The 71,325-nt window shown below is 43.1% G+C and overlaps 2 protein-coding genes across 5 annotated transcripts; both read left to right on the forward strand.

Moving 5' to 3' along the window:
- The first annotated feature begins 6,871 nt into the window (after positions 1-6,871).
- HOXD1 (homeobox D1) lies at positions 6,872-7,725 on the forward strand. Its single transcript, XM_086466050.1, has 2 exons — positions 6,872-7,316; positions 7,454-7,725. The coding sequence occupies exons 1-2, from the start codon at positions 6,872-6,874 to the stop codon at positions 7,723-7,725; spliced, it is 717 nt and encodes a 238-aa protein (XP_086322176.1).
- Positions 7,726-21,383: 13,658 nt separating this feature from the next.
- Positions 21,384-57,689, forward strand: MTX2 (metaxin 2). 4 transcript variants are annotated; one of them, XM_086465306.1, is made up of 10 exons: positions 21,384-21,460; positions 36,142-36,189; positions 37,178-37,224; positions 49,266-49,338; positions 52,364-52,440; positions 53,148-53,240; positions 53,960-53,998; positions 54,415-54,540; positions 55,180-55,256; positions 57,195-57,689. In XM_086465306.1, exons 1-10 carry the CDS (start codon positions 21,421-21,423, stop codon positions 57,403-57,405), a joined length of 831 nt encoding a protein of 276 aa, XP_086321432.1. In that variant the 5' UTR covers positions 21,384-21,420; the 3' UTR covers positions 57,406-57,689. The 4 variants fall into 4 exon arrangements, with proteins under 4 accessions (XP_086321432.1, XP_086321433.1, XP_086321435.1 ...); XM_086465307.1 differs by lacking the exon at positions 53,960-53,998; XM_086465308.1 differs by lacking the exons at positions 21,384-21,460; positions 36,142-36,189 and adding an exon at positions 41,220-41,325 and having other exon boundaries at positions 37,186-37,224.
- The last annotated feature ends 13,636 nt before the right edge of the window (positions 57,690-71,325 follow it).

A 71,325-nucleotide genomic window follows, 5' to 3' on the forward strand; every position in this document is an offset into this window, starting at 1 on the left:
TGTTCGGAGACATATTTTAACCATTTTGAACCCTAAAATTGTTTTCTATGGAAGTTTTCACACAAATTGTTTCTTAGAAGCTCCAGCTAGGAGTAAACAAAACATGCAAACAATGCAAAAAGTGAGGCTAAATGCCACTCATTAATTATACTTTTGTAATATTCCATATATATATATATGTTTGTATCTCCAAAACTTTCTGTGATCAATGTACCCACGACTGAAATTATCCACGTAGGATTTTTTTTGTGTGTTCTTGAAAACACGACATGTTTCCCATCACCTGCTTCTATTTGTGAAATGGCAAGGCACCATCATTTCTGCAGGGCCGTTCCTGGTGTAACCCAATGTGCTTTCCCCTAGTGTTTTCCACCTTTGTGCTCTGTAGGCTGTTCTTCAAACAGTGTCTGCTCTGACTTAGACTGTTAGTCCTTCATTAAATCTGTTAAGAAAGAAAAAGCCATTTATAGATAGCCCTTCCCCAGATCTGAGGAAGAAGGGGGTTTTGGAGGAACCCTGACCACAAACACGATGTTACTGAGGCACACTGCCCTGAATTATTTTCATATTGCAGAAAGACAGGGTTTGCAGACTTGGTTTCCAGTGGGGGGTGGGGGGATGGGGAGGAGGAGCATGTGCGAGTGGGAATCTTCTTGTAAATAAATTCACTTTCTTCTCCGTGACTTTGGCAGAGGCGTCTCGTTTGTAACACGATAGAAGTCCACGATGATAACCTAATTATTAGAAGTAATGTTACTTTAGCAAAATCGCTGGCATTTTTACAATGTTTGTACAAGCATCAACAATTTGGAGGAAAGAGACACTTTGGCACAAGCCAGACTTTTTCTTGGCCCATCATTTAAAACCCATACATTATAAACAACCTCCTTTCACACTCAATAGGAACTCAGCTCCTTTGCAACAGCATCTGATGTGCTGAACTCCAGTCACCTATTTAAAACACAACTTGTCAGCCAAGACCAAGCCCGGGGCTGATCCCAGCTTTGCCTTTCTTTGCAAATAGGAGCCATAGCACCCCTTCCCCTCCTTCCCTGTTCCCTCCATGTGCTCCAGACCCATAACAGGGTCACTGAACCAGGGCCTCTAAATGCCAGCAGTGCTGCAGCAGTGTTCAGGATATGGAGCTGCTGACAGCACCTGTTCAGAGGCATCAGGGGTGCACCGAGCTTCAGCAAGGCCATGCACATTCTCCTGTTCAGATCTGAGGGTTTTGGGTCTCCACTTGCTGGTTTGGCCCTTACAGTAACCCACCATTTAATGGGGCTGCAGATGTTTCCCCACTGCAAAAAGATGTGTTAGTTCTGTGCAGCCAGTCTGAGCTGCCCATTTGTACCCTGTTTCTTTTGAGCAGGGCCCCATCCATGTCTCTCTGCCTAGGGCCTGGTGAGCAGCACTGGGGAAGAGGGACCTAGGCAGGCATAGCCAGGGGCTCCCAGGGATGCCACTGTCTTGCAGGTGCCACTCATGTGCGGCTGGGGAAACAAAACCTCCTCCTCCCTTAACAAGTGCTCCTTGGGCAGAGCACTGTAGGCTCCCAGCCCTGGATGCTGGGCAGGCCATGGAGAGACTCTGGGGCACCCCTCATGGCTGCCACCATGGGACCATGCCTAGGTCACCTGGGGCTGCAGGCAACCTTGTCCATGCGGGAAGAGGAGGCAGCTGGCTGCGCACCCAGGAGGGAAGGACAGGCAGGGGGGAGGCTGGCTAAGAAAAAGGAAGTCCACCAGCACCAGCTAGAAGCCTGATGACTTTCTTGGGGACCAGCTGGGTCATTTGAGCTCCATGGCAAGAAGTCTGAAGGCAGTATCCATCACTGGGGTTTCTGGACACCTCCAGCCCCATAGGAAGCCCTATGAAACAGCCTGCAGGGAGGTCCCGGCACAGAAGGGACTACTTGGCTAAGGAAAATAGAGGGTAAAGGGGTGCTGTGGAGCTGATGGGGCTGCCGGGCTACCACTGGGAGGATGCCTTGCTGACAGCTGTTGGCCGGGGAAGAAGGGGAGGAGCTGCAGGTTGCAGAGCCATCCTTCTATGTGCCAGCCTGCCGCGTGGGCCCAGTGGCCACACACAATGGCAGCCTGGCGAAGGTGCAGCATGCTGCATGGTCGAGAGGCCCAGGCATCCAGCACTGCCGCAGCAGACCTGCCTGGGAACAAAAGCTGGAGCCAGATGGGCAGCACAAAAGGGGCTGGTGCTGCTGGGGCAGTTAGGGCTGTGGTGGTTGGCTGAGCACTACGTGATGTTATATATTGATGAACTGGCTACCTCTGCTTTTAAAAGGCTTGAGATGGGCTGGACCAGAGCTCCATTGGCCGCAGACACTTTCCAGGGACTGAGCAGCAGGTTAATCCCAGAAAGGGCAACAGCTCTCCATTCCCATGTGAGCAGCAGCAGTGGTGGTTACGCTGTGGTCCTCCCTGGGAATGGGGCTGGCAGGGGAGGGAGGAGGCTGGCTCTCTTAAAGGTTATCAATCACATGATGAGCACTTTTCACTCGACAGTGGTTCTTCCTACTTCTGCTCAGGCCTAAGCCAGCTGGGACTTAGCCAGAAACCCTGGCCAGCAGAAGCAAAGCCCAGTTCCAAAGCCTAAGAGCCATGGAACAATGTGGCAAGACAGGATTGAGCCCCTTTGGCCACAAAGGCTGAGATGCAAAAGGGGACACAGAGAAGTGTCTGTGCCTCCACATCCCCAGGCCTCTGCAGATGCTGCTTAGGAGCAGAGGTGGTCTTTGTCTCTACCTTTCAGAGTCCAGGGTCCTGGAGATCCCTGAACTGCTCTGGGACGAACCCCAGAAAGGCTCAGTTGCAATGACAGTAAGCAAAGCTGAATGAAATTAGCATGGGAACTGTACTAGGGCAGGATGGAGGTCTTCCAGGTAAAAATATTCCTGAATGTACAACTTAAACACTTGGGTTCATATTTTTCTGTATTTGCTGATGTGCAGTTCCTGTAACAGCAGAAGTTTTATGAGAGGGTAGATGACCCCGTGCTGAGTGAGGTGTGTAGCCTCGATCTTTCCTCCAAGGAACCTGGGCCACCTTTTAGGATCTTTGGGAGCAAGAAGGGCTAGGCAAGGCAGAAATCTTGGCTGCAAACTCTTTGACATCTCCGTTTTGCACACAGCAGTATGACTTACCTTGATACCTCTGGGTTATCAGTACGTGTAATTTTTCCTTCCTACCAAATTCACAGCCATGGAACAGGTAACAGAGGATTACACAGCATGGGGGCCTGTGTGGAATCACTCTCCTGGGGAAATCCTTACAGAAGAAGAAAGAGACTTTCCTTTTCTCTGTGTTCATGCAGAGGATCTTTGTAGTTAATCCCATGTACGGGAAGAGCAGAGGTCCCTGGCCCAGGCCTGGTGAAAGTGCTCCAGGGATCAGGCAAGAAAGGAGACCTTGAGGCAGAGAAATATCGATGGCAGAGGCAAACACACCTTCCTCAGGAAGAGCACGAAGTGCCCTGACTGCCTGGAAGGGCTGTGCTTGTGCTGGAGCTGAGCCTGGCTCCTCCGGAGAGGCAGGATGATTCCCCTTCTTTGCTCTGGGGTCTCTGTACATCCCTGGGTTTATTCACACTCTACAAAATAAACTCCCTGGAGCTTCTCCTCCTTCTTCTCTGATAGCCTGCCTCCCAGGAACCTTGAATGGTTTGCCTGTGTTAACAGGGCCACTACTTAAATCTCCAATGTTTGCTTACCTCTCTTTGGGATGCCCACGCACACCCTGGCTGTCTCCACACCATGGATGTACCTCCCCACATACCGCTGAGAACCAGCTCTCCCCACTGGCAGTGTTGTGGCAGCAGAGGGGCAAGGACATGGTCATGCTTGAACCGGACCTTCCACACAATTTTCCTGAGGGCTGGGGAGGGATCTGTTGAATCTCCTGTGTGTTATTACGACAAGTACAGAGAGAGGGTAGAGTCTTGCTCCAGAAAGGAAAGGCAACATGCCCCAACCTCAAAGTAGTCCCTGTGGCTCAGGGCTGCCATTGCCTTCAACATACATGCTACTCAAGCAGCCTCCCCAGGGCACTGCTGCTAAGTGCCTGCACCCAACGGGGCTTAGGGCTTTTTGGGTGGGCTTGTTGCTACATCATGTCTTAATTTCACAGTGGCTGTCTCAGGCTTTGCAGTGGCCCACAGGTTTCCAGAAGCATGGTGGTACAGGGGTTGGTTTGGTCCATTGTTCTCAGAGAGGTTTCAGCCCCAGCAGTTCCCCTAGCTTGTGCCATCACTGCACTGCTTGCACAGACAACCCTAAACCTCCCAACCATTTTCAAATTGCCTTTGACAGCACCATGTTCCTCCTACTCATCTTTTTAACCCACTTTTCTTCTTCCTCCTTTGACTTCCAGGGACTCCTTCCCATTAGACCTCTTGCAAAAAACCAGCTGGAGTCACTCAATCTCATATCACTGGGACTTAGCTATTTAAGTCTGAACACTGTGAAATTCATGAGTGTAGAAAATTACATCCCCCTCAAAAGCCAGAGCAGCAACAAGAGATGCTTTGCCTGTGTTTAGCTACTTGTTTCTGCTTTCCTCCTCCTTTAACAGTCCTGCAAAAACAAACAGGTAACAAATGAGAAACTTGGTAACAGAATCCATCTGGGTGAATGGAAAGATCGTATGTTGGTGTGAACACGGACAGCTCTTCTAGCATTTAAAACACAGCTTTAGGTGTAATTATACCAGTTGCATTCTGCAAACAGAAGATTCAAGTAAAGCAGCAGCCCTCCTCTGGAGATAGTGCTGTTTGCTTCACTGCAGGCAGGAGTTTTTACAGCAGGGGAGACTGAAGAGCACAGATGCTCTCCTGTGTGGACAGCCTTTCTCTGCTAAGGAGAAAGCCTGGTGTTCCCAGGCTTGTTTCGTCAGAAGATTTTCCAAGCTGCTCTGATTGTCATGGGTGTGCTGAGCAAGTTTGTATCATCCAGAATTTAACCCCTCCCTCAAAATGTAGGTTTCCTGACCAGGTGTATTTGATTTAAGCTGTTCTTCTAATTTATACTTGCATTCTCTGTGAATGGAAATGCAGGTGATACCGCACTATTAGTGCAGCAGGGTAGCACAGACTGGAACAGTGAACAAGTCTGTGTCTGGAGAACAGCTAACTTCGGGTCTCTGGGCTTACAGCAACTGCTGTCTGTGGACTCTGAGTCCCAGGCACATTACAGCCCTGTACAGCCAGCCTTTGCTCTGTTATAGTTGCTTCATACCAGATGTGTTGGATGAGCTGGAGAGAAAGCGGGGCTGGTAGAAGGCCCCATCACTGGTCAGAGCCCATATACAGGGAAGTGTTTCTGTGTCCTTGTGGGCTTATGTCTGCCTGTCGCAGGGATATGTCCTCTCAGGGTCTCTGCAGGAAAGAAACCCAGTCCTGCTCTGAGCCATCAGCTGGGCATAATGGTAGGGCAGCTGGGGTTGAGCTGCAGAGCCCATCTCCACCAGAAAGAGTCGAGGCTGAGTCAGTGAAACGGTCTGATTGTTTCTCCCCACGGTGTCCCTTCCCTGCCACCAGCCCAGCCCTCTGAAATCCACAAAAGACCCGGTGGAATTTTTTCTTCTCTGGGGATCCTGGTTGCTCTTGGATGGTTGGCACCATGTCTGGTCCTTGCAAAATTTGTGGCCTCTTCCCAACCACAGCGAGCAGCACTTTTGCCAAGAGCTTGTAGAGTTTTTTGGGCTGTTGAGTGGAAGGCACTGGATGATGGACGAAGGCATTTCATGCTTTTATTTAGAAATAAAATAATCTTTCTTTTTTATAAGGTATCAGCCTTGAATTTCCCAGCTGAGTCCACATCCACCTCCTAAGACTTAGGAGGCTACATGTCTAATTTGAAGCAGCATGATGTAGCCCTTCTTTGTGTTCCATGTCTGTCCAGTCCCAAGTCACCAAAGCCCAAGCGTGCTCTGCCCAGCACACCGTTTTGCTGTTCTGAACTGCATTGACACATGGTTATCAGCTGACAAGTTGGATGAAACCCATCATTATCCAAATGAAGCACATGTGTAGCTCAGACTGGGTGGTCAAGCATCACTTGGAGCCATTTAGGGAAAGACGATCACTTTTGGAGTCCAGGCTTCACACCCTCCGCGCTTGTTCCTACTCCCTGCTATTCTGGGGGGGGGTGTGAAAATAAAGAGAGAGAGTTGGAGGGTTTGCTGGGCAGTGCAACTTGCTGCACTCTCTGCCAACTGCAAATGCTTGGTAAACAATGTGGAATCACCAAGGGAGAAATGAAAGCCCATTAACAGGGTGAGCCCGGGAATTCACTTTTGAGAGGCAGCAGAGCACTTATCTGATGGAGTGAGACCATTAAGTGCCGTGAGGTGCAGCAGCCACCCCTGCAGGTTGCGGACAGCCTGGGGGCGTCTGCGCAGGCCGCTGCGCCCCCGGCTGCTCTCCCCTGCTGGGTGGGCTCCCCTGGGAGCCTCCGGGGGCCTGGACGGCAGCAGGGCAAGGGGGAGGGGGCAGAGCTGCCCTAGGACGGCATCTCCGGTAGCGGGAAAGCGCCGGCTCACCCACCCTCCAAACTCCCGGTCAGCGGCTCCGCTAATGTGCGCGGCGGCTCCGGCGAGTCCAGAGCGAGCGGCCTGTCTCGGGGGGGTCCCGGGAGGGCTCGGGGGGGCTGCCCACTCGCAGCCCCGCTCCGGCCTTGGGCAGCCGGGCGTGGGCAGGGGAGCCGGCGGCGCCCGGGACCCCCGGTGCGGGCTCCCCCCGCCGGGCTCCCATTGGCCGCGGGGCGGGACGTGCCGCCCTGCTCCCGGCCCTATATTACGGCAATATTGCCCCGGCGGGGCGCGGGGCAGGTGCGGAGAGCGGCGCTGCCCCGCGGGCCATGGACCTGGGCTACTTTCCCTTCGCCTTCCCGCCGGGGCTGTGCCGCGGGGCCCCGCTGCCCCCCTACCCCCGGCGGGGGGACGGCGCCTTGCTGGCGCTGAGCACCGCGGCCAGCGCCGCGCCCCCTCTCCCACCGCCTGCCTGCGCAGGGGCGGCGGGGTACACGGACGCGCCCGTCGCGGCGCCAGGCCCCGGCTACCGGCCGTCCCGCGGAGCCGGGCCGCCGGGCTACGCCACGTCCATCTTCCCCGGGAGCGGCCACCCGCTGCCGCCGCCGGAGCCCGGCCGCCCCTGCCCCGGCGCGGGCGGCGGAGGGGTGCGACGCCGCCTCTCGCCCTGCCCCGGGGCCGCCCCCGCGCCCGGCTTCCCGGCCCCCGCGGCGGCCCCGGCGGCGCCCCGCACCTTCGAGTGGATGCGAGCGAAGCGGAGCCCGCCCGGGAGAAGTGAGTGGGGCGACGGGGCGCGGGCGGGGGCTGCTCCCATCCCGGCTCCCCTCTGCCCCCCTCCTGCCCCGGCCGCGACCCCCGCCCCGCTCCCTTCCCCTGCCCCCGCTGAAGCGCGGTGTTTTTCGGCGTTGCAGGCGGCGCGGCGCCGTGCGGGGGGGAACCTCCCGCCTGCCCCGCACGCACCAGCTTCAGCACCCGGCAGCTCACGGAGCTGGAGAAGGAGTTTCACTTCAGCCGGTACCTGTCGCGGTCCCGCCGCCTCGAGGTGGCCCGCTCGCTGCGCCTCCGCGACGCCCAGGTGAAGATCTGGTTCCAGAACCGCCGCATGAAACAGAAGAAGCAGGAGCGGGAGGCGCTGGCCGCCCCCGCCGCCGCGCCCGCAGGTGCCCCGGGCGGCCCCGCGTGAGGCCCCGCCGCCCCCCACGGAGTGGTCTGCCGCGGCCGTCGGGGCCGGGCTGGAAGCACCCGAGGTGTCCCCTCCCGCGGGTTTTTCTATTGTAACTTCCTTACAGTTTTATTTATGAGGATTCAGGGAAAGGTGCCAGCCCGAAACGCTGCTGCTGCGGCTCAGGTTCAGGTCGGGGCGAGCCAGCGGGCTGGCGCAGCTTTGGGGCTAGCGGGGACGGCCGCTCCCACGGCGACAGCAGCGAGAAGCTCCGCCAGCTGCCCTGGATCCGCGGGGCGGTGGGTGCGCGGGGGCGGGGGGGCTGCCCCAAGCTCCCGAGCCCTTCTTCATTTTGCTTTTAAAAAGATCTACCCGCGGGCTCAGTCAGCGTTGATGCAGAAAAGGGGGAGAAACCCCGAGAAGGCACAGCAGAGGAGAGCAGGGAAAACTTCCACTCATGGGAAGGGGCAAGGATGGTCACTGCTACCAGCATGAGTCCAAGATCCCCTTTTGAAAAATGGGCCCTTGCCTTCTACCCTACCCTTCGCAAAGTTGTTGCTAAAAAGAAGCTGGGTTTGCTTGTATTTATTTCTCATTTGTTCCCATTCCTTCTCCTGATGTGGCTGGCTTAGTCCAAAATCTGTTTAGTAACTGTGAGGGAAGGTTTTAAAAGACATAAGGTCCTAGGAGGAGCACCTCTTCCCATTCAAACTGCAGGGGTGCCAGGATTTTCCTTGCAAAGGCTCTGGGCTGCTCGGGACCGGCCAGCAGCTGCTCTGCTGGCTCCCAGCACCTCTCGCATATGCCTGGGCAAGGACAAGACAATATAAAGTCTCTTACAGCATCCGGGGCCAGACTCTCAGATCATCCAGCTCTCCCAGGTTTGATTGTATCTTATGGTTAAAGAAATGCACCATATGAAATTGGTTTGCAACAAATCTTACCACATGCAAAAACCTCAAGTGCAGAAAGGTGCTTGGGTTTGACCACAGACCTCTGCCAGCAAAAGACAAGAGGATTCCTTGTTCAAAACGAGTGACAACTGATTACCTCGTACAAGTGTAAAATTCACCAGTGATACACACTTCTCCCGATTTCATCTTTCTCAGAGACAAAATAACAGTATCAAAGTGGACAAAGGAGCCAAGTTTAGACTCTTTTCCTGCCTGTGACTGGGAAAGCATAACAGCAATGTGGACAGGACTGACATCTGTATTTATGGGAAGGTAATTTTATTTGTGGGACAAAATGATTTCGGACAACTTGCTCTTTGCTCCGGATTTCTGCTAGGTGTTGGACTTTGGGGTGAAGAACAAATTGTTGCACCAGGGGAGATGGCTTTCAGGGGACCTGTGAGCACTAGGTCCCTGTCTGGAAGCCAGCCCCAGACACCAACAGCTGTTGGTCTTTGTTGGATGCTTGCTGGGCAAAAGAAACACAGAGAGAAGATGAAGATGGACATCTCAAGTCGGAAAGTCCACAGGGGGTACTTTTTCTCTGTAATACCTTCCATTCCCCAAGGCACCCCCGCCCGCTTACAGGCTTTCTTACAAAGACTTCTTTTCTGCCAAGGGACTGGGAAGCCGCCGCTGATGGCGGCTTCAGTAGAGGTTGGTGGGAGCCCTGGGAAACAGCATGCTCCCAAAGGCTGGGCAGGCATGTTGGGGTGATGCTGCAGCAGCAGGTCCACAGCTGATTCGGGGCAGGAGGCCTCCTTGGCAAGGAGCTGGGTGCCCCTGGAGTGAGCATCTGAGGGAGGGGACCTCCCAGGACAGAATGGTGACTGTACCTGGAAAGTACAATAAAGCTAGAGGCTCACAGTTGTGCACGCACACAGGGACATTCTTGTTCTGTATGTGGTGTCATGGTTCATATCCCACTGGCTGATTCACTCCATGGGTTATCACTGAAATATTCTCAGGACTGAAGCACTTGTGTGAACTAGTTGCAACAAAAATATGTGGTTTGAAGTTCCTTATTAAAGTAATGACATCAAACAAGCATTTATACTGCAGGCTGATCGTTCATTAAAAACCAGGAAATAATATTTCTGCCACTTGTTTTTGAGAAGATGCTATTTAAAGGAGAATAAAACAGAATCTGGTAAAATTCATGAAAATTCAAGTAAATCAAATTTATTTTGCAAGCTGAATCTTAAAGGCAAGTCAACTACTAAGCTCTTTGCAGCTCTTTTTAAGGTACATTTTTACCAGGCGTCCTGCTAGTTACTCCTTGTTTTTTAAACAAGTAAGCATAGACATGTAGCCAGAATAACGCATCTTTTTAACAGCATATGGTTCACATGCAAACTGTAGAAAACAGCTGCGTTTTCAGTTGCCTCCAAATTTGTCACATGTCCGTGGGGTTGGTGGTTTGTCAGCCTTTTATTTTCCTAATGATTTTGACATTTGTGCTAGGCACTTCAGGCCAGAGGAACGTTTTCCACGCTGCTGGCATGCTCCTGCGCTACCAACGTGGAAAGAAAGATTCTCATTGATTTCAGTGGTGCTGGATCAGGCCATTAGAGCACACTAAGTCTTTTATAATGAATGTTTTCATGCTGTATATTTTCCTGAATAAATAAATACATGTGCTGGCCTTGTAGCAGTGCACAGTTCTGTATCCATCAAAATGACACAGCCTGAATATATAGAGATTTACTTGCAAATTAAGACGAAATCTTACAACTCTTTTATGGCAGTCTGAATCAATTTGCTGGTATGAACACAACTATATTCTGTCTGAAGAACTGGTACTTAGTATTAAGTGTAATTTCTGCTCATATGACAGGGCCAGTTTAATAGGATCTTTCTTCTTCACAACAGTTTTAGCTGTATGAGGATTAGATATTGCTCCTTTGCACCGTTCTGTCAGCAAGATGCCCAGAGGAAGGAGCTAATGCAAGTCATATGCCAATTCCTGAATAATTAAATAAAAAAGCCTGTGATATACATGGGTGCACGCTTGAGACAAATAAGTGATAGGTAAGGTCTAAGATTCACTCATTTAACATTAATCCCAAGAGCTGTGTCTCACACATGTTCAGTTTGGTGCCTAGCAGTTGGAAACAAGTTTTAGGTTAGGCACATAGAGGTAAGAACACAAGTTGCAGTTCTCACCACAATCAGAACAAAATATTCCAGACTTGCCTTCATCATACAATTTATCACAAATTATGAAAATACTGTTTCCTGGCCTTATTTTCCCTCAAACATCATTAGAAACCACAGAAAGACCATTCTATTTCAGTCATATATTAATTTTTGCCTACTGACTATTGTTCAAAGGGCCACAGGCTACCAAGGGATATGAACAAAATAATTTTTTTAATGTGTTCCCATTTTGCCTGAAACAGAACAAAAATATTGATTTGGAAGGCTTCCAAGGAGAAAAAAAGTAGTGAAATTACTGTTCCTAAGCAGTATATGTGATTGCAGAGATTTCTTGTGCTTTGGATAGGTAAGTGATAACAGAAAATCACACCCCTTTGAAAACCAAGCTTAGGCAAGAACACAGGCTTGCTTGGGTATCTGGCTTCCCATGCAGAACTGAATGAGTATGTTATCACTTGCAAACGCAGCACAGGGAATGCTTTGCCAACGGTCAAACCAACGACTCCCGTTTATGGAATAAGCTGCATATACAGGTTTATTTTGAGCACGGAAGAACACAGCAGTAAGCCAGAAAACAAAAATATGCAACCCAATCACCACATTTTAATCTCCTTTTAAAAGTGTGCCATTTCCTCTATTTATTGGTAAAACCTGGAACGGTGGCTTACGCATAAAACGGTACAGATTATTAGTAGAGGAGAACAGACTATTACCTCTTTTAAGAAAAATCTGTGCAGGCAAAATTACAAAATGGAAAGACCTCCTTGTAGTTCCAAGCACTTGTCTCTAACAGCTAATAAATCATACTTATGATTTGTCCCGCACCGGTCTGTTAGCCTAAATTCAAAGGAAATCCCAAGAACACTTTCAAATCCCTAATGACCAAGGAGAAAGAGGTATGGAAAGAAACCCCAAACAAGACATGGCTGTTACCAGTTTATCATTAAGAGGTGACTGAAGTTTAGGGGAAACACATTCTTTTCTATTGGCGATATATGACTACATATAGCTATATCTGTATGTGACTCACTCAATCTCAACCATCATTTTTAATGACTTTTCCTAATGTCAGTGAACTAGAGGAGTCTTTGGCCAGGAAAAGGCACCCTGTTGAAAGAAAGAAAGGTGAACTAAATGCCAAATCATTCTGCTCTCTATCATAACAATGTCTGTTATTCACCCCCCTCCCCAAACATATCTCTAAAATGCCCCCCAAATCAATTCTGACAATATATAGGAAAACATACCTCCCAGAGCTATGTAATATGTGAATCTTCCTTGGCTTAAACTTAGGCCTGCACTGAGTGCTAAAATCTCAGATAGAGATCCAGTCCTGAGAACTGTTTCTAAGCAGGACAAGGCTTCCTTTATACTGAAAAAATTTAGACCGCTGGCCCACAAAAGAGCTTTTCATAAACAATTTTGTTTTTCTTGTGTTTTTGTTTCCTCAAAAGGCAACAGCCCCTGGTGATTAGCAGATTGAAAACCAGCAGTTTAAGTAAACAAAAAAATACATGAACAAATACAGTCAGTTCCTTCTTTACCAGCCTATCAGACTTCCCACCACCTGGAAAATACATCTTTTTACCACACTTCATCAGAAAGAGTAGTGTTACAAATAATAAACCACAAGAAATTTCAGTTTATTCTGGAAGTTGAGGCATTTTTAACCAGGATGGCATATCATGCCTTAGGAAAATGTTTAACAGGTCTAACTCAAGCAGTCTGGCCCATGGCCCTGCCCTTAGACTGAGACGCCTACACCCACCAGGGTGGGGGACATACTGAATTTGGGTGCGTGTGCCCTTACCCAGAGAACAAAGACCTTTGCAATGCATTGATCCATGCTGCTGTGGGGGTGCATAAAATTACACCCATGTGTGAACTCAGTGGATCAGGAGGGCTGCTTCTGCTGGGCAAAAGGAATCATTCCTTCTGCCCATATAGCCTATGAAAAACACCCGTGTCCCAGTAATATGATTTTGGTGACATTAGTACAGCAGGAGAAAACTGTAAGCTAAGGCTTCCCAGCCATTACTTTTCATCTTAATGGTTGTGCTACACTAAGCCTACATTCCTAATGCCCCCTTTTATGTTCCTTTAACAAGTAAGCTAGATTAAACACAATAAAGTTTAGAGTGGCATTTGAAAACAGATAAAAATCTCACTAAATTCTTTAATGACTACTCAGATTTTGCCCAGTTGCTGTTCAGATAATGGAAACAGTTTCTAATCCTGGCAATCTCCTATTGGATACATATGTTAAGCATAGATATTGGAATAATTATTTTAAAACCACACATTTATGGATTTATAAATTATACCGTTTATGTGGGGTGACATTTTCTTCAACATCCGAGTGTATCAAATCCAATGATAATTATCAAACAGTGTTAAAAGCCTGTCAATAAAACACATCTATCTTTCCCTTTAGAAATTCAGCCAAGTAAATGTGTGGTAGGTACGTGACACCAATGGGTTATGAAACCTGTTGTCTCATGCTGGAGAGACTAGACCCCAAAACACAGTGCACACAACAGGGTGATGCCTTATAATAGGTCCAAGATTTTGTAAATTTTTGTAATTGTAACCAGCACTGTGAGCACTGTGACTTTAATTTTAATGCAACCAGGCAGAGAGTTCAAAAAAATGGGACGGGACTGTTGAACACTCTTAATGTCACATCTCACTTAAGAAATGGACCACCTGGTGCTTCTGGTTGCTTTTCAAATGTAGTACCAAACCAAATAGATTTGGTAATCTGATTTGGGACTTCACAGGTGTGAATTGTTACAGCAAGATCCACACAAGAAAAGGACTATCACATCTCCGGGGCTAATAATAAATGTGAAAGAAAAATAAAGAAAAAAAGCATTACATCTTGTCTGCATGTTGTTAGTGTCATCGATGATGCTGTTGTGTCTGTCACCCGTGATCTAAGGCCTGCAACAGAGCTCACCCATTCCAGAGGCAGGCGGCCGTGCTTTCAAGAACTGGAAGAGCATGGCTCTGGCCCGTTCTTCTGAGGATTTTTTCTTAAATTTAAAATCCATTGTATTTAATAAAAAGGTGATGGCATATCTGGATGTTGTTGTCAGTGGTCACATCCAGACAGGGACACACAGACCTGTGGACACTGCCAGCCTGCAATTTGTTTCCTAAAGCCTTCCTCAGCTGCAGGCTAGCCTGAGCCTCACTGGTGGATGCCTGACGTACAAGCAGTGCTACCAATTGCTCACATTTGCTGGGTTCAGTCTCAGGGCTTGTTCTGTATTGGTCCTGTCTGCATTCAACTATGCTGATAGTTCAGACTGTCTGGCCATCTGACTCATCAGTGCAAGTCTCCTGTGCCAGAGTTGAGATACATTGGCAAGCCCAGGCATTCATTTTACTAAACACATTTAATTCCGAACATCTGACTAAGAAGGCTTCAGATCCTAACAACATTACTCTTGTAACTTTTGCCAGCCTTCAGGGAATTGAGGGGAGGTAATGGATTGGGGATACACATGGCTGCTAGCTGGACTAGGCTGGAATTTAGCTAGCCTGTGCTCTCTGCACACTCATGGAAACTGAATCTGGCTCATGTGGCTCAAAATATTTCTCAATCAGGCATTCCTTTTCCATGTCCCAGTGTTCAAAAAGCTTCAAAGCACATATTCTTTGCAAAATGTTCTGAAATCATTGCTGCACAACTTTTTATTTCTGGCTGCTTGGTTTCAAAAAAGACCAAAGGAGACACCTGGTGCTTTTCTCACATCTTTCTACTGGTGCCAGGAAAAGGATCAATCTGATCTGCCACATCTCCTCACAAATCTCGGGAGGTACCCAGCCTCTCCAACTCGTAGCCACTACTAAAAAGACCATATGTTTTTAATCTATATACATTCAAGTTATCTCAGTCAGCATATTTTTTTTCCTTACCACAGTTGCACCCTGGGGAGAAACTATGTCAAGTATGAACTTCTACAGCTGTAATGAAGATATGGCAAAGCTTTTTTATGTTCCTTGTATGGAACAAGACAACGATTTTAGACAGAGTAGATTCAACTTCTGAAGTTTCTGCTATGTCATATCTAGTGAATCAATTCTCAGCCTCCCTTAAAAATATAGCAGGACGCTCCTGTATGGTCAGGCTATGTGCTTAAACTGGAAGTGTTGACAAAAAAAAAACCCTCGAGAAAAGCTTCTTATTTGTGAGACACATGGGGGAAATGATTCAGAAAATAAAAAGTCACTCCATGCAAGCTTTTTGAAAAAGGAAGTTTCCCATCTGGAGGCAAAAAGTTTATAAAAGGTCATCAGCTCTGCCACATTTAGCTGTAAAACAGAAAAGTCAGTATAAACAATGGATTGCTTCTCTGATGACCAAGTAAGCAGGTAGAACCAGTAATGACTCTTCTGCTGAAGTGAGATGGACAGCATGAAAAGCCAAGAGCTAAGTCCCATCCTGGCTCAGCAGAGACGGCATTCATGTGAGATCAACAAGGTTCATGGCCCCACTCCAGTGGGGATGGATATCGAATGGGATGGCTTGGACCCCATGAATTCTCTACCAAACTTCCTTCTGAGGTGTTAAAATTTTCTGTTGGGCTTTCACGTTGCAAGAGAGTCCTACACATACGACTAACGAGGGGTTTTTGTAGGTGGGTCTTGCACTTTCTCTCTATTTCTAAGATCTTTTAAAGGGGTTTTGTTTTGGTTTTATCCCAGTGTGGAATAGCAACACATTTTTAATCTCAAAAATCTTTTGGGACAAGGACACCATTTCCTACCCAGCTTTACAATTAATCACAGCACATGCTTCTTACACTGTGCTACAGATAAATAATTCATTACAGCTGCCTCTTCCCCCCCATGCAGGGTAGGCAGTTGTGATCATTCCTACAGGAAGAAGGAGAAAGTTAATTCTTTCTATGCCGGCCTCCAGAGAAGGATTTAGATCCTCTCACAAGAAGCTTTGATGAATTAATAAACCTCCTCAGTATTTACCACACTTGTCCAGAAACTGAGTTCAATTGCAGCTCCTTAATTTTCCAGATAACATCTTTAGAGTTTGAGAAGGCTTGCCTAACCAGTGCCTACAGTCAAACTGTGAACTGAATTATTCTTACTTTCATTAACAAGATGGATCAGGATTTTGCTGCAGTATGAGCTATACAAGTATCAGGATGAAACTTTACAGCCATCGCTACTGCAAGTTGGAGTCATGACTGCCGCTTTGACAATGCAGCCCTGATGCATGCTTTGAAAAAAGATTTGTTGGGGTCTGGTCAAACAGGGATTAAAACCAAAGATAAGTTTGGGAGCAGTCTGTTAACATAGGCTAGATCCAAGGGAACCAAACGTAGAGTCAGTTTGGCAGGGAGGGTAGAGGAAGGCAGTGCAGACCTGTGCGGTAGCACGGGCAGGGAAACCAGAGCAGTGTCCCATTGAAGCTGCTGTCACCCTTCTGGGAGCTCCTGCCTGCAGGTCCCTCTGATCTGAGATTTTGTTTAAAAGTCAAGTCCTGGTCCCATATAGCATAAGCTATGTGAAACCTATTGCTCTAAATCAACCACTTGCATGGAGAAACATGCTCCACGTGCAGCCAAGACACTGCCAGAGTCCTGGGGGCACTGATGGGCCTGACCAGCCCCACCTGGGATCCCACCACACTCTGACCATTGGCTCAGGGGATCTATTTAAAGCTCAGCCCAGGGCAATTGCCCTGATTGCCTAGCCGTGGTTCCTGCTTAGTTGGACTCTGACTTGTGACTTGATGTCCCTGTCCCTGTGGAGGTGGCTGATACCCTGGACTGACAGCAGTAGGACAGGCTGTGGCTGTAGAGGTTCTGTCCTGCCTGGCCAACCTGTGGAGGCCCCTCCATGACAGTTCAGGTAAAGCTGGGAAGATCAAGGTCTGACTTCAAGTTCTTAGCTATTTCAGAGCATGGGGAAAGCTTCCTCAGCAGCTGCTGTGAATGACAGGGATATACAAGAGCCCAGGGGCTGACAATGAGTAAAACAGTGAAGCTGGGATTTCTGCACAGCTGTTCTGATGCCTGCTCAGTGCAGCTGCAAGGATGACAGTGTGCAAAAATAGACCTGGCACCCCTGAAAATCTGACCCTGCTGAATAAAAGAAGGCAAGAAAGGAGATGAGAAAGGGAGAAGAAAATGATTACTCTAATGGCTTTCATACACAGTTTGAAATCCCCTGTTTGTTTTCAGAATTCCTATTCTTGTGCCTCTTAAAACTCTATGAAAACTCTTTCTATCCTCATGTGGGTTGTTGGAAATGCATCAGCATTAATTGATTTGTCAATTAGGTACGCAGTATCTTCCATAAGTGCAAAGTGGTTAGTGTTAATACTCTGACTATTGCATTTTTATAGGAGCATGTTCCTAGAAATCGTACATTATTTTGTTTACATTACACCAAAACTTCTACCTGCCTGATTATGAAGATAAAAGAATACTGTCAGCAACATGCAATTAGTTTTATCATAGCGTGAGAATCTATTGTGAGATACACCTGAACTGCCATAAAACCAACTTCATTTCTTACTCTGTCAGGGACGCTACTACAAGACATACATGCCATCTTCTCAATGAACTGCACAGAAGCTGCAGAGGTGAAAGTTTGGCCTTAATTTTCAGTTCAGGTTCTCATATAAAATGGTACTTCCTTAGTAAACTCATAGAACTGCATGTGCAACTGAAAAACTTGCAACTTGACTCATACTTGCGCAACTTTGGCACCATTCCTCACACTGAAGAATGGTGGATTGCATGAAATGGCTGACAGGCAAACACTTGCATTAAAGCTATACCAAATGCCCTGTGAGAGCCATTTGATCACACTAGTCCAGATCCATCTGTTTCTTTTGCTCTGTGTACTTTGCCAGACTGTTTATTGTACGGAGAACTTCTGGCATGAAGTCATGCTAAAAACACCCTCCTGCTGCTGCCTGGCACTGGATGTGTTGGCAGAGAAGGACTTAAGTCTTCCTTCATTGCAGAGATTCCTAGCAGCCATAATAGCTTTTTAAAGACACTGACAGGCAGCATAATGCAGAGCAGCCCTCAGGATGCCCTAAGTTACACCAGAGGGGCAGTCTGGCCACAGGCCAGGAGAGGAGAAGGAGTTTTAGTGCTGGTTGGTTTGCTGTCTCTTGCTACTGCTTGGCCTGTTCTCAAACACCAGCCGTACCGCACAAGCAGTGTTCAGAGGTTTCACTCATCAGTGAAATTTCCGCACAGCGCTCTTTCAGAGAGAACCATTCGTAATTGAATCTATGACTGTCAGCACTCCTGTGTCTTGGAAAGGCCTGACTTGTTAGAGACCTGCTCCATGGAAATGGAGAGCAGTGGTTTGGGCAGAGGTCCCCAGTTGCGTGTGCTGAGAGAGCGTTCTGATGAGGTCTGTCAGGCAGCACGTGGCTCCAGCTGGTTATCCCGGGATGAAGAAAGGTCACACTGCAATACAGAACAGCTCTGCGGTGTTCTCTACCACCTCAACAGTACTCTGAAGAGGAATGTTTGCTATCAGTGTTTGGCACACGATACCATTGCATCCACCTTAAATTTGACTTAGCCTACAATGTGCTTCAAGAACTTGAGAACTGCATGTGACACCTAGAAGAACTCAAATTTGGAGAAGCTCAATCCAGTGCCTCTGCTTTCTGGTGATTTGTTTAATCTTATGTTCTGTCAGACACTTGGCCAGCTAAACTGTAATTTGAATGGCCAGCAAGAGTGGGTGGGTTAAAAACCAAACAGCTTAAAAAAATGCAGGAGACCAAAAATCTTGGTCATCTCTCAATTCCTTTTGTAAAAATATTCCTAACAATTCTATCTGCAAAGGACTTATACTACAGGTATAGGTATGCACTATTGATAGCTATACATTTTATTGAATATCAACACGGAACAAAAGAACAATACAAATTAAATATTCATGTTAAGCTATTTAAGTAATATTAAGGGACCTAATAAGAACAGCCTTTTTTTTTCTAGGCAGAAGAGTATTCCTATTCAAATTCCATTCTATTTAAAATGGAGCGTATGTGTACATATAGCCTATTCCTGTTTTCACGGGGGACAGTTTAACCCTAGCAATGAATACTTTACCTGGTAAAGGCAGCCAATGTGGAGAGATGGGCTATGAGAAAACTGTTCTCCATCTTTTGGGCATGCCTGTGTGAGACTCTTATTAAGGGGTAATGGTTCTGCTAGTTCTACTCTGGTTGACTTTCTGAAATGCAAAGCCCAAGGGACAGCCTAATTCTGCCTTTTGGTTTCCCTTGAAATCCTATCGGATAAGGCATCCTTCTCTATGCACTGAAATCAGTGGGACTAGCACCTTCGGATCTGCTGTTATGCCTTTAAAATCTGTGAAAGCTGGGGAGCTTTCCATGGTGTGGAGCAAGAATTACCAGAAGTTTGTTAATGGTGTGGCCAGATGAAGAAACGATTTGCATAAAGACCCTGCATGAAGCCAGGCTCACAAGAGCAATGCCTTTCCTCAAAAAGCCAAGGGAGTAGAGAAGCATATCGAATAAAGGTGAAAGTGGTGATGGAGTTGGTTTCATTGCTACCAGCTATCATCACTGGAGCTCTCCCTGAAGGATTTCCTGTTCTGCTAAAACAGTCCTTTCAGTGGGAGCAGGGAGAACTAGGAACGCAGAAAAAAAAACCACCGCCCTGATCTCCTGTCCCAGAGAAGGGTGCCTGAGCACCTCTGTCCTGCCACATGTTGGAGGCATGGGCTGAGCTCCACTCAGTTTTCCTCCTGTTTTGGCTAATTGTTTGGATTTGTCGATAGATTTCTGCTGGTATGTATTTGTTGATACTTGCTGGATTACTTCCTGATCTCTGTTCCCTGACTTAGTTTGCATCATCCACTTCCATTTCTGGAGACGAGCTCTTTGTATCAAACTGAGAAACCTTCCTCTTTAATTGGGTGCTAACATGTGGATTTGGCCTAGTTCATACCTAGCTCAGCATTATCAGCACAACTTTTGCACCATGTCTTGTGTTTTTTAGCCTTCTAAGTACTGTTGGTGGTGAAAGGACTCAAATAGGACTCACCAGCTCAATTTAGACTGTTGTAATCTAATACAAAGCCGCTCAGCTTCTCAAGACTGCTCAGAGTTTCTGTAATTTCGGTGCTATTTGACTTAGAACTGTAACTAGAAATGAAGCTTTCATCAGCATTCTAAAATAATCAGTCACTGTTTTCAGTCCTCAGTCCCTTGTTCCAATGTATTTACTGACTCTTCTGCTTTTGCTACGGCTCTAATAGCTTGCTTCTGCTACCATGTGAAGAGTATATCCAGTAACGGTGCTTAGTGATCCAATAGTAAGTGTCACCAGGGGACTTCCACATACTTTGCAAACATTAATACACTTCTGTGTTTGTTTCGTATCTTCCAGTACTTACAAGATGTAAGATCTTATAAGACTGAAATATTGTCATCTGTCCTTCACAGTACAGTAAGTCTATTTGACAGAATGAGATATTCTTAATTCTTACTAAAGTGTGGCTAAAGAATCAAGAGGCAATGTAGAATAATGGGGCAAGGCTTTCACATATCTGCTGTCTTCTCTGCAATCTACATTTTGGATGCATAATTTAATTTTATGGCATTTTTTCAAATTTTGGATAATCTTTACATTACAGAATTAAGACTAAGAAATTAATAGTGGTTTAAAGGCAAGGTGTAAATCTCAGAATGCAGAGTTTGTCTTTTGGAATCTTAACTCGGGATGAAGAAACGGCAGCTGTACCCTTTACTGAGTCCCTTTAGTTATAACTTACTGTCCCCAAGCACTTCAGGAATCATTTTGGTACCAGGATGCTGAAAAGCAGATATTCAGTCAGGACAGAAAGCACCTAAGATTCTCAGAATAGTATCCTGACAGATTCAGATCATTTTAGGCTCACCTCGCCTCCCCTCCTCCATCACTTGTGCTTTAAAGGTCAAAAACTAATGGTCCAACTGGTACACTGTTCTGAACCAATCCAGGGGAGAACATATTCCAAAGCTGTACAGTCGGAACTAACACTTCTGTTCATGTTTATATCGGGAAGAATTCCAACTTGCAATTAGCGTGGCACTTTTTGGCAGTTAGAGGTTGGCCTTTTTTCTGCTACCGGGCTCTAAACCGTATTTAGCCATTTCTGTTCTCTTTGGAGAACTAGTGGGATGAAACCCTCAAATGTGCCGGAGCTCTACATAGCCGGGTGGCAGAGGAACTGAACGCGGCTTGACTCGCCGTTCTCGGCAGACCCTGGAGCCGGTTCCGGCACTGCCAACCGCTCTTTCTACGCTGAAGTAAAACCAAACCCCTGGAGAACCCAAAATGTCCGCAGTGACCCGTCTGTACGCGCTAGTTTCGCCTCCCTCCGCGAATAACACCGCAGGGCCGCAGACCCGCCGGCAGCCAGTCCCGTTACCTCCGCTGCACCGCCCGCGGGCCGCTCCGGCGGGGGCGGTGCCCGGCGGGGGGCAGGGGCGGGGCGGGCCCCGGATGGGCCCCGGATGCAGTTGCTGACGCGGCGGCGCCCAGTTCCTGCGTGTGCCCTCGGCCTGCAGCTGCCGCCCGCCCGCCGCGACATGTCGCTGGTGGCGGAGGCCTTCGTGACTCAGCTGGCCGGTGAGGGGCGGGCGGATGGGTGGCGGCCCAGAGAGCCGGGGGCGGGCGGGCGGGACGCCGCGGGCCGGGCCTCGCTTCGTGTGAGGCGCTGCCCTCCGGGTCGCGGCCCGAGGGTGGCGGCGGAGCAGGAGCCATCCCGCTGGCGTGCGGAGCCAAACCCTGGGGGCCTCACTCCCCTGGGTGACCCCTCGGGACGCGGCTGGGGCGCGGTGGGAGCGAGCCGACCCCGCGTTTCTCGGGGGCAGCTGCGGGAGGCTGACGGCGGGCCGGGGGAGCCGGGGGTGCTGCACAGGGCTCGGCCTTGGGCGCCTGTCCCCTCGCGTCGCCCGCTTGGCGCCCCGAGGCGGGGGCAGGTCAGCCCGCACAGCTCCTCACAGAGCAGTGCAGGGTCACCAGGTCCCCTCCTTTTGGGATCCCTAACCCCTTGCTATGCTAGGGCGCCTCTTTACTTTGTTTTAATAACTTCTCGGTCTTTAAAACTTTTTACTTTTCTTCAGTCATCCAAAACCCTGCATCATATTTATAATTTTGGCAGCTGGAGTTGAGTCCTGCTCTGTGGGAGAGCTCAGTGTGGTACCATCCTCTCCTTGCACCCCAGGGGTGCACACCGTGTTTCCTATGTTGCTCTTGTGAAGCTGAGAACTGTAAGGGTGACTTTGCTGCTTGTTAGTGCTCTTGTGATCTGCTGCAGCTGGGCCATGTAAACTGGACGTGAGCCTTGTCATAAAACAGAAATGTGTATCACTGTGGAGTTGTTTAGTAAAAAACGAAGGGAAACCCCCCCACACACCTCAGATAATTCCTGGCAAGGAAGTTCAAACCACTTAGTATGTTGCACACTGAAAATCGGTGCATTGGCCAGTTTCTCCTTACTTGTTAGTCTCTGTTCATGACTTCTTGCTGCTACACGAGCTTACAGGCAATAAATACTGCAAGGAAGTGGCATTTTCATTGCTACTGACCTGTTGAGGAGGAAGCTGCTGTTTTGTCCCAGGAGCTGGGTCTTCTGCTGAGGCCCCAACGTAAGAGTCTGAGCTGGGTCTTCTACTGAGGGCCCAACATGAGTCAGAGTTGGATTCTCTGCTATGAATGTGCGGTTTCCAGAACAGGCTTGCCCCTGACTGGTAGGTAAAGTAAAGGTGATGTGTCTTGCATCTGTGTGTGTAGAGGTACCCATAGACAAACTTGAAAGTTGTGCTGGGCTCTTGGGTTGGCATTCGTTAATTCATAGATGTTAGCACAAGCTATGCTTGCATTCTAAGGGCCAGAGCCCTGGATCCTCAGGATGTGGAGAGTATGGTCATGATCAGCATTGCTTCGTGCCATTTACTAGCCTTTATGATCTCTTTAGAATATTTTATTTATACTGTGAAACACAAGGATAATGACATGTGTGAGTAAGTGTTGATTCTGCTGTGTTCCTCTGCTCTGTGACCTTTATGAATGTTCTGGAGTGAGAGCTTGCCGATATTTATGTTTTTCTGGTATTACTAATACAAACTCAAAACTATGCTGCATCTCATTGCTTTCTTATTGAAAACGCTGAGGTTTTTTTCACGACAACTTTCTGCTAACCAAGGAAATTTTTGTGCAATACAGCAATGGCAGATCCAAATTAAGTGTAGTATAAGGAAAATGTGTGTTTGAAAAACTAAAAACAAGAAAACAAAGTTCTGCAACAACTATCTCTTTCCCTCCTTGCTGAAGTGTTCTTCCTCTGTTCCTGGACGGATTCTTGCCTCCCCTTTAGGGCAGTTGTGAGCTGCTTATGCTAATCTCAGACTCACATTGTACTATTAAGGTGGTGCTTGGAGGACATCGCAACTGCTCAAGTACTTCTGGACCCTCGTACAATTTAATAAACTTAAAACAGTAGCACCTCATTTTTTGCCTGTCTGTCACAGGTTAAGTGATGCTCATTATCTTTTTATAGGTAAGGTAATATGTAGGCATCTAATAGAAAAATACCATCAATGCTCCTTTATTTTTGCAGAACAGAAATTGTTGGTGCTTATTTTATTAATCTTCTGCTGGATACACAGCTACTTACTGTGACTCAAGGTACAGTACAAATCCTTGTTTCAGGCCTGTCCACTGAATCATTCTTTAAAACAAAATTATGACATTGCCTTTGCTTTCCCAAAAGCGAATCAGTGTCAAAAGCAGTTATCTGCCTTGAAAATATAAATACCTGTGCCAGTGGGTCACGGCCTTCCTGGCTTGTCTGTATTATATACCAGTCCCAGACTGAAACTAAAGGCAAAATCACTCGATTTCTTCATATGGAAGATTTTTCTAGGGGGGGAAAAAATTATCTGGGATCTTGGCCAATACCCACCATGCTTTTAGATTTCCTGAGACATTGCACAGACACAGAGACTATTTCATTCTGGTACCAAGAAGGTATAAATGTCCTGCAAATGTAAGAATATTTGTGAGGGAAAAAAAATGGTGTATCTGCAAGGAAGAAACACTGCTTGACAATGCCACTTGTTTTAATAGTGTCTTATACCCATATCTGTGGTTGTGAACACTGCCTTTCTGTTATGTATGGATGGGAATGTAAGAATGACTGAGAATTTTTTCCATGTCCATAACAATGAATTTGATTGGCTTGTCATCGAGGGTCCTGTTCATGAAGGATGGTTGCTTTATGATGGCAGCTGCAGCAAGCTACCGCTGCTCTAACATGTGACAGCTATAAAGCACGGGTCTTTGCATGCAGGTGTTTAAAGACAGTCATCCCAGCATGGTTTGTTTTCTAGAAATGTTTTAAAAGCTGAGGGGAGGGTTTGAGTAAAGAAGAGGATCATAACTTTCTTTTACACTCTGACTTGCTTGTGTATGTATTAGGTTTTTTTTTTTTTTTTTTTAAATACTACCTATCTTCATCTTTCCTGCACCTTATGCATTCGCTTCTGACATGCCTGTTCACTGTCTAGGCATAAACTGACACACAGAAAATACCATCTGAACATAAGAAAAAACTTTTTTTACTGTCAGGGTGGTTTAACATTGGAGCAGGTTGCTCAGAGCAGTTGTGGAGTCTCCATCCTTGGAGACTGAACTGGAGATGGCCCTGGGCAACCTGCTGCAGCTGACCCTGGACCTCCAGAAGTGCCTTCCAACCTCAGACGTTTTGTGACCATCAGTTGCTCAGCCCGCTTGCACTGCTGCAGTAATTCAGCACTGTCTCTGTGTAACATGCGTTCACCTGAACATGCTGAGCATAGCCTGCTGCTGTAATGCATTAATGTTTAAATACAAAACGATGACTAAATCACTTCTGTGGAGTAAAACACTTGCTTTAGGGCCAGTCAACTGTTCGCTTATTCAGAAATATAAAGAGGTTGATGCTGTGTCTTAGGGAATAATAACCAAATATTTCCATAGCTTCATGATTTGCAAGCATGTTGTGTCATGCTTTAAATGATCTATTTCTGAACTGTAGGAAATATTAATTGAGTAATATGGTAGAGAATTTGTTTAGAGTAGCTCAGCATCAATCACATATTAACAGGATAGGAAATGAGTGTTTATACTGTAAGAAGAATTAGAGTGCCAGCTTTCAAGTGGTCCAGAACATTAATCTTTCTAACTCTAGTAGTTTTGAGAAGCTGACTGCTCACATCATCTATAAAAGATTGTTGAAAAGATGTTTAATTGATCAATAAATTACTCAATACGCTTTACTTTTTTTTTGCCCCTAAAACATTAGTTTTAGATCAGTGATCATTAGTTTTAGATCAGTGATCAAAAGAGAGAAAATAATATCCTTATTTGTCCTTTGATCTCTGGAAGATTACTTCTATTTATTGCCGTTGAGTTACGTCCAAAGGTCTTAGGCTAGTTTTAATACTAAGGGAAATGAATGCAGTTTGAAAAACAGATGCCCTTCTGCCTTTATGTATTTTACATTCTTAGTGAGTCTACCTCCAACGTGACATGCCAGAGCAAAAATAAATCGCTGACGTGCATGTTTTATGTATTGAGGCAAGCTGCAATTTGACTGAGAGCAAATGCATGGGGAATGAAACCTGACCACCTAAATTGTTCCTGGGTGTAAAGAGTATGCATTTTGTGCATCAAAACATGCATAGGTAAATGTTAACATTTCCTGTGCATGTAAGGTGAAAAAATTAGTTATTCTTGCTTAATAATAGGTTGTCTGCAGCATAGATTGTTTAAGCCTGCTGCAGAGATGCTTGTAGTCAAAAAGAGGTGATTTGAAAATACTACATTTGTCAAGCTGTGTGATTTTTATCTTACAGTGTTCTTTTATGTGTGCTTTTTTATTTTTTGGTAGTCAAACTGAAAGGAATCCTTTTCACTCTTGTTCACTTTCAGTAAACAAGTCTCTCAGCTGCTCCTGCCAATTTGTGCGCAGACACGTATGTTTTGTGACTTGATTTGAGCCAATCCTTTGAGTGGATTGTCTGTCTAATCTTTTTTTAGGTTGGGGAAAAGTGACTTTCACAACTATTATACTACAGTACATAATTCATTTTGAGATACTGTTATTTCTTGGTTTTAAGAAGCAATATAATTACAGTTTACAATAAGAGTATGCTTCTATAGTTGTTTCTGGTTCCATTAAGATAAAGCAGTCTTCCTCTAATCAGCATTTTATTGTTACATGTTTTCTGCTAAAGTAATATCTTCTTTTCTCATGCTGGAAATGCGATTGCTTTAGAAATGACGACGATAAAATTAGTAAACAAAACACGTATCTTGATATTGTCCAGTTTGATTTGCAGGTGAGTTTTCATCAGTTGTATAATGTTTCGGATATGAGTGTTGTTTAGGAGCCTAACTGTTCAGCTCATGAGAGACCATACAAGAGTGACTTTGGAAAGGAACCTGTTTTTTCTTCTCTTTCTCACTCCTTTTTTTCTCTCTGGTCCTTGGATCTCTATTCTCTGCCTGTCCCCAGGCACTAACCTGGTCTCTTCCTGTAGGTTTGGACCCTATGAGCTTCTTCCTTTTCAAAACAAGAATGAATGAAAGAGCTTGGTTGCTGTTCTTCTTTGCTGTAGTTGAACAGGCATCACGTGTTGCTGCACTGCTGAGCATTTTCAGCTGTCTTGTTTTAAGAGTGAGTGAGAAACTGCAGGTGTGTACAAGCCATGAGGAGGACAGAGAGAAAAGTCCATGCCAGGTTGTGAAATAATAACAACAACAACAACAAACAACAATAATAATATTATTTCTGGTCTTTAGTTACGAAGATGATGACATAGATGCCATGTGAACATGGATATTTTCATACAAACTGGAGGAAGTTACATGTAGTAGTGAAACCTATGAAATGCGTAGGAAGGATTGGAAACATCAAAGCAAAAAATTACAGTGGTGCTGCAAAGAATGAAGGAAAAATTGATACCAGTCTCATTTGAGGGGAAAAAGCCCAACCAAAAAACTGGAATGTGCACACTGAGTTGGAAAGTAAAAATGCTGAGAGATGGGAATTTTTAACAGTTCTGCCTTTTAGCTGTTTTATAATGAAATTGAAAACAATGTAGTAATGCTTGCATCCCTAGCAAGAGCTTTCAAAGTCCCACTGCATGTGCATTTTTTTTTTTCCATTTGCATGCCATATTGGAGAAACTCTGGATGCATTGGAGTGTGTTCACTGAAAGCCTTGGGAAAGAAATGAGGAAGACTGTGATGACATGATTAAGAGAACAGGATAAACTTTTTCAGATTTTGAAGCAGGGAGTCTGCAGTGTTTCCCAGAGGTGAGGAAGAGCCTGAGGGGTGCTGTTAAAAATACCAATATCTGGTTTGGGCTGACTTAAAAGACTGTGGCTGGGTGAGCAGACATTGTGTGTGTGTGGAGCAGGTATGGGATATTGAAGTCCTGTCTGGTTAGACAGATGTGTAGGATCGTAGAATCATAGAACAGTTTGGGTTGGAAGTGACCTTTAAAGGCTAGCTAGTCCAACCCCCTGCAGTGAGCAGGGACATCTTTAGCTGGATCAGGTTGCTCAGAGCCCCGTCCAACCTGACCTTGAATGTTTCGAGGGAAGGGGCTTCTACCACCTCTCTGGGCAGCCTGTTCCAGTGTTTCAGCACAGAATCACAGAATGTTAGAGGTTGGAAGGGACCTCGAAAGATCATCTAGTCCAACCCTGCTGCCAGAGCAGGACCACCTGGAGTAGATCACACAGGAACGCATCCAGGTGGGTTTTGAATGTCTCCAGAGAAGGAGACTCCACAACCTCTCTGGGCAGCCTGTTCCAGTGCTCTGCCACTGTCACAGTGAAACAGTTTTTCCTTGTGTTAATGTGGAACCTCCTGTGCTCCAGCTTGCACCACCCTCATTGTAAAAAATGTCTTCCTTATATCTAATCTACCCTCTTTTAGTTTAAAAGCATCACTCCTTGTCCTATCACAACAAGTCCTGCTAAAAAGATTGCCCCCATCTTTCTTACAGGCCTCCTTTAAGTACTGAAAGGTCGCTATAAGGTCTCCCTGGAGCCTTCTCTTCTCCAGGCTGAACAACCCCAACTCTCTTAGCCTTTCCTCACAGGGGAGGTGCTCCAGCCCCCTGGTCATCTTCATGGTCTCCTCTGGATTCAGTCCAACAGGTCCATGTCTGTCTTGTGCTGAGGACTCCAGAGCTGAACACAGCACTGCAGGTGGGGTCTCACCAGAGCAGAGTAGAGGGGGAGAATCCCCTCCCTTGACCTGCCAGCGGCGCTTCTTTTGATGCAGCTGAGAATACAGTTGGCTTTCTGGGCTGTGAGTGCACATTGCTGGGTCATGTCCAGCTTTTTGTCCACCAGCACCCTCAAGTCCTTGGCAGGGCTGTTCTTGATCCCTTCATCCCTCAGCCTGTATTGATACTGAGGATTGCCCCGACCCAGGTGCAGGACCTTGCACTTGGCCTTGTTGAACCTCAGGAGCTTCACATGGGCCCACTTCTCAAGCTTCTCCTGATCCCTCTGGATGGCTAGGACCTCTAGTGTGGATGAGAAGGCAGGGGGTACTTTGGGGCACTTTGCAAAGTAGTGTTGAGACTGCCTGCCAGACATCCTTAGGGGAGGAGGAGTTCAGACTACAGGGAAGAGAGGATCTCAATCTAAAAGGACTTTCAAAGGACTAATTTAAAGTATACAAATGTAGATAACGTGACCCAGAAATGTCCCAGTCCAGTGAGGCACTTAAGGTATGAGTATCTTACCTTCACTGTTCTACTCTTCACAGTTCCTGTGCTTGAAGTTTCACTTCTTGAGTCAGGGCCAAAGAGGGACAAAGGACTTAAGTAGCACAAAGGGAAGGGACTGATTTAGAGATCTGTAAAAAAGCTATAATTAAGAATTACAGAGCTTCTTCAAGGTGGAGCGTTTATGCTGAATGTCAGGAATAAGTAAAATAGCTCCAGCTTGTCAGGACTTTATAAATAAATCTTTTGAGATCATTTAGCTGGCGCACACTCTGATTTTTCTGAAGAAATCCAGATGTTGATTTAGGAGCAACTTTTATTTATGGATTTGATTTAGTTGAGATTCTTTGGCCTCTTCTCCTGACAGGAGGCATGATTCTGCAAGCGTGAAGATGCTGAGCGATCTCCCTGCTGTGGCCTCCCCTGGCAGTGAGAGTGCTGAGCACCCTGGAGGATTGAACTGCAGATGTGTGTGCTCTGGAAAGTCAACTCAAAAACAACAACAGAATTGAACTAATACTTAAATACATTCAATTAATATCTTGCTTGGAGGGTGAAGAAGCAGATTGTGTCATGCTAAATGGCTGCTGCAGTAATGTCACACACTGACTGCCTTAGTGGTGCAGCCACAGGAAACTCAAGTTTGAGAATTGCTGCTGAGATTGAGTCTTTACGTTGACAATCTGCTTGATCAATAATTACTGAACAGTCATGATTTATTTGAATATCTCAATGAAGGAGGCCTGGGATGCATTTAAGCAAATGATGTAATTATTTGATACATGATTTAATGCTTGCTGTTTAACTTGTGTGAAATTCAGTTTTCATTTGGCAAAGCACTATGAAACACTTTTTGGTCCTTTGTCAGAAGAGCCAGGGAGTCGCTGATGATTTCATTTTTTCTTGGCCCTTGTTAGTTTACATGATCAGGCCAATTACATGAAATTGATCTGTACTCAGTGTGGGTGGGTTAAACTGGTGGGTCTTAAGGAAGCTAATTGACAACTTTCTTGTGCTTCCTTTATTGATCACTGTTAATGTATGAAATGTGTATTTTTAACTGCTTTGGTTCCGAAGTGGCTGCACTGTATTAACCAAAATATACCTGCCCCCTTATTTGCTGTAACAAGGGTATAGAAACACATCAATTTCTGGCATTTTCCTTTTAAACAATGTATTATTACTTGGAAATATGACGATTTGTATTATGCAAAGAGAACGAAGTGATCATCTGCCTCTCTTTGATGCATCTTAACATCAAGCAGCTAATAATTCTCTTTCCTTCTGGAGTTTGTGGGATAGCTTTCCATGTGGTTTTCTTTGAGTTACTACATCTAGAACATAGTGAACAGCAGGTCCCCCCCATAGCACCAGTCTTGGGAAACCAAAACGGGTAACTGTTTTCCTGCTGATTGTTATGATGTTTGCTGCATAATGTTTGGAGACTTGTAACTAATGTTGTTGGATGTGGATGCTGCCCAGATGTAAGATTATATTTCTTTCTAGTGTTTATTCTTGTGAGAAAACAGTTTTGAGGTATCTCATTATAATTTAATCAAATTTGTACCTAGGGAGAGACTGAAGGAAACTATGTGGAAATAGTGTGTAAGTTAATCTCTCCAGCTGTAATATTGCAGTACAGTGATTCAAATTAATGCCAACTTTTTTTTGTTTTTAATAGAGGGTATCTTGCCTCTTGGCTGTTTTAACAAGCCTTTAATGCCATGTGAACCAAACTGGTAAATACAGAAGTTTTAGCTTTCTTCCTTTTTATGCAAGTTTAATATCAAAAGTATTTAAAAAGAATATAACACAAAGGAAACTGATCTGTGCAAATGTGGTGACTTTAGAGAAGGAGTAGTCTTTATTTCTGAACAATCCATAACTTCTTAACGTTTCGGGGAATTGCTCTGTCTGAGAAGGTCAAATGTTCTGGGCCAGGTCCCTTTCTTACCTACACAACAGCACACAGTGAACTGTATGGAAGATATTGTTAGTCAACTGAGTACTTAATTTACAGAAGCAGAAAGAAGATATCAAAGGATAAATAGCCGGCATACTGAGACTTCAGTAGATTTTAGTTTATAGGAGATTTGGGGCAAAAATTGTGTTGATTTACTTCTCACTGTATGGTTTCAGAACTTGAGAAGTAATCTAACAGTGTTAATTCTTTAGCCTTGATCCTTGTTAGGCATAGGCTAGTTTTACAACAGAAAGTTATTTCTATCTGCATTGCCTTCCAAAAATGTTCTTGCCCCACTGAAATTCTGTGGTATTGCTAAGAGCTGGGAACAGCATAATTTCAAGTTGGAGTGTTTTCCTACAAAAACTTTTAACCTGTTGATAACTTCATTTCCTGTGCAGGAGGGAACATCTTGATGCCTGGATCCAGAGGTCTCTGGCATTTGTCTGTGGCTGATATTCAAGAATGCTGCAGCTTGACAGCAAGTGTGCTAAATGAGTGGCAGACTAGCAGAGCAAACCACACTGCATACCCTGCTACTTGAAACTGGCTATTCATACTAGGATGCTGAAATGACTAATTTTTTTTTTTTTTAGCATATTCCACAATTTAACATGCAAAGTATTTAGTGTCTTCTCATTTTCAGTCAGTAACTTTTTTTTTTTTTTAAGTAACAGGATTAAAGGCATAACTATAAACCACTTATTTCATTACATCTCTCATCGTTGTGAAAATGCTTGGGGAAGGTGGATGAAAATGTCTCTTTTCCCCCGTTCGTCCAGGCAGCACTGACACAGGATGAATAGTAATTCAGAGTGTAGGAGTTGAAACCCAAGTTTTTCTATGCTCATAAAGAGACTCTGAACAGCCTGGACAAGGAATTGGTGGGGCTGAGGCACTAGAGCATCTTGCGAATGTGGTGCTTCCTCTTGGACTGACTTCACTGGGGGAATGTTATTGCAGCCTCTCATTCCTTGAATCAAAATTCACCTCTGTGCAAGTATAGTGTGTCCTGTTTTGAGAGCGTTAGTTGGAGCAGAGATGTGTGTAGGCCTCAAGTGAGCTCTTGGTCCCCTGCTGATAGTGGGGTCCAGTGCTCTTAAGTAACTCTTCTTACTGTGTATGTGCATTCTTCTCCCTCGCTGTCCCAAAAGTATTTGGGTGGGTAAAGTCTTATTATTGAAATGACAGTCTGAAACATCTGGAAGTGTTGAAATCAAAATGCTATTTGGCTGTCTGTCTCTGGCCTTAATGTTGCTCAAGTAACACATTTCACCACAACATCTGAAAAATGTACCTAATGCAATACATTTTTAGTGGCAAAGAATTTGACAAGACTGTCATGACTCATGCTGTGTTTGGAAGTTTTGTAAGAGAAGTGATGTATTTTCTAAGTCATTCTCTGGCGTGACAGGTGAGGAGTCCAGGAATCTGTTTTAATAGGTTGTTATAAACCTGAGTAATTAAAACTCCTCTGGGAACATGCAACACATCAGTTCACAGAATTTTCTTCTAAAAGTCTAATTTGACACCTAAGAACTCTTAACACTTTGAGGTCTGCATTTTCTATGCTAAACTGTTAGTAAGTAAAACACTTTGACTAACAAACACATTGAGCTTAGAGAAATTTTCATGTATTTTTAGTCATCCACAAAACCAAAGAAGATTTTATATAGGTGATCTACTTGCCATTTTACTTCTGTTGTTGTGATGCTGCATCTGCTGAATTCTCAGCTCCTAGGATAACCAGGCTTATGCAGTGATGCTTTCTGTGTCCATCTCCCTTTAATTCTCGCTTCCCCGTAACTTCTGAACTCAAGCACATTTCAGACAAATTTAACAGGAAGGACTGATTCCCCAGATGGTTGTTTCCTATAAGTGGCATTAAAAAATGCAGTGTGGTTGAGGAGAAGTAGAGAAAGACCACAGGATGAGATTTGCTTGTCCTGAACAAACAGCAGACAATCCAGATGAAAGACTAAATATTTGAATTCATAAAGCATGGGAAAAGTTTCCGTAGGGTGGGAAAACAACTTTCACTAAAGACTGCAAGCCTGAGAGAGAGACCCATTGAAAACCACACAATAGTAATTCCTTTGATTATGGAGGCAGAAGGAAGAACCAAATAGTTCCTTAAGATATGTAGAGGAGCTGTTCCTGTAAGGCATACTTCCAGGCAGTTATTTCATCCTGTGAGCAGCTAATGATAAAGATGTCTGTTGTGTAGGATGTAACACATAAATGTGATTCTATGTTGAAACCTTCTGAAACAGAATTGACATCACCTTTGTTAATTTTCATTTTATATACCTAGTGCCACAGTAGCCGTGGTTAGCACGGAAACGAACATCTACAGACCAGAAGATTATAGTTGCCGAGGGATAAACTGGATTTGACTTCATTAGTGCACAAATGATAAGTTTGTGAGGAGTTATTATAGCATTAATCAACTTGATGGATTGGAAATATGACAGAACTGAAGCAGCGTGTAATATTAGTGCCTATTATTCTACAAATTATGTCTTCACCTACATTCATAAGGCAAGAGTCATTGCCGTACATTAAAGATGTTACACACTTTCTCCTCTTGTGGAGGCATGTGACATCCCTTCAGCAATTCCTCCTCCTCTCTTCTCCCAACAGGGTTTTGGTCTCCCTTAGCTTCATGTTTTCACCTTACAACTGATCGAAGGCAGCTTGGGAGCTGATACTTGAATTTAGCTTGTACCTTACGGACCTGGACCTTTCACGTAGCAGTGTGTATTTAAACTTCTTGCTCCATCAGAAAAAAAAATATTTCGTACTCTAAACATCTTAGAAGAAAGAGAGTGAGTAGAAATTGGAAGATATGGGACAGATGGTGAGTGGGTATTTAATTCTTTGATTTCCAGAGGATTGCAACAAGCTTTGTGTATTTACCTCTGGTATCATTGAACATGATCTGCTGCATGCAATTCTGAATGCATGCTGCAGGATATTTTTTCTAGGATATGAGTAATAATGCATAAATCTTAATGTGAAGTTGATTGTTTTAAAATCCAGTCTATACAGTGGTGGCAACGTCAATTATCTTTTCTCTGGTCTCTGTACAAAGAACTGAAGGCCTCGGTTCAGGGCTTGTGAGCATGTGTCCACCTCGTCCAAACATGGTCAGAGGTGTGACCTCCCTCTGGAGAACGTCAGGTGCCAAGTGCAGGGGATAGTACTCATTCATTTTCTTAGAAATGCTGACATTTGGAGTTTCAGGTGTACTAATAATGAAGACAGATTTTCATGTGGCTGTTTGTCCTCATTTCATATACTAGTCAAAAGACATACATTAATACGCAGCTAAACTATGAATGAGTGAATGCAAAGATTTTAAACTGTCTTTGTCCTTTCCTTCCCTCAAGTTTGGTATGTGCTTCTGTGTACCGAGGGTGAGATAAAGACTTCATATCATGACTAATAAAATTAGGGTCAGCAGATGTTGTTCATGACATTCTGTATGTCATCAGTAGAATGTGAAAGGAAAATTTAAGCTACAAAGGGCAAACAAGTTATAAAAAACATTCTACTCGTGTTTTAGTTTGTAACATGGATATGGGCTTGCCGTAGCTGTGGTCTAGTTTTGGATTCTGTGTGCCAAGAAGCTGGTTTATCTGTCTCTCTCTTTGTATATGTATCTCCATGGCTGCATATAGCTTAATGCCAAGATCAGACTGGAATTAATGTTTGAATTTCTTGAAATATACCTAGCTCTTTTGTTGGAAAATGAAAAGTTCATTTGATTTTTGAGGGCCTGAAATATTTCAGCGACATGCTTGTGTAAAAATAGGCCACTTCCAGTTTGGGCCAGAATCCAGGAATTAGAGATAAAACTGACATTTCTGTCTGAAGAGAGTCAGATTTTCAGTAGAAATGGTCCCATGCAATTTGAAGTTCTGCGTACCATTTTGGGCATTAAAAAAGGGTGTTTTCACTGGTTGGCTGGAGTATTTACGAGATCAATGTACCTTTGTGACTTACTTCTGTAAGTATCTCAGAGTCCAGTGCTGGGCTCTAAAGTGTAGACTATTTCGCTAAAGTATAGTAATAACATTCTTAATTTCCTCATTCTATTTCCTCTTGCAAGAATTCAGTGGACCTGAAGAAATGTATGTTAGATAAATTATTTTAAACAGTTAAGGCTGTAGTACTGCAGACACTATCTTAGTCTCTTTTTATTTAAAGAAGTAAATGTACTTCCACCTAAAGAATTTTTACTCCAGGGCAGAACGTTAATGGAAGGGTGTAAAACCAATAACTGCTACAATAAAACATAAAACATTTTTTCATGACACTTAAATGTGATTAGTTGCTTTCTCGTGCCTGTACTAGTACAGCTTTGATAGGCTCTGTGCCTTGATGTTAGAGGCAGTGACCTTTGCAAAACTGTGTAGTGTTATAAGCTTTACAGTTCTGTGTGACTTCCATAAAAGTTAATACTTCATGAGTATCCAAAAAGAATGATAGTTAGAAAATTGTGCATTTTTTTTTTCTTTGAGTTCTGGGGCAAAGACACAAACAATGACCTTGCTGAAGCCAATGGCTTTCTGTTTGAACCACACATAGTTATAGACATTATTGCTTAAAAAAAAAAAAAAAAGTGATTAGAGCATTAATTTTGTTTACAAATAGCTAGTTTGGATAGAATGCAAGGTTTGAATTGGTATTTAAAAATAGATTTTTAATAAGACATTAACAAAGAGTGTAATGGAGACAAAACAATGTGACAACCTGTTATCTTAATGCTACCATTAACAGTAAATCAGTACTAATTATTATTTTTGCCTTCCCATAAATTCAAGTGGTATATGATTGATTAAGTGCAACGGTTCTCAACTGGAAAATGTGATTGTCTTTTATTTCGGTGCTTTTTTTTTTTTTTTAACAACTGTGGAACTGTTGTGAACAACTAATGATGCTGGGTTTTTTAATGCATATTGACATTCCTATTTTAGGGTTGACTGATACATCATTTAAAGCAATAGGTAGTCTCAGTTGTCCTGGTGGGTAGGATTCTGATATGCCCAAGCACCTGGCTTTGTGGGTATATATAGGACAAGTGAGGACACAACTTTAAAAGGCAGAAAGCTTTTCATATCCCCAAAGCATTCTTCACACTTGGTTTGGAGGTGTGTTCCTCTCCCCTCTGTGTCTTTTTCTGTTCTTTCCAGTATTCTTTGCTTAATACCTTAATAAATAGTTGCTCTTGAGAGGGGCCAGAATTGTGGTGGGAAAGTGCATGAGGATGTCTTCATGGTGGAGAGAAAATAGCTGCTTTAGCTGCCTGAGAATTACAAGGCCATTGTAATTTTGAGACTTAGTTTTCTGCTCTGTGTTGTCTGTCTGTGAGCAGGAGTGAAGTACGGGAGAAGAGAGTGACAGAGGGACATTTTTAGGCAGGTTAAATCTTGCATCAGTGTCTTTGCAGATTGAGTTCCTGCTCTAGGTAACATTCATGTTCAGTTAGCATCTGCAAGCACATTGTTGTTTGGCTTGTTTAATTAATTCCTCTTCTTTCCACAGCCGCAGAGCCTTGGCCTGAAAATGCTGCTTTGTATCAGCAACTGAAGGGTGGGTACACTGGTTTTTGCAATTAATAATTACTTTATTTTTAGAAAACACATTAAATATGCACTAAGATAATTAACTGCAAGGAAGCATAGAAACTGTTAGAAGAGTCCTTTGTGGTGTTTGTCTGGTCAGAGGTTTTAGCTATGCTTGCATCTGCCAATATAAACCAGCTATTCATGGCCTATAAGGTCCTTGGTTTATTATTGACTCATTATATTGGCTGCTGTAGGCAGTGTAAAATTATGTGGTTGCAGGCACAGTTGGCAGATTTACTGCACCAATAGCTGAGGCAGCAGATTTTTGAAGTCTTGTGGTAAAGTGGGCTCTCAGTAAAAAGGAACTGTTAAAATGTATAGGCTAGGATGGTTCAGGCTCCCTTTAGCAGCTCTTCATATATCATCAGATCACATTATGGCCCCCATTTGGGGCTCAGCAGCCTGCTACAGTTGTCAGAAGACTGCAAAGTAATGAAGACTAATAGGTAGCAGCCCTAGTCTTCTAAGCATGGAATTTTTATTGCAGTGAACTTGTCATCTTTCTTTTGTGTGACAGACCTAGACACAGAGTGCAATATTAACTGCAAGCCGCTTTTATAGGTTTCTGAATGCTTTTACTTTTTAGCCAGAGGAGTTATGAAGATGCGGTTTTATTTAACTTTGATTAGAAGAAGAGTAATTGGCATAAAACTTAAGCATTTGGTTTTTAGTTGTGAGCATTTTTTGTTGTACGTTCGTGGTAAAGTATGATAAGTGCAATCGTGTTTGCATGAGAAATATTCCTAGTGTTCATTTTTTTCCCCTCTTCCTTTTTTTAATATTCATATCACAGGTTTTTTAGTCCAGCTGCATAATAATTGTGTATGTGCTCCTTGTTTTATGAGTAAGAAATGCAGCCCAGAATGGCTTACATTTACAGGTCAGTAGCTAAATGGGCACTGTTTTTTGTAATCGTGTGGTTTTGTTTTTTTTTTTTTTTTTTCTTTCAACAGATGAACAAATTTTGCTTTCAGATAATGCATCTTCCCTTGCTGTTCAGGTAAAATGTCATATTTTCTAAACTAAAGCTTTTAATTCCATTGTATTTTTTTAATGATTATGTAGCTAAAGTAACTGTATTTAGCTAAATGAATAATTTAAGAATTATTTCTGTCAAAGTCAATGACTGACTTCTGTCAAAGTCAATGACTTCAAGTACTGAATCAGTACTGTATCTGATGTGCTTTACATTGTCATTGAAGTGCCAGAGCCTAAAGGATATGAGGATTTTGAGAGTCCTGTATAGACTGCTGCTGCTTGTACTTGTATTTATATTGGTCTATGTTTGTACAGTATCTGCTTGTTTACCTACTCTGGGAACTGTGCATGGTTCCCATCTTTTGTCACTTGGTATGTTAGTTTGTCTTGTAACATCTTGCTTGATGCTTGCTGGTTATTTAATTCTCAAAGCTAATACTGCCCCAAACTCAAGGCATATTTGCTTCATGCTGTGGGCATCAAATCTTTCTGTGTCTCTGATAGGTTTTCTCAATTTCGTCTTGTATACAGAGTTGAGATCCATTGTGGGTTTTAGAAACAGTCCATATAATTGACAAACTTGCATCTCTAATTGACTTAAAAGCACCTCTGTGGCTGTGAAGTCCATGTAAACTCCATTAACCTGTTAGGCTCAGTAACCCCAAATCTCTAGAGATGTTTTCCCCATTAGTAGAGAGGGCCTGGCTGTTGGAAGTGGTGGTGAGCAGGATGTCTGTAAGGTTCCTGTTCTTCAAAGCAACTTTGCTGCTGCTTTGCATAGTGGGGAGTTGCACTCTTCCCCTGTGCCTTGCTCTTTGTGTGTGGTCTAGCTCGAAGCAGCTAGAGCAAGCAGTCTTTGAGGGCTATCCAAAAAGGTCACATCTCATTTAGACAAAGTGGGACACTTGGAGACAGTAGCTGACATTATCGGTAAAAAGGTTAGGATCATTTGATCATGGTAACTGCTTCCAGGATCTCTGACTTTTTTCCTTCCAGTCTTGCAATCTAGGAAATACCTCTAAGAATAAGTTCTGTCACAGCAAGAAGATACCTTTATCCTTTGCTGGAAAGAGAAGTCATCTTGGATACACCAAATAAATAGGGCAGTGTTTATTTGTTTGGGTAGTGTGTTTTGTATTGTGGCTCACAGTAATGCAAATAAGTGGTTTTGTTGCTCACTTGATCTCGGTGTTCCTTTTTCCTCCAGCAACTGTAATTTTTGTGGTTCTCATGAATTTTCTTACCATCTAACAATACATATAGGTGTGGCTTTTATTTAAAACACAAAAAAAGAAATAACAACATAACCCTAAAATTTCCTTTTCTAATGCATCATTTTGCTTTACTGTTTCCAGTCCATTGTTATCCTACACATGTCACTGAGATGATAAATTAACTATAATATATTAAAAATGCTTGGTTTTCTTCAATATTCTCTAGCTGGACAGCTGATAGTAGCCATGACTATAAATATGGCTCTGGTAGATATCTGATCTTAAACTTTATAGAACAATTTTGTACTGGGGAATCATATCTATTTTGAAGAATCTGTGTAACATGGTTGGGACTGCGAAAGAATAGCTGTCCTTGGTGTCTTTGATCCATTTTGAAATTGTTCTAGCATCTGTAGTTATGTATTACTAGCTTAGTGATCAGAAAGCTTTAAATATACCGTTGTGTTTGGCATAAGGAAATTGCTGTGTTCTTCTCATTTAGAATTTACTTTTTATTCTGATGAGACCCTGTTTATCTTTAATGGGATAGCTTTTTGCTGGTGGCTGTTTTTTTGTTTTTGTTTTTGGGGGGTGATGGTGGTGGGGTGGGCAGGTGTGCGTGTGTGTTCTTTTCCTGAGGAAGAAACGGGAATGGGACATAGGAGGAGAAATAGGAGCTGGTACCTGGGACTTTTTTTCCCCCCCTGTTACTGATTTGTGGCAAACGAGTGTCACCAGAGCAGACACATAGCTTGTTCATGGCTTGTTGAACTTCCATGTGGTGAAAACGCATCAGAATTTTGAGTCCCTCTGATCAAAAGAGCATGTGGAGTCAGCCGCCATGAAATGTTTAAGGAACATAGTTCCCAAGAAGACTCTAAATGTGCTGCAACTGTTCTTTCAGACCTTTCTCTTCATAATGCTGCTCTGGGATAGCTCTCAGAGGACATAGATGCAGATAGCTACATATAAAATAAAGAAAAAAATCCAATGCCACAGTAAGTAATTAGTCAGAGTACAAGTTGAGTGTTTTAAAATTGATGACCTTGCAATACAGGCATTTCATGTACCTCTTGTCAACAGAGCAGATCAAGCAGACAGCAGAGCAAGTTACTCTCAGTGTAGGTGTAACAGACTGTTGCAGGCATTTTGTCAGAATTAATGAGTAATGAGGGCTGCAGGTTGAACATAGGAAGTTGGTTGAGTCTTGCTGTTTCAGTAATGATTGGGCTTATGACTTCTCATTGTGCAATGAAATCTGGACTCCTAACTATAGCTACATGTCAGATAAAAGAGGAGAGGACAGAGTCTGATGGGAATTGCTAAGCAACTGTGTGGTACCTTCAATAGTTAAAAACCAACCAAACCAACAACAAAAAAGTTCCTCTCATCTTGTGGAACCTCTGTGCTGATTCTGGTAGGGTTTTTTTGTTTGTTTGTTTGTTGTTTTTTAATTCCTCTTCTGCCCATTGTTGTTCTTGGGCTAAATAAACAATTCCTTTGTCTTTTACTGGGTTCAATTTCTTTATATTTGCTGAAAATGCAGCATAACTTCAAATGAGCTAGTGCATTATCTCTGGTACATTGTGATGTTTGCACTCCTTGTTTGTTAACTTGAAGTAGTGTGTTATACAGTCCTGTTGAAAGTGAAGCCCATTTGATCTTAGGCTGCAAAATCTTGATACTGAATGAAGTTTTATTTTTACTGCAAATTAATTAAAATAAAGGGAAGATACTAATCAGTAATGGTTATCCACCTACAGGAAAGAGAATGTTGTATATAGAATGAAAGCTCTGTTCTTGTGGGAAGTTCAGCCCTCTTCCCATTAAAGCTAATGAAAACATACACCTCCTGGGTAACACGACTCATGGTTAAAACCGTTCTCTGCTTATTTATCGTACAACTTCCATTATAAAGCATTCCCACTTATCAGTCTTGCCATAGTAAACAAAGCCACCAAAACCCAGAAGCAAATATATAACTATATTTCAATAACAAAACAACTCCGCAACTTCAGAGAGGGAAAAACAGAGTTTTAAATGGTTTAAAACTGAACTGCCATAGGAGGGTATGTTTCAGTCTGAAGCAGAGAGCCTGTCCAGGCCCTGTCTCCCTGTTGATGCCTGGTGCAGGTAAAGCCTTTTTGTTTAGTCCCTGGGTGGAAGTAGTGTGGCTGAGTAGGAGAGAGGGGGTTAATACAGCTGCGCTGTGCCAGACCTCTTGCCTCAAATGGCAACCAGAGCATCTCAGTGCACTGTTCCAACTTGTCGGGAGGAGGAATGTGGATGTTGAGACAGCCTCTGTTATTACAGGTTCTTCTGAAATCTTTATGCAGGTAGTCTTAGAGTCTTGCTTAAAAGGCTGTCTAAAATATTCAGGATTGTGGAAATTCTCATAGCCATCCTGAGGTTACAGAGCCTGCAGCTCATTATGTTAAGATATGTATTAATTGCTTGTGCAATTGATGTCCTTGTAAATGGTCTTAATATATTCCAGGAAAGTGCATTTAGAATTGTCTGTTCTTAGTCCTAAATGACAGAAGGATGTTTGGGCAATTTAAAATTGTGTTACACAGAGCAACTGCTTATTTACTTCAACAAGTAATCAAATAAATGTGTAAATCATGGATGATTAATTGCCTTTGACATATTTGTGATTTTTTTTTTTTTTTTTGCGTGTGTGTGTATGAATTGTGGTTTGTTTTTTCTGTAGATAAAACAGCAAAAATTTGAACTTGTTGCTGAGGCTTGAACAAAGGCTTAGTACTGAAATGAAAATCTGACAATCTCTTTTTTTTTAAAGAGAATAAAAGCTGAAATTCTTCACGATGAGAAATGCAGTATCAACATAATCAATCTAGCAGCATTGCGTTGTAGCTGAAAACATGCTTAAATCCCAAGCCATACAGGTACTGTTTGTGAGTGAAACATCTTTCATATAGTTCTAAGATGAAATTACCCCTGAATGAATAGCATCTTCATTTATCTTCAAAACCTCTGTGCTACCAGTGAATCTACTCTTTCTGCGTTCTACAACAAGAATTACATTATACCATTAGAGCAGTGTTGTGCTGCGATGTAAAATAGATTGTTTTGGAGAATGAACATGGCTTTGCTATAAATTACGTTCACAGGTACAAAGGAATTTGTAATTTTGTTTAAAATAGTTGCAAATATAATTAAGCTCTTAATTTATGTTAAACTACGAATGTGGCCATTACCATAACTGGATTAGGAATTTAATCCGTCACTCAAAGAATGATATTGAACAGTTTTCATTTATAACCTGAGACACACTATTTCAGTTACAGGGTCTGCAGCTGTTTGATATGAAAACTGAATTATTCTGTGGATTTGTTCATGGGTTTTAATTTTAAAATGTGTTCCTGCAATAAAGTAGAGAATAACTCTTTAGTTATCATCACATATTGTCCTTTGTATGCTCATGAAATAATGTAAAAATGAAAACAGAAAGCACCTTTCACTCTTTCTTCACAACAGTATTGTGCGAGTGCTTTTAGAAGTGCTGCTGAATAAGAGATGGCTTGGAATGGCTCGTTCTTTATTAAAAACTAATCATGAATATATCTTCTTCAAATGAAGCCTGGAGCGTGCCATCTGAAAATAGTGTTCCTGATGTGGGGACATAAGTTGTGAACTATTTGAGTCTTGGCATAAGTAATTTCATTCTTGCCTCTGATCTCAGAAACTGCAGTCTGGATATGATTTACATCAAGTTGTAACTCATTTTTAATGAGTATATGTGTTTGCTCATATGTGTTATTCTGAGAGGGAACTGGAAGGGAAGAGGAGAGCATTCCAATATACCTCTGACAGGGTGATTCGCTGCCCAGTGTGTGTTATGTTTCCAGCTGATGGTGTCCAGACAGCCCTTCCATAGCTGGGGAGGGCAAAGAGGAAGGGAGAGCAAGAGTAAAAATGGCACCTAAACCGATTAGTTGTAGGAATAAATATGAAACTCCTCCCTCCCTTCTCTTATTCCTTCCCGTGGTATTTCATGCACAGTCATTTTCCTTCCTTGTCATCGTAGGAAGACACAATGGGATCCCTTTCTTGCATTGTTTCAGGAGCGGCAGCAGCAGCGGAGATGAGAATGTCGGTCATGTGAGAATGGGAGGAAAGGGAGGGTGGGGTGAGTTGCCCTGTGGCTGGCTATGGTTTCTGGACTCCGGGCTTTTGAACTGTGTTAAAGCAGCACAAAGGTGATTGCTCTGATTATTTTTTTAGGTAATTGAAATCCAATTTTTTTAGGTAATTGAAATTCCAGTCTACATTTTCAATTTGAAATTGGCAGGCTGTAAGAAAACAAAACAAGCCTTAAGTTTGTGTCCTTTAAGCAATGCTATTGTTGTAAATGTACTCTGTAATTCTGGCAGGAGGTGTCACCTGCCATGATTGAAATGAATGACAGGCACAAGATTGTTGATTAATTTTGTAACAAGTGCCAGCTCAAAGCTTCTGATCAGTCCTTTTCACATAGCTGCTGATACTTTGTTCTCTCACAGCAAGAATATGAACTGGCTTGTTCTGTGCTGACTTCAGAAACAGAGCGGCTCATGCTGCTCTCTGGGAGGAGAAGACAGTGCTGTGTGGATCGACGTGCGATAGGGCAGGAAAGGCACTGAGAGGCTTCTCCATGCTTTCTCTTTAGTTCGTTGTCTTCACTCACACACTCTTTCTTTCCTAGTCTAGAACAGTAAATATTAGGAGGGCAGGGAAGGACAAATCCAATTCATTTGGTGGCACCTTTTTTCCTCCCTCTACTCTATTTCTCCTCATGGACTTGCAGCAACTCTCCACCTCCCTGCCTACAGCAGAGTCTCCCATTAAAAACAAGGCAGCAGCAGCTTCGTAGACGTGGTGCTTTCAGTCTGGAAGAAAAGAGGTAGCATTGCTAAAAATATATTGTTCACATTTCTCTCTTCCCTTACCAGGTGCCAGAAGAGTAGGTGATGCTACAGGTAGAGAGGCTGGAAGAGCAAGAGAGGGGAGACTGTTAGCCTGCAGAAAGTATGTGTGGGAGAGAAGCTGACAGGCCCTATTAAGCCAAATCTTTATTTTTTAGTGCCTTTATCTTTCTCACGTTAACATCATCCAAAGGAGGGACACACACTTTGTTCCAGAAATTACTTAGAGAAGAGTGTTTGTAGCAGAGATTATACTGAAATTACTAAACTGGACAGTTTTCCAGGCATCTTCTTCAGTCAATGATCAATGCTGATACTGCACAAGAAATCGGGCCCCTGTCTTTAAAATTACAGAAATGCAAATAATCGGTGGAACATATGGATAAAGGAGGCACTCCTGCTGATGCCAGGGGAATAAACTCAGTTCTTCCCAATCTGAGATATCATTACCCTTGTTTTGTGCTGCATTAACTAGTATGAGCCATGTAATTACTCATTCCCTTTAAAAGCCTAAGCATTTTAGTTTGATGTCCTTCAGTTGTAAAGAATTACGTATATTTATGCTTGAATGACGTTTCTTTTATTTGTGTCACGTCTGTTGGGCAGTCATCTCTTGATCTTCTGTCACATGGGCAAGGGGAAACAAGAATCCCTCCTCTTTATGAATTGATCCAAATAGTTAAGCATTAAAAAAAAGTTTATCCTTTCCAGCAGGAGTTCAATTCTCCTTTCCCTGCTTAGAGTTTGTTTGGAAGAGTTGTTTTCAAAGTATCAATAAACATTTTCAGTGAACATCTTTACAATTACTTTGAACTGGAAAACTTCAGATGAAGTGACACATACCAGTTTTACTACAGACACGAGAGCTGTTTTTTTTACCCTATTCTGAAGAACCATAACTGCTGTAGTATTATTGCATGAGAATCTTAGGTGCTGGAGGAGATCCAGCTTGTGGCCTGCAATAGTCACCCTGTTTATTCTGTGCTAGTGCATTTTTTTTTCCAGAGGAGAAAAGAGCAGGAAATTTAATGCTGTTCTTTGGAATTACAAGCATCTTTGCAAGGTATGACAGGCTGCGCTCCATTAAGTGTCTTGTTTCTAGTTTCGCTGTTACTGTCTTGCTTACCATTTTTAGGTGAATTTTCACATGGGCTTGGTAAACTAGCTTATGTGCCACTTGGAATTCAGTTGGCCCCTTTCAGTCTCTTTTTAAGTTGATCAGCCAAATTTATGATGTTAACAATAATCTCTGGTGTACTAGAATAAGCCTGAGTCCTTGATCTTTCAGATTGCTCAGCTTTTGATGCCATATCTTTGAAGGGGTGTTGATATCTTCATAAATCTCAGCAGAACTGCACCGGGGTGGTTTCAGCCTTCAATCTCTCACCGTTCACTCCAAAAGCACTCAGAGGAGCTGAGCTCACTCCTATTTGCTGATGGTTTCTCTTGGAAGAAAAGCAAGGGTTTACTTGCCTGCTCACATTATATATGTGAGGTACCCAAAGGGAAATGGGATGCTCTGAGCTGGAATAATCAGTGTTCCACTACATCTTTTATCAGAGTTGGAAGCCATGGTGGTCTGATACCATCTGCACACCAAATGTGCTAGTTCTTGACATTCTAGATGAGTGGTCAAAAAGGAACAAATCCTCCCTGGATCACTGGGCTAAATCATTAAATGAGGTAAAGACTCACAAAAATTGCTGCTTTGTCCTGTATTCTCTCTGTAGGATTTCTTTGATCTGTGCCAGTTTCAACTATTTTGGTGATAGTTCATGCCACTTGCTGTCTAACATCAGTTATTGTCTAAAATCTAATTTAGTTGAATGCGTCAGAAAAAAAAGTACTGAGGTTTTCTGGCAGTGGGTATTTATAAGAATGCATCAGGCATGGTCCTTGTCCATTGCTTTTTCTAAAAGAAACCACAATTTCCATTAATATGAAATGCATTCACTGTGCTTGAAAAGTCAAGAACACTTGTGGTGTTAATACTAATAATTTCCAAAGCCTTTTGGTTACATCAACGAAAGAATGTAAGTGCTGTTGTAGCAATGCAAATTGTAAGGCTTATTTCTTAGGCTGAGCCCTCGTAGGATAGCACTGTCTCCTTTTACCAGTTGACATGTGTTTTTTAGTCAGCTTGAAGGTTATCCAGTGGACCATTGGTTTAAGCTGAATTAAGAAATGGATACTGGCCTTCTACTCCAGGAAATGATTAGTTCAGCAGTGTAGATCCAATAAGAATTAAACTTCTCTTATATTCTGGAGCTTTCCTTCATTTTCCTGCAGAACAATATGTAAGGGGCACTTAATGTTGAATAGGTCATGCTTTGGATACAAATTAGAGCTCAAGATACTGGTCTTTTAGTTCTCTTGGCTTCTGTCTTTCTAAAGATGTAATAGCAGGTTTTAATTTTTAATTTCTTTTTTATTTTTAGGTTTATTGTATGGCATTACATGATTTTGTTTTCAGCTCTTGTACTGTTCTACTTTCTCTTGGTATAGTGTTTCATTACTGTTTCACCACTCATCTTAAAGCTGATCCTAAATATAGACAAAGACTGAAGTGGAATAGGTGTTGGCACTAGATGCTGAAGGGGGTTGCTGGAAGACGCCTACGTCTTGTAAGGCTGCTGGAGAGCCAGCTCCAGTGGTCGGCATTTCTGAACCTCACAGGAGGACCGCTGGGGTGAACACAGAGCTGGATGGGTTTGCCCAGTTTTAGTCTTGAATCACTCTTCAGTTTCTCAAGCTCTGCCCTGGTCTCCCATCTACAAAACATTCATTAAAACTGAAGATGACTATTCCAAGGAAGTTTTCTCGGGTGTTTGGTTTGGTGTTTACTTTAGGGTCTTTTAAAAATTTTTTTAAATTTATTTTTTAACCTCACTGAGGGTAGACTGACTTATTTCTAAGCTTACTAGAATCTGCACTTTATTACGCAGAGTAGCAAACATTTTTATTTAGTTATTATTTGTTCCCACATTAGAGCTCAATTCTAGTTCAGCCTGCTCTCTCCTCTTTTCTTTATGAAGTGCAAAAAAGGCACATGGACCCAGCGTGTTTGCATTTCTGAGATGCCAGAATGCCAATGTACTGTCAATCCTTTTTGCACTAGGCTACAGACCGAGGTAGAATTTCCCTGCCAAATGTAATAAAGATCAATATTCACAGATATTCCTTGGTCTGTGGATGTTTATTGAGGAGAAGGAGAGAGAGAAAGGTCAGATTCAGATTTTTGATGGAAACTTGGCTGAACTCTACAGTGAAAAGATTTTATTTATAGTTTAGCCTCTATGCTGAGAACTGTTTTTCACAGTCACAAACTGGTTTTGGTAGAAAGCTTGTACTCTGTAGGAGCCAATGTGTGATACAATGTACAGTAGGCAATAATTTGCTGAAGCAGCTTATGTAAACGAAGTGTTCTGTGCCAGTGTCTCATTTTTGACATACTGATATAAAAAAGTGAAAAAATAGTTCTCTGAGTCGTCTCCTTTTGCTTCAGTGTGTGTGTCTGCACTTACAAAGTTTTCAGTTCTTCATGTGTTGCCTGAACTCCAGTGTAGTTCAGAAGTTCAGACTTTTTTCTTCTGAACTTGCAGTGAGACTAGTACATGGCAGTTAAAATATTCATCTCTGGCTGAATGCAGAATTGCAGAGTTAATTTAGTGCCTTACTGTGAAAGAAATTCGTTTGGTAAGCCTAGACCAAATGAAACTTCACATATTTTTGAGATGAAATTCAACAGCTAAGGATTAAGTAGTATGGTAGAAGTTGACGCCACTCCTCCCACCCAAAGATGAAATTCTCTGGAGCTGTTGTTTGATGCCCTCAGTTCCACTGCAGCACAGTAGTGTTGAGATGATGTTGCTAGCTACTGGTAGAGCTTTCAGAGGAACAAAGTCTGTGTACCAGTTGAGTCAGAGTGTATGTTTTTGGAGGGCTAGATTGTGTCCAGCAATGGCATAGGAGCATGTGTATAGTCTAAACCAAAGTCTCTGTGTTCTTGACTCTTAACTATTTCCAAAGAAGTTGCATATGAAGCCCCAGTTTGGGCAGAAGACATGATGCATATAACGGTAGCTGGAACAGCCTGGACATTGCTAGGTTCTGCAGAACCAGCAGGCAAAGGAAGAGATCTAGGACTGAGACAGACCAATGCCTTAAATTCATATTTACGAGTTAGTCCTTTGAGTATTCTCACTGTTTGCATGGAGTTTGGGATACTAAGACAGCAAAAGCCTCAATTTTTGATGGACTCTGATGGGCGCACAGACTTAGAGAGTGGGTTGGTGTCAAATGTGGCCAGTGCCTTGTATTTTCTTTGGGTGGTAGTTGCACCCTTAAGCACTAATAGGGATTCTAGTTGGGGCGAAGTACTCTAGCATCAATTTACTGCTAAATAGCGCAGGACCTGCAGTATTTGGCTTATGTTGACCATGACTAGTACCCTCTCTGTCTGCATGTGTATGTGTAGTAATTGGCTTCCAAGCAGTGCTTTGAGTTAGGCTGAGGAAATAGAGAGATGTAGAAACACAGGTTTCTGGTGGATTTTGCAGAGCCTCTGCAGTTCTAAGGCAGGCTCTTGTCAGCCATAATCAATGTCTTGTGTGGCAGCTTGTGACCATAGTTCCTTGCTTTAAATTGTGTCAGCTAAACCTGCAAGAGCTAAATGCCATAAGGGACTGGGCAGTTCTTGGGTTTGGTTCGAAAAGGACCAAAGCTTTTGATTTTTTTTTTTTTTTTTTTTCCCCCTGGATTGGGTTAGGGTTTGGGAATAAAGGACTTGAAGAGTGCAGGAGAGAGGAGAGAGGCTGTTTGGATTATTTTTGTTTGCTTGATGGATACTACAGAAGCCACAAAATTAGGAACAGGGCTGATGCCAGTGTTTAGTTCATGCCTTATGGTCTCATTTAGTGCAGAGGTGAGCAATCTCAAGGTTAAGGTTCAAGTTACTTTGATGTCTATGGTTACATCTGAGCATCTAAAGCAGTGAGAGTGCAGTTTGCTGCCGGATCCTGCAATCTGAAGAGCTAGGAGGAGGCTCATGTAGAAGATGCCATGTTACAGCAGCATTTTGCTTTACGAGTAGTAGCCTTCTTGGTGTAGGCTTTTTTTCACCTCAGTGCCCTGTGGATAAATAGGTAAAATTTTGGAATATGGAATTATGACCTGTCTAATTGCAAAGCCAAAATGAATGATAGGACTTAGCTGAGTTGTGAGAGACTCTAGAGATTAAGAGGTTCCTTATTTGCTGTGTTCTGTCAAAATTGCAAGTATTTTTCATGATATTTTGGTATTTCAACAGAAACACACTAAGAATTTTGTGGTGACAGCAGCTGCTGACAAAAGTCAGTATCCTACTGAGAATGCTCTGAATCTAAGGTTACAGATAGAAAGAAACAGTAAATCGATCACCTACACTCTCCATGACTCACATACATTAAAGATAATATATACTTTCTTCCAAAGCAGGCTTGTGCTCTGTCAGTATCATAGAGAAAAACTTCTGGCAGCTATTCCAAATACAACGTGGGAAGGTGCTATATGTGTTTCCCATGTTACACAACATGAACGTGGTTAGCCAGCTTTAGCCAGAAGAAGTAAGTACTAGGATTTTCAGGAGGGGCAAAATGTCACTTAGTTTTGTACAACCACAGCACTAATTGTGGCTGTCAGATAGTGCTTCTTTGCTCGTCTTGAAAAAAGATGAAAGTTCGTTAGAAGGATTCCAGTCAGTGACTGGATGATAAACAATTGTCTAATGAAGTTTTAAACCCCTTGTTTTTCTTTTACCTACTCTTTCTTCCTTAAAGCAGTATGCAAGGAACTAGCTAAAACACAGCCAGATGTACCGAGAAGAACACATTTGTTTGTCTCTGGTGTATTAAAGCTTTTTAAATGCAACTCTTTGTTTCCAGGCCTTTTTGCAGATGTGCAATCTGCCAATCCGGGTGGTTTGCAGGGCAAATGCTGAGTACATGTCCCCATCTGGTAAGTGTGGCCTTCATTTAGATTACTACGTTATACCTCCATTTTGATACCATGGCAACTATGCCTTGTCCTGCTGATAACAGTTGTTCAGTGCTACTGTGTGGGTTGCCTTCCCCCCTCCTCTCCAGTACAGGTTCTGCTCTGCAAACAATTAAAACAGTCAAATGCAAAGTAACATTGGCACAACACGTAGCCCTGCCTGTGAATGCAGTACCTGTACTAAGTGTTCAGACACTTCAAATGCCTGGTGGAAACCTTCTCTCAAATGCCTGAGAGGAGTTGTGTCCTGAAGCAGAAAGACCTATGTTTCCAAAAGTGGCTTTGTTCTGCATCCAGGGAATATTCCAGTGAATGCCGTTATATTTTCCCATTGCTGGGGTGAGACAACACTGCAGAAAGATTATCTTTTGTTACCTGTCTGGGAGACGATTGCCAGGATGTTGATAACAGAAGACTGAAGGGTGCATTGTCATTGTTAAGGGTGACAGGTGATTTTAAATCTTCCTCTGATCCATGAGACTGTCTGGAAAAAAATCCAAACCCACCAACAATAAATTAAGTATTAGAAGGGTACAGAGCCTGCCTTTTGCTGGAGATGACTGATTGCCTAAAAACATCCAGAGGCTGGCTTCAAAAGGTTGCCTAAAAATTGGAGAGAATTGCAGAATGCAGGGCACAAAAATCTGGCAATCCTCGTACCCTGTCCCAGATTTTGATTGTGTGAGGAGGTGCTTACTCACCAATTACCTGGCTCTGGCTGATGACTGCCACATGGAAGTGCCTGTCAGTATATGTCTGCCAGCTGCATGGGTTCTGCTCCTGCTACTGATATTTTGGTCAAAGCAGTGGAATTATGCTATTTTTAAAAAGGCAGTGAAGAAACAGCAAAATATGGAGGTATGTAAATTATTCATTAGTAAATAAAGGTAGCTTTGAAATGCTCAATCCATGCACAGAGGAGCATCTTGCATGTGCAGTAGGACTAGTGACAGTTGCACATTCTCGCTTCTCTGCCACTCACACCCTATGTCAACACTTGCTGGCATCTAATGTTGGAATTTGGGTCTGAACACTTCCTTCTTCTGAAAACGAGCACAAGAGGGAAAATGATACTGCTTCTGTTTCAAATGTAGGTAGAAATATGTGTATTCTTTTTGCTCTTACTACTGAAGTCATTATTTTTATTCACTTGCCCCATTCGTTTTCTTTGTATTGGTTCTTTAATGATAATTCAGACAAGATTTTCATTTGTTCCCATCTCCCTCCTCACCACCATGTGTCTCACAGCAGCAGCAGACAAAGGTCTGCATCTCATCGTTTTGGAGGGAAGGTTATTTATCTCATAGTCATTGTAATGACAAAACCCATTCTGCGGGAGTCAAAAGTATGGTATCAAAGGGTTGTCTTGGTGTGCAAAGTACAGTCTGACTGAAACCACTGAATTCTGCAGCACAGACAGGCCTGCATTTCCTTCTGCAACATGGAGTGTGTGGATGCAGATGAAGCCTTTGTTGGTGTGATGCACTTCATTTATTACCCTTGGGCTGATTGAGCCAGTGAGCAGTGAATCTCATGATGAAAACTGTGACTGAATCTGCTGTTAGCGTGAACAGTGTTTGAGCTAGGCTGAACAGTAGGCTTTTTGTGTTTCAGTGAGAAGAGTGAATGTATTGCTAATAACACTCTTGGAGTCAAGCAGGTACTGATCTTGCTCTTTGGGCTGTCTGTCGAGAGCAGAGTTTGCCCACAGCGAGAGGTGGGAAGGTAAAAGCGTGCTGTGCCCCACTGCACTGGGCAGGCTCGTTTACTGCCTTTGGGCTTGAGAATGCTTTCAGTAGTAGAAAACATCCAGCATTTATCTCCATTTTATGGATTATTTCAATAATGTAAATAATCCTAAAAGATTTATTCTTAAATATAAGGTTGACATTTGTCAGTTGCACTTGGGTGTGTATTTGCAGGACAAGCAACCTGGTTAGGGTGGATTGGAGCAGGAGCCCTCAGCTGCACATGTTGAGAGCTGGGAAAAGGGGCGTAAGGCAGCTTCCATCATGCTTCGTGGCTCGCTGTGTGTAACAGGGCTTCCTCTTGTATCTCTGCCTGCCTTAAAGCCTTGGCTTGGTTCTGCATGTAAGAAAAGTTACCAAGCAGAGAAGATGGTGCATACAAACTCGGGAGTCCTTCACACACAGTAATTTCCCAGTCTTCTTTTGAGCGCTGGCTGGTTTTAGCCCTGCTCCATGCTGGACCCTCAGGGCTCAGCTTCATAGACTGAATGATGAGCCTTACTAGTAGCTTTAACCTCATTTTGCTTCCATGGTGATGAAGCAGCTCCTTCCGCCTCCTAGCCCCGCAGATCGTGAAGCTGTGGGTCTTGTACCGAGAACCTTTTCCTGACCCCAGGACTGTGGGGACTTGAAAACACCAGCTCACAACTAGAGAGTGAAGGCTGGGGCAGCCAACAGGAGCCAGCTGGCCCAGTCGTTGGAAATCTGAAAGACCGGAGGAGGGAGAGTCAAGACCCTGCCTTGCTGAGTGTGCGTTTGCACTTCCCCTGCTTGCTTTCCTGGGCACAGTGCCACATCTCCCATCATCCTTTCAGCAGCCCTTTCCTCGCCAGTGGGTTAGGAGGGAGGGTGGGAACGCGTTGTGTCGTAAAACTAGCCAAGGGCTCTGTCTGCTTTCCTGGGATTTCCCAGCTGTACTTCAGAGAAATGTTGAATTAAGTCTTTCCAGCAAAGCAAAATCTGTTATTAAAATACAAGTTGGTAGGTCTCACTCAAAAACTCTGAAATACACAATTGCAAGTATTGCCTTTAGAAGGGGTTCAGGAGGAGGAAGATCAGGAGGAAGATGTTTGATGTTACAAATGTTAGCTGGGTGAGCTGTGTATGTTAGAGCTTTACCTGTGCTCATTTGAAAAAAAAACACTGATGTTCCTGCAGTATTTAATTGCTTTGAAAACTGTAAATGATGTTTTACAGGTATAAAAAGCTCTTATTAAAATACATTTCTCATTTTACAGGTAAAGTACCCTTTATTCATGTGGGAAATCAAGTAGTATCTGAACTTGGGCCCATAGTCCAGTTCGTAAAAGCCAAGGTAATTAGTACATTGTTTTAGTCAATTAGTGAACAGCATGTTAATCCTGCTTAGCATTGTGCTGATTTGGTGTGGTCTGTAATTTGCTAAAACAGTGTAGAAATCTAGTATATATCTTTTAAAAGAAAGATATTCTGGAATAGGAGTCTTTTGAGGTGGAAATGTTTTTCTTTGTCATTTAGTCAAGTTCTGGGAGTAAATTCTGTGCAGGACAGCTGCATACGAGTGCCAGTTTCTGAGACTGGTTTTCTATGTGCCCTGTCTGTGGGTCTCAGAGCTCTTAAACCCAGAACTGAGTGGTTTAAATCCTGACGCGTCAGATACTGTTCAAATTTGTCTTTGCTCCCCCCAGCCCTCCCCTATATTTCCACTGAGCAGTTGGTAAAGCTGTATCACAGATGTAGACTTGTGTTTACTTCTTGCCACAGGGATACACTAACCAGGAGGCTGTGTGCTCAAACCATGTTCATCTATAACTGATACATTTCTTGCAGATTAGCTATGTTACCTTACGATGATTTCTTTTTAATTCTAAAGGATACTATATGTAAAAATTGCATATGTAATTTGTTACAGAACTGTGTAAGAGATCAGGATCTGAGCCAAAGCTCATTGACTTCAGAACTCCTTGGGTCAGGCATTGCTGGATATTCCAATATCCTTTCTTACATGTGTCTCTCTTTTTTCTTTTTTCTTTTCTCCATTAGGGCCATTCTCTCAGTGATGGGTTGGATGAAGTCCAAAAAGCTGAGATGAAAGCCTACATGGAATTAGTCAATAATATGCTCTTGACAGCAGAGGTACAGCAAACCATAGCTACTCCACACACTTACATAAGTGACTATAGGCAAGAAAGCTTTAAGGTTTTTCCCTATATTGGAAATACTGATTGTTCTTAGATTAAGTCGTCAACTTTTGAGGTGAGAAGAGGCAGGAATAAATTGTCTGTACCCTGTGGATTGTTTGCTGAAATGTTCCTGTAGACGCAAGCCACATGTGTGATTCCCCTCACCTGACTGAAGTGTGCCACTTAGCTGTAGAAGTAACTGACTGGAAAATGCCAGTTGTTCCTGGGATCCTACCCAGAGCCAGAGCTGGCCACGCAGCCCGCTGTTGCCTTCCACAGCGTGCGTGTTCACGTGCCTGGTGGGAGGCTGGGATCCCCTGCGGTTTGCGGCTGGGGCCAGCTACGGTGACGCAGTCCCAGCGTGGGAAGGGAACAGTGCTGGAAATGCTGACAAGCTGCAGGTGGCTGAGGAGCTGAGGGCTGGTCACCTGTGCGCTGAGCTGTGTGCAGCCTGGGCAGTGGAGTGGGCCTTGGCTTGGTCCTGGTGCTGGCAAAGTAAGGACTAGCAACTGGGCTCCAGTTTTAATTCCTTTTCTACATTCAGAGGTGTCACAGAAGGAACGAAAGGGAAGTTTAATCTAATGCAGAAAAGAAAATTCTACTAGTGAGAAATGATCGTCTCTGTGTTCTCCTTTATTAGGAAGTTTTAGTAAGTGTTCTTTCTGTTCCTAGCTCTATCTCCAGTGGTGTGATGATGTTACAGTAGAAGAGGTGAGTGGTTCTGCAGCATTTATCTTAATTAAAATTTAATGAGAAAACGCTTTTGCTCACAACTGCAAGTCCCTACTCATAAATGAAACATTGAGGTTTATACCATTAATGATACAGTCTTTTCACTTTAATTTCGCTTGGATATACATTGTAGGGAAGCTGTGTCATTACTGGAGGTAGCTGACTGCAGAATAGATAACGGGTTTTCTGTGTTTCTGAAGTAATAGTTTTAAATGGTTATGCTGCAGACTATAAATTCTGCACAAATAATTACAGCGTTTCACACAACTCCCTTTCTTTTACAGCTCCCTTTCCAATAGAAATGTTTGAATATTACCTATTTTGTGCATAGAGGTATCTGTATTTTCTTATTATTCTTATATGATAACACGGTACTTTTCTGTCTGTAAACAAAGATTACTCACCCGAGGTATGGCTCCCCTTACCCGTGGCCTCTTAACCGCATTTTGTCCTATCAGAAGCAGTGGGAGGTAAGGCGAAAGATGAAAGCCATCGGATGGGCTGGAAAGACGCTTGAACAGGTCAGTATGAAAAGTGAAGCCTGTTTCTCTAACCTGTTTTGTTTTTTTCTTTCTTTTTTTTTAAAGGGTTTGGAGAGTTAACACTTTCTTGAAACAGATGTAATAAAAAACATACTCTGTACTTAAAACATTATCTGGAGTCAGGTATTTGCCTTCAGCAGCAATAAATCTTAAATTATGTGCAACCCGATGGGGTGGGAGGAAGGATGTTTTACCATGAGCATACATCTCTGGTGATGTTAGTTTAGGCCATAGTCCTGAAAATATATTGTAAGTTACGGCCCCCTCTCCTGTGTGGTGGTAGTCAGCAGGCATTGTAGGATTGTGGCTTCCCGTGTCAGAGGTCAAAAAAAAAAAAAAAGGCAATTTTGAGGTATAGGTTAGTACCTTTCAGTAAGCTAAGTTATAAATGTTATGGAAAGCACTTAATCAGAGTTGCCTTACGTCAAACATTAGATTAAGTAACACTTTGCTACCTGCCTACTGTGTAGGTTTGACTGACTTTAACAGCTTGTGGTGTTCCAACGTGGTTAGGTTCCTTGTTCCCACCGTCAGTGCAGACAGAATAAGGAGGTGTTTTTTTGCAATGTTGGTATTTCCTGACAATACAGATCTTTTATCTCTTGTGTGTTTTGATAGGTGCTTGAAGATGTAGATCAGTGTTGTCAGGCTCTCTCCCAGAGATTAGGAACACAACCATATTTCTTCAACAAGCAGTAAGTTACTCTTTACTGAAATATTACTTCCAGAATGTGAGATACAGATACGTATCCACATGTATATATGAAAACCCCCTGTTTTATTTTAATGCTACATGATTAGTTGCGGAAATACAAATGTGTGACTGGAATATAAACATAAATTTTCAGAAATTAGTAATTAAAGGTTTTAAAAGGAAAGTTTATGTAAGTTTCTGGGTTTTGGGTTTTTTTCCTATTACTAATTCAGTTTTACTCCTGCTCATCTTCTCTACCACAGCTTCTGTTGGCTACAAATGTACACCTTTATGCAGTTAGTTTCTTATTAATTAAAGCTTTACTTGTATTTCTTGGGTAACATTCTCTACTAGGTACAGGGGAGTGAATGTATATCATGCTGTCCTGACCAGGACAGCTTGTCTGGTCCTTCTTAACACCAGGGGTGGTTCTGAATGAACTGCATTAGTGTGCGGGTGCCTGTGAGTTGTAAGAGCTGGGGGGGAAGCCAGCCTCGTATCGAGATTCACATTCCCAGGGGAGAAAAAAGGAACAACCTGGCCTTCATGGGATATCCTCTGCTTTCACCAGTTTCTTCCAATTGCAAAATACGCTTTTTTTCTCTCCAATAATTCAATATTTTTGAAATGTTATGGAATTAAATAACATCACATTAGCTTCCTCTTGTCTCCTGTGCATAGACCAGACTAGAAGTGCTCAGGTCTGGACTTCAGTTAACTACCTCTGGACCCACAGATGTCTTCAAAAGGCAGCATATGGTCTTGGGTTACTTTTCTGTGTGTGTCTTTGCTCCTTAGGCTTTTCCGAGTTGAGACTAGGTGGGTAGCGTGACTTGAGTGGATACAGAAATAGGCATTATAGAAGACAAGTTTGAATTACATCTTCTCAAATCATACATAGTATCTCCTAAATTTTCTTTCTGTATTTGTAAAGAATTGTAGCTTGGGGATGTTGTTTTTATTGTGTGTTAACCAGGCTTTCTTGGTACAGTTTCAACCTTTAAGCTTTTTAGGTGTCTGAAATATTACTAAGAAGGTATGTGTTCTTAGCCCAGTATTTTTCAGTCTGTGACTTTTAGGACTCTGTAGGAGGTAAATAAGAAAAGCAGCCTGTTGCTGACAGATTTCAGTTTGTTGTACGAGGGTCCACATCTCCACTGGAGAGTTCTTAGTGATCCACAGACAGAAAGGCAAAAAATTTATCAGTGAGAAAACCCTCATGCTGCTTACCTTGGACACTGGTAAAGGAGGACTCTTAAGTTATTAATGTATTTGAAAAAGAAAAATTATTTGCACATGGACTACTTATATACAAAGGTCCAAGATGACAATTCAGTAGGCTTGTACCTACCATAAGGTAGGGCTGAAAACATTCAATAGACCACTGATCCCCAAAATACCTGTTTTCATCTGTGTAGTCCCCTTTCAAAAAAGAGATGTTTCCAGCAGCTGTCACCCTGGAGCTCCTTTTCTTATTGGTTGAATAGTTCCCAGCTATTGAAAAGCACAAAGAGGGAATAGGGGGTTTATGCTTTTTTTCCCCCCCTCCTCTTTTTTTTTTTTCTTTGTGAGATAATAGCTGAGGGGTTTTTATATACATCTGCAGAGGAAAAAGAAAAACCCTAAAAAGACCTGATAAGCATTTGCCCTTGCTACAGAATTAAAAGGTGGAGCATGGTTGATACTGGATCAGTAACTCTACCCCTTCTAAGAAGTGTCACTTCCACATTTCCAAGCTATCAAAAGCAAGGAAAGATGCCATACTGAGAATTAGCAGTGTGCTTATATACTGTATACACGATTTTCATGCATTTGGTAAAGTTCAGCGTTGCCTGAGTTCTTCCCAATTCTTAGATTGTGTGGGTATCTAAAAGTTACTCAGAACAGCGCAGGACTTGCCTTCCAAAATACCTGTTCTTTTTTCTGCTTGTTTTCACAGACCAACTGAATTAGATGCTCTGGTATTTGGACATCTGTTCACAATCCTTACTACTGAACTAACCACTGATGAACTCTCTGAAAAAGTGAAAAACTACAGTAATCTCACAGCCTTTTGTCGGCGAATAGAGCAGCAGTACTTTGAGGGTCAGGATAAAGACAGCTCTACAGCTGTTGCAGCCCGATCTGCTAAGAGGTCCTTACTGAGATGAGCGAGTTGTTTGGTGGTTGGGGTGGATTGCATTTCAGTTTGGGGTTTTGTTGTTCAGTGAATTGATTTTGAGGATGGAAATGTGTGTTAGCTTTTTGAAGCTGCCAAATCATTCTGGAGCAAGAAAAATCTCTAAATGCAGTTCTTGTGTTGTAGAATATATTCTGTGCACACTTAACCTTAAACGACTGTATGGGCACTTCCACTTTGATAGCCTGTATGCCACTTACTCTAAAGTGACCTTGGAAAAATATTGTATCTGTATTAAAAAAAAAGTAAAATACTTCATAATGTTTCTGTCTGGTCTTTCTAAATGCTTTTCTTACTAAGTTTTATGTCTATGCAATTAATGTCTGTGGGAGTGGGATCCTGTTGGCAGGACACCTGGAAGACAGTTGTATGGTAAACTAGTTACAATTATTAAGCTGGGAATGAAAGGACTCATTAGAGATCTTAAGTTTGTCTGCCTTGGACAAAATTCATTCAAAATTTGGGTGAAAAAAAGTGTCTTGGATCTCTGCAGCACACAAGTGATGTGATTTTAGTCAGTCAGTCCTTATTTTGTTTCAAAGTAGCTCCGCGCTGTCATTACTTCTTCTTGTGTGTGTCCTGCTTCTGCTTTTATTCCCTGTTCACCTTTGGGTTTTGGATTTACATTTTTTTTTCTTCCTACAATTTCCCAGTTTTAATCCTCAGCTTGTCTTGCTCTTTAAAAAATAATTTGCTAGGTAAGCATCTGTCTTGCTGTTTCCACTTCCAGCATGTTAACGTTGCTTCTGAACTTTGACGTACTTGCTGGGGTGGTTCTTGTAGCAAAAGGACTTGGTCTGAGCCTGTGGCTGGCATGCCATGGTCCTTCTGCCTCCCCATTGTCCTATGGTACATATAGGCACAATCATACAGCAGTAAACAAAGAAATAGCACTGTGGTGCTCCAAAACCCTGGCAGTGTGAAATTTTTCAAGGGAGAGTTCCTGTGTGTAGGCAAGGACTTGCTCTGACTAGTATTTCTTCGAACGCATTAAATGGCACCACTCTGTTCTGCTTTGTCAGTTGTATTTGACACTTTTCTAAAAGCACCAACAACCCCAGGAATGTGCTGGTGGCAAAACCAGTCCCTGTGCACTTGGGAAGTCCTGGGCACAACTGAGAACCAGCTCAGGCTGTTTGGCTAGTTGGAACCGTTGCGTTTTCCTACTATGAAATGTACTCTTTTGACTGTACTTCTCTGTGTCAGAAGACATAATGGCTTGAACTGGTTATGCAACGGTCATGAGGTTTTTGGCTGCCCTTTACTTCTCTCTTAAGAACTGGGCAGAAAGCAGTTGCGTGCCTTGGACTGGCCGGGTCTCCCTTGACTCTGTGGCTCACGAACCACTGCTGCTCACCTATTCCTGTGGCGGGGTACCGCTTTTGTCAGCTCGACTGAAAAGGGAGCTGATTCTTATTGCCTGCTTTTTGATACAGCAGTCCTACCACAGTCAAATCCATGTAAATATCATTGTGTAAGGGGGCTTGGCCTTTGATCAAATCACCCTTCCCAGGAAAGGAAAGTTGCCCTTGTCCTGCATTTCAGTCTTAAAATTTGCATGTCTGTGTTAAATACCTTTTCAAACTAAACCCCATCAGCTCTTGACTGCTTAGTGACAATTTCAGCTATCAAAGCGGTTGGTAGCTCAGAACCCAGATACTTATTTCAAACCTGCTTTTCCACATTAATGCAACTTTTGGAAAAACTGGAAAAGAATTTGTTGGGTTTTTCTTAGTTTGGAGATAACATTATGATATACGCTACTCTGAGAGAAAAACGCTCTGTAATAGTCTCTGAAGCTAGCAATGCCACAGTGATGGGGAAATCCTGTGTGAAAACTGAAGTATTTTAATCCAGAGCAATTAAACTTGCCTTTTACCTCCTGCTATTTACAGAGCACCATTCATGAGTAAAGACTTTAACCTAGCTTCTGTGGTTTTGGCAGTTGTTCTGCTACCAGTAGACTGAGCTACAGAAGTAATTTACTTAATGGATTTCCAAACCCATGTATGCACAGGCATTAACTTATATGAGGTCTGAAAAAGTACATGTGGGCATGTATTCCTCCTCTTTCAAGGCTGCAGTGGCCATTAGCCACCTTGTAACCAAATTTTAGCAACTGCTTTGAAACAGCCTTGAATTACACTTTATTTTATTTATTAGGATTCTATTTTGGCAAGGTTTCCCTGAGGCAGAGCAAGCACTGGTAATAGAACGCTTTGAAGGCAGAACAGCTAGTTATTGCAGATTTTGTGTGGTAACATAGAGCAAGCTTTATAACTTCAGAGGATAAAGAAAAAACCCACCGAGGTAGCCATATACATTAACCGAATTTGAATGTCTCTTGTAGAAAATATACTCAAATGCTGTTGAAGTGGTTTGGCAAAAGATACTGATCTGTTACAAACAAAGTTTGTGTAAATCTACCTGATCTACTCCAACTGCACTCAAGGATACAGAGACAGGCAAATTACAGTTTTCAATATTGAAGTGAGAGGACAAGCAGAGGCTGAGCTCTGGGAGCAAAACTGAATAGTTTCTGAAAGTTTAACCACCCCTCATTCCTTGTGTGTAAAGTTGATATCTTAATTAGTAAAACAAAATTCAAATGGGAAAAAGCATTCCTTACTTCCTTGACTGAAGAGCATGCCTTCTATACGGCATGTTTGCCATGGGGCTGGTTTGTATTTCAGGCTGCACATAGAATCATAGAATGCATTGGGCTGGAAGGGACTCCCAAAGGCCATCTAGCCCAACCCCCCTGCAGTGAGCAGGGACATCTTTAGCTCAATCAGGTTGCCCAGAGCCCCATCAAGCCTGACCTTGAATGTCTCCAGGGATGGGGCCTCCACCACCTCTCTGGGCAAACTGTTCCAGTGCTTTACCACCCTTATGGTAAAGAACTTCTTCCTAATACCCAATCTAAATCTACCTGTTTGTAGTTTCAAATCATTGCCCCATATCCTATCACTACAGGCCCTTGTAAACAGTCCCTCCCCACCTTTCCTGTAGGCCCCCTTTAAGGAAGGACACTATAAGGTCTTCCTGGAGCCTTCTCTTCTCCAGGCTGAACAACCCCAACTCTCTCAGCCTGTCTTCCTAGGGGAGGTGCTCCAGCCCCATGATCATCTTCGTGGCCTCCTCTGGACCTGCTCCAACAGGTCCATGTCTTGTGCTGAGGGCTCTAGAGCTGGATGCAGCACTGCAGGTGGGGTCTCACCAGAGCAGGGTAGGGGGGGAGAAGCACCTCTCTTGTTCTGCTGGCCACACTTCTCTTGATACAGCCCAGGATGCGATTGGCCTTCTGGGCTGCAAGCACTCATTGTTGGCTCATATCCAGTTTTTCATCCACCAGCACCCCCAAGTCCTTCTCGGCAGGGCTGCTCTCTATCACATCATCCGCAGCTTGTATTGATTACAAGGATTGTGCCGACTCAGGTGCAGGACCTTGCACTTGGCCTTGTTGAACCTCAGGAGATTCACATCCTAGGCGATACCTAAACTTAAAACTACAAGGAAAATCTTGGCTTTGCTACCACTGTTGAAAACAGCCATTAAAGTCCTAGACAAAGAATATACTTTGTACTTCATAAATACAAGAAGTTATGCTTTTTTAAAACGACGTTGCTAGCGTGACTAGTGCTACAGAGCAGACTGAGGACAAAAGCTTGTAAGCCATGCTTTAACTCAGGGGGGGAAGCTGCAATCCCATAAAGGACACTGATGCTGAAAGGACAGCAATACTGATTGCTCCTGAAATGCTGTGCATAGTTCAAGAAAATGAGTAAAAAGTTCAAACAAGACCAGCAATACATACAGTTAAGGGTGGGGAAAAAACCCAACCCAAAACCAACCCAAACCCAATAACCTTTCTAGCAAGGGAGTTGAGTGAGTCAACCAACCTGCCTGATCCAAGGACAAGAGGGCTTTTTGTTGGTCTGAGTGCCCCTCTAGCAGCCAGGGCTATGCAAGGGCTATCTGGGAGTATGTTTTTCTAGAAGATCTCCCATGACTGAAGCACCGTGGCAGCACCAGAGGAAGAATCAGGCCAGGAAGGCCTGTGGTCTGTTTCATGTAGTAGGACAGTATGGATGATGATTTTCTTTCCTAGCTTTTCAAGCTCAAAAATCCCATGCTCCCAGAGGCTATTTTGGGTGAGAAAGCAGACAGCTGAAGGTTCTTCAAAACTTCTGAAGTTTCCCAAAATTAAGACAAAAATTGGATTTCTAACAGAAAGAATCTCAGGAGCAGCTGCACCATGTCTTAATGTACATCCTCTGAATATGCCCCACCAGGAACTGCAGGAGTCACTCATCCAAAACAGTACACACAGTCATAAAAGCACTCATAACTGCAAGTGAATAGACATTACTGAGTCTGAACAATGTACAAATCACTTGCCCATGGTGGTTTGCTTCTCACAGACTTTTTGTTCCACGAATTAATAGCTTCACAGGGAGATGCTCCAGTTGAGCTAAATGCTAGTTGGAAAGTAGCAGATGCTTTCCTTGCCTGATGGAGCTAAAACATTTGGGAAAGTCTTGGTGAAAAACAGGACTACTCCATTCCCAAAAAGCTGCTTTGGGGTTGTAGAAGGGACTAACCTTGCTCAGCACAGACCCTGCTCAGCACAGTTACGTGGTCATGTCCTTGCTGGATTTTGGTGTCTGCTTCTATCGGAAATGCATGGTGCGTTGTGGAGGTCTTGTTTGCCCAACCAGCTCAGCAGCACATGCATCGCTAAACTGTGGGTCCCATGTTCCCTGCACCACTGCGCATACAGCACAGAAAATGGAGCAACCATCCTGCTCCACCACAGGCTGTGGCAAACCAGCTTGTGATCTGAAAGTGGCCAGGACTCCAGCCACAGGCTAATTTATAGTATTGGCTCATTGTTTCCAGCTGACAGCCCTTCCTGAACCCCTGGTTTTCCTGCCCCGCTCTGAAGAAAGCTCTCCTTGAGTGGGAAGTCTCTGATGCATTTTATGATGTTGTGATGAGATTTCAAGGCAGACATTATGTGAAGGAGCTTTGGTGGTAGCAGCTTTTGCTAGGATCTATCACTCAACATATCTGTAAAAATTATAGTATTGAGTGGTGTTAATGAGATATTAATCTGCTATTTTCTCTGCCTTTTATTTTATTTCCCCTCCTCCTCCCCAAGGAAAGAAAAATAACCTGGCAATCTCCTGCTTCTCAAACGTACTTAAAGCTCAGTGTTGTGGAAAAAAAGAGCCTAGCACAGACCTGCACATGGAGAATGCTGCTGAGCTGCACTTAATGACGCCTCTTAGGATCAGCTGTGCTGCTAGAAAACGCTTCATTTCCTGTGGCTTTCTTTCTTTACAAGCGGAGTGCAGCTCCAATGGCTCTCACAACAATTAGCACCCACTTGTTTTGCAGGTTTGAAGTTTTTTGCATTAGTCAGGTTGAGAAATTCATGGTATTAATCACGACTGAAGTTGTTATTTATCACCTGCTGGGTGAGAAATAATAATTTTGGCACTACTGGGGCAGCAGGCCAAAAGTACCAAATTAAGTAAAACATCTAAACACCAGCAAGGATCATTTCTCTGATTAATGAATTGTTACAAAGAAAAAGTGCTACTCGTTATCTGATCTTAGGATAAAAGTAGGAGTTGGAAGTAGAAAGCATTAGCAAAGTCAGGCTATACCCTGATGTAGTTTGAAACTTTCCTCGCGGATCTCTCTTCTGTCATTCACGAACTGCTAACACGCACTCATCTGCATCACAGGTTTGCAAAACTTTGGCTTACAGCACCAGCACCAACTTTGTAAAAAAGTAGCATTTGGCAGGGAGCTGAAGGCCCATTGTGTAATTGTCTCAAAAGAAACGTTGAAATGACTTTAACCTTCTAGGGCTTGTCTGGGCTGGAAGGTTTTGCCATAGGAACAGTTACCAGCCTGGCAAAACACCATTGTGTGGAGGCAATAATAGGGGTGCAAGAAACAAGATCAGAGACATCAATAGAATTAAGTTTACACCCGGATAACTGTATCCACACTGGAACCATTAGTCACCTACGGGATTAAAAGAGCCCACAAATTCCAGCCGCCTAATCAGAAGTATTTCACATGTAAATACAGAAAGGGTTGGCCTGCACAGCTGGGGTGACGTTGAAATGAGGGCTGTGTGTGCTGTTACAACGCTCAGCCACCAAGTCACCGTGACACACCACGCGCGTCCTCTCCCTGCAAGACCGTTGCAGGGAGCTGAGGAGCTGACTGTAGCAATGCCCACAGAAACACCATTTTGTGGGTTCATAAATGAGGTGTAAAACCTGACTGTTAGCCTTCAATAGTGTCAAAGAACTCAGCCTGGGAGAGACACACCACCAGCAGAAACTTTGGGTGCAATTTTGTTTGCTTGTTGAGGCTCATACAAAAAGAGAATAGTGAGAGTTTGAGAGACCCTTTTTGGCTCCAGGTAATTAACTTGCTGGAAAGGCGGCACAGGCTTTTTCCACAGAGAGCATCAACCGTTCCCATCTATTGCTGCAGACTGCAAATTTGGCACTAGTTGAGGTGAAACCATTCGCACTGTTGACACAGACGGACTGCCCCTGCTGACATCTGTGGCAGCTAAAGTAACTCCTGTCTGTCAAGCCCGTGTGCCCAGAGGCTGACTTGAAATAGTGAGCTGACATGAGAGGTCAACATGAACTCATGTCTCTCCTATTTGGCTTGACAGTAACCCAGTTTGTCAATAAAGACATTTTTGTAAGCAAGCTTTATGTCACATAAATGCTCTCTCATCTAGACTTTTTTTTTTTTTTTTTTTTTTTAACCTAAATGTTTATTTTGCATTTAAGAAGAAAATTTGAGATCTTGAGGATGTAGGGCATGATGGTCACCTTCCCTACAAGCACTGCTCAAATCATCAGTCTTCTAGGGTTTGTGACCTCAGATTTGACCCAAGATTGGAAAGATTTGAACCAAGAATGAAAAGGATGATCATTCATAGAAAACAAAAGTGATAGCAAAGGGCTCATTGCAAACAGAAGACCATCTTCCTAGGCTAAGCAGGCAGCATCAGAGGGTATCATCTGAATGAACCTTGTGGTAGGTGCCTTGGGGAGGAACCAGTGCAGTTTAGCCATGACAACTTCTGTAGAGCTGGAAATAAAACCAGCCATCACCCAGCTGGTCTGGTCAAACAATGGCATGACCCAGTCCCCACAGCATCTTCCTCTTCCAAGTTTGTCTTCTCTAAGTGTGAATTTACACTTTCTACCACATCTTTCTGACAAAGGTTGGTCAGCAGCAAGTCCACCTCGCTAGTCATACATCTCAGGTTGTCTCTGCATCCTCTCGTGGCTGGTGACATGTCTTCCTTCCCTCTCTACTTTTAGCTACAAACTACAATTTTGGCCAGGTTTTCTTGACTTTGAAGCTATCCGTTGCCGGTCACACTCTTCTCTCACTGCTAAGATTGACACTTTTGTCACTGATGCACAGGATTATTGCCTGAGATTATTTTGTGAAAATTATCCTTCATCTCTCAGATGGTATCACTTGGACTGTTAGATTGAGAGCTGCCCACTTTCTTGTCTTGTCAAGACAATAAAAGCTTCCTTTTAGGTCCACTGCTGTTTCTAGCTTGATTCCTGCAAATTCCTCTCTAAAATTCCTTTGCAGTTTTTGTTGTCTCCTTCCCTCAGAAGTGCATAGTGTCTTGATCTATGATGCCTCCTAGCCAAGAAGTATATAGCTGAGATTACTATCTCCATGATCTCTTTCATTTGCATCTTTAGGTCTGTGTTGTGGCATGTTTAAGGAACCAGTTAATGAAGATCAGTAGTTTGGGGGCATTATGGGAAGGGTACGTTTTTAATCTACTTAAATAAACTTCTCTCCAGCATATTTAGTTGTAGGTTATAACACTTTGTGAAAGGCAGGTAGGTTTCTGCATGTGTGTGTAAAGATCACAGACCTGACTGTGACTCGTGTATTACATGCAGGCGTGAGTGCAAAGGTCTTGCTGTTATGCCAAAGCATGCTTGTAGCAAAGCCTAAAAACACTGCTGAGGAAAACGCTGCCTGTCATCTGATGGAAATGCTTTTGACACACACAGGACAGCTCCTGCAGTCTTGTTTCTATGGAGGTGCTTTCATTTGGTTCAGTGCATCTTCCTGGCGCCTGTCCTGCTGCCCCTTCTCCCTGACATCCTCTCATGATCCTCCTGCCTTTGCTGCTGCTTCAGGGTCTTCCTGCACTGGGAAGAGGAAGGGGTGCACCTGTAGGAAAGGTTTTCATGCCTGTGGACTGCATTCCTCCCTCTGCTTCGAAAGAGATTCCTTGTGCCAGTAAAATCACTTTAGCGTGAACAGAGAAACCTGCATGCTTTCTAGGATTTATTAGGCAGAGAGAAGCATCCTGCAAGCCTACCACCTTCTGCTCCATGTATCTATAGTGAATCCAAATGCTACTGCCACAGGAAACACACTGTGTTTCCATAAACGATGATGCCTGAAATCTGCTTTTCTAACTCACTAATCACAAACAATTCCAATAACAGGGTAATTGGTGTTAATTTTTTTTTTTAAGTTTGACAAAAGTTAGCGTTGGAAAAATGGAAAGTAAGATTAAAACTCAACTGGATAATGTAGTTCTCTCAGACTTCTTTGGCATTTTCATATTATAATACTAAAAAATTATCAATGTAGTCATAAACTGTGATTTACTGAGAAGTAGGCTGAGAAAAGCTTGGAAGGGCAAGGAGCAGATTCCTCACTCCTGAGGGGCTTAAAAGTGCAAAACGCTTAAAGGAGGCTTCCAAAAGAGGATAAACTGGTAGCAATAAGAGAACAGAGATCCCTTTCAACCCTTAAATCAGCTCAGTGAGTGTCTCAGTATATTGTCCTTCTCACTGCAGTGAATTGGAGCCACCTCTTGCACTGAAGCCAGCAGAAGCTGTTTGATGCACCCCATTTGAAACGTCACTGGTCTGCAATCAAACGAGTGATTTCTAGCCAAAGATTACAAAATACTTGACAAACTTAGCCAAGTGGATGAGTCAGACAGAAAAACCTGCCTGACAGAAGAGTAGGTCAAGCCGTAGCAGTTGCAAGTAATTTGTCCCAAATGTGAGCAGGGCAAAATCTAGAGCAGGAGGCTGGAGGCTGGTTTCCCAGCTCCACGCTCCAACCACCGTGCTGCATTCTTTGCTGCTTTTTTAACCACAACAGCCTCTGAAAATCACCCTTCAAAGGCATTTCTTGGTATAATAAATGAACCATCAAAACCTAAACAAAGAACCCAGCAGCTGAGGTGATGCAACTTAACAAATAGAAATTACTAAGATTGCCTTGTCCTCTGCTTATTTCCAAAAGAATAAAGTCCAGGTCATTTATAAAGCCTTCCCCCTTCCCCTCTCCTTTACAGCCCCTTGGGAGTCACCCAGGAGACAGCACCGCTTTCCTCTGCTTCCCCATCTTTAAAATATATTCATTCCAGTTTTCAAATTGCTATTTGGTAGTGCTAAATCTCTACCCACACTAATTTCTTCAGGTCAGAATCTGACCCTGATTTGAACAAAATCTGGAGTCAAATATTCACACCAGAATGCTTTTGCCTTGCTGCATGTCAGATGCCATCTCCCTGCAAATGTTTCACACACCTTGGAGTGCAGCTTGTGGAACTGATGAGGTGAAGAGCACTGCAGAGCAGCTCTGTGCTGGTAATCACAGGACTGAAGAAACACATACATCATCTGCCACATAGGCTGGCATTTCAAGTGAAAAACCTTCACAATGTGTAAGATGTTGGACAAATGATGGCCATATGCATGTTTGTCTCTGCGCAGATGTCTTTGCATTCTCAGCTAGGAAAAAGCTGAGGTAGGCTTTTTTTGCCGACAGTTTAATATTAGTGACACAGTTTATGTCCTCTGCAAAAACAATAATGGAGGATAAGGTGACATAATTTATTTGCAAATCGTTTGACATATGCAGGGCATTGTCCTTGCAATAATCACCATCAGTCTGACAGTTTAAGATATGAACCATGCCACTGCCATTTTATATCATTGTGTTAAGCTTTCACATGTTGTAATTTTACAGATTTGTTCTTCGGAGAACACTGCAACACAAATCAAATTGTATTACGTTTAGTCATATGCTGTGGGAGCACCTCCCTGCAATTAGGGGTGGGGGGAGACGAGGAGCAAGCAACAGCCCTAGATAAGAGGCAGCTCCTCAAAAGTTAGGATATTTCCTAAGATACCATTACTCAACATTCGTGGTCATTATTCAAGGCAAGAGGAATTATTTAAATTCATGCTAACATCAGTTGCTGGCTGCATGAACAAAGTGAGCACTGGAAAGCACCATACTGACAGATCAATTTAAAACACCCTTGTCTGTTTTGTTTCTCCATAACAGTCAGGCACAACATTTGATTCTTATGAATAATGTGGGTTTTTCTAAAGTAAATATACTGATTTCTTTTCAACTCACAAAAGATCCCTTCAAGACCTGGTAGGTGCCTGTAGTATTAACTCTGCTTTCCATAGACATGTAGAATGGTTCTGGAATAGCAATGAACTCAGCATTGTCTCTTTTATTCCAGGCAAATTAATTCCTGTGGTATAGTTTAGAAAAGACCTAAAATCTGCCACTTATTTTTAGTCTTTTTTTTTTTTTTTTTTTAATTTGAACTGCAGATTACTGTGGGAGACATTCACAAGTGTATTCTAAGTGTATTCAGTGCCAGATACCTTATAGTAACTGTTTGAGAAACGTATTAGTATGTAAGTATGTCTTAATTGGTAAAGGAGTCCGTAGGAAATACTGCAATATACATTCTGGAGTATCACATTTCAGTGACTTTTTACTATATTTTGAATAGAGAGACTTGATTTGTTTTCCCCTGGGAAAGTTCCCCACATTCAGTTGTCAGCAGAACAGAATCTTTCTGCTTCCAGTGAGCCCTTAAACTAGAAAGATTTATTGCACTTACACCCTTGAAAGAACATATCTTTTTCTTTGAAGGCAGCCATTATCACCATCCCATTTTATATCTTTTCTGATAAGTGCAGGCAGTAAAGCAGATAAACTCCTTGCATACCAATTAAAGACACATGCACACTAAGACACTGTATACTATCAGAGATGCTCAGAGTAATATTCTTTCCAGCACAGTAGATATATCTAAGGAGTTTGACTTTTATTATTCTCAGCTTTCCACCTCTGACATTTCTAAAAACATGGAGGAAATTAATGAATTCTCACCCAAGACTCCATTGTCTAATCTTGCCCCAGTGCTCATGAATTATGGAAAATGACAGATCAGCTGATGATGTACAACAGGCTATTTTAAAACTACCCTTTTTAACAAAACCCAGGCCATGAAAGGCTCACCACTGACTTTCATGCAGTCACCTGACAAAATATTGGTCTCAAGTTAATTGATACCTTAAATCATGGCCTTGCTTCCTCGCATCCAAGATGTGATCATTTTTATGCACAAAAGGTATGAATGCCAGACCCCTGAACCTTGGGAAGTCTCTTTTTTTAATTCTCAGATAGGATGCTGAAGTGCAGTCCTAACTCTTGGCGACCTGCCTTGGATTCTTCTGGTTTGAGATCTCCACAGGCTAAACGAGGGCTCAGTAACATTTTAAGGTTCCTAAGCACAACCTCCTCCACCTACCTGTATAACTGCTTCTTCTTCTGGTGCCTTTTCCCAGACAGAGAAAAGGCCTCTGCTCATCCTGAACAGTGAGACCAAGAGGATTTATATGAGAAGACCTTCCCAGCTGAGATTGTTGCAACGACCAGGCTGTAACAACTGTGAGCCATATTAGCAGCTGCAAGCCCAAGGGTTGTTGTCTGACCTGTAATGTTCGACTGGGCAGTAAGAATCCACACTGTCTATGAAGCCTTTGGCTAGGACATCGCTCAGACTCTCTCTGTCCCTGTTAGCATGCACATTCACTGGGGTAGGAGCCCCCGAGCAGTACCACAGGCAGGCGATGCCAGCAATGCCAGCTTGCTCAGAGGAGCTGTTTGGGCAGCCCTGCTGGGCTGGACAGCCGTCCAGCCCGGGGCTGCCCTGCTGTCCTCCCACACCTGGGACCGCTGCAAGCTCTGGGCTGCTCCCCAACCACTACATGCCCAAAGAGCCCCCCACACCCAGCTCCTTTTTCCTTCCGTGCTTCAACTTAAAATAAATTATTGTATTTACTCACGGCATTATTGTCGGTTGGAAAATTATCTGTCTGCATTATTACCTGTGAACTTATTTTTACCTCTCCAAGAATCTCACCCAGGGTTTTCCGTGAAGTACAGCGTCTGAGCACATCAACCACTGTCTTGTGCATGGTGGCTGAGATACCAGTTTTCTGTCAGGGTTCCCCTTAGATAAGAAACTATGGAAAGCAATATATCTCATTCAAAATATCTGAAAGAGCTGAAGATACAGAAAGCACTAATCAGTAATTAATACATATAAAAGAAACAATCTTTCATGTAGGCAGTAATAATAACACCCTGGAGTTTATTCTAATCCATCTTTTTGTCAAACGAAGCACCAGGGAATTTGTCTGCAACAATCAGAGTATTTTCAGAGTCTCTGCTTTGATTTGCAATATGGGGTTTAGTCCTGTTTTAACACAGGACTCAGAATAAATAATCAAAGGGAATGGTTTTAAACCTGATAAGCTAGGCTTTAATATGCAGAGGAATTCTACTATACTTTTATACCCAGTTTACAAGTCAGTTTTCCAAATTAAGACCCCCTTTTCACTTTACTTCATAGGAATTGCAAAAGCGTGACAATATCCCGTTGCAGAAACCCTGATAGGTCCCTTTCTACTGTATTATACCATTGACAGCAACTGGAATAAGGGGCTTCTACCCTTCCTCTCCAGACAAATAGCATCTTCCAGAACATCAGACAATCCCGAAATCCTTTAAATAGCTCTGTATTCGTTATATTTAGTGACAATTACACAAGTGACTTCCTGACTGCAAATATGATTCATTACTCTGCAGCAGAAGTAATACCTCTAATAGACTATGCATTGAGTTGACCCAAAATAGCTGCTGAAGAACAGTTGTTCCTGAACTACTCCATGGATAGATTTTTTGAATTATTATAACCATATATAAGAAGAACAAATTATCCTGCCATGTAATTATTTAGCACTACCCCTAAATCTTTATGTAAACTAAATTTCAAATGTGGACAACAATAAGCAATGTTAAATAAGGAGTTTTTAGGAACAATTTGTCTGGAACCTGCTGGGAGGTTATAAGCCCTATTTTAAATTAAAAAATTTGCACTCAATGTTTAGTCACCCTTTAGTTCCACTATTACCATCACTCTTCAAGTTAAAAAAAAAAAAAGAAGAGAAAAGGAGAAATATAAAAGTATTTTTTTCTTCTGAGTAAAGGAAGTAGAAATTGAGTATTTCCAACCCTGCCAGACCTGAGGATGCAGCTCCAGCTCCCTCCCATGCTGGAATAACGCAGACAACTTAACCCCGCTGAGGAACAGCACTACCCTGGGCCTGCAAGCCTGTCTTTAACAGGATAGTGCTGCCCTGCTAGTGATTTTGGTGCCTACACAGTGCTGAGCACCAGGGTTTCACTGCATGCACAAATTAGGAAGCCTGGAAATGATCTCAAAAGATTACCATGTGTCCACTCCCCTCCTGCAGAGCCCTGCACCATGAAGACAGCCCTGTTTTGCTTGTGCACTGTCACTGTCCTAGGGAGGGATTGCTCACAGGCCTGCACCGAACACCTCCAGGTCATCCTCAGTGTTCAGGCCTCAGCACTGCGGTGTGCCACGCTGGCTCCATCTCGCTGACGCAGGGCTCCTCAGCACATCCCTTTCCTGAGTTCCCCACTGCAGAGCGAGGCA

This window comes from Leptosomus discolor, chromosome 5 (genome assembly GCF_034619465.1).
Source record: "Leptosomus discolor isolate bLepDis1 chromosome 5, bLepDis1.hap2, whole genome shotgun sequence".
NCBI classification, from domain to species: Eukaryota; Metazoa; Chordata; class Aves; order Leptosomiformes; family Leptosomidae; genus Leptosomus; species Leptosomus discolor.

What these genes read in the sequence shown, in the direction of transcription:
- MTX2 (XM_086465306.1), top strand. Translation starts at nt 21,421, where the DNA reads ATGTCGCTGGTGGCGGAGGCCTTCGTGACTCAGCTGGCCG. An exon ending in TCCAGTTCGTAAAAGCCAAG is followed by an intron (nt 52,441 to 53,147) that starts GTAATTAGTACA and finishes TTTCTCCATTAG; the next exon opens with GGCCATTCTCTCAGTGATGG. An exon ending in CCATATTTCTTCAACAAGCA is followed by an intron (nt 55,257 to 57,194) that starts GTAAGTTACTCT and finishes TTGTTTTCACAG; the next exon opens with ACCAACTGAATTAGATGCTC.
- HOXD1 (XM_086466050.1), top strand. Translation starts at nt 6,872, where the DNA reads ATGGACCTGGGCTACTTTCCCTTCGCCTTCCCGCCGGGGCTGTGCCGC. An exon ending in GCGGAGCCCGCCCGGGAGAA is followed by an intron (nt 7,317 to 7,453) that starts GTGAGTGGGGCG and finishes TCGGCGTTGCAG; the next exon opens with GCGGCGCGGCGCCGTGCGGG.